Here is a 72089-nt window from a genome sequence, read left to right as displayed (position 1 = left end):
TCTCATGCTATCGGAAGGGTCTCAGGATTGGAATGGGAAGGAGTTGGATATCACATATGCTTAAGGAAAGGTCTCAGGTTTGGAAGGGGAAGGATTTGGATCTCACATCTCATGTTTTAGGACGGGTCTCAGGTTTGGTATTAGAAGCCTTGAGATATCACATCTCATGGTATAATAAGGGTCTCAGGATTGGAATGGGAAGGAGTTGGATATCACATCTCAAACTATCTCAGGATTGGAATGGGAAGGAGTTTGATATCACATCTCGAGCTATAGGAAGGGTCTCAGGTTTGGGAAGGGAAGGATTCGGATTTCACATCTCGTTATAGGATGGTTCTCATGTTTGTTTTTAGAAGCATTGAGATATCAAATCTCATGCTATTGGAAGGGTCTCAGGTTTGGAATGGGAAGGAGTTGGATATCACATATCATGTTATAGAAAGGATCTCAGGTTTGGTATTAGAAGCATTGAGATATCACATCTCATGCTATATGAAGGGTCTCAGGATTGGAATGTGAAGGATTTGGATATCACATCATACTAAAGGTAGGGTCTCAGGTTTGGTATAAGCATTGAGATATCACATCTCTGCTATCGGAAGGGTCTCAGGATTGGATTGGGAAGGAGTTGGATATCCCTTCTCATGCTATAGGGAGGGTCTCAGGTTGGAATGGGAAGGAGTTGGATATCACATCTCTTGCTATAGGAAGGGTCTCAGGTTTTTTATTAGAAACATTGAGATATCACATCTCATGCTATAGGAAGGGTTTCAGGATTGGAATGGGAAGGATTTGGATATCACATCTCATGCTAAAGGAAGTGTCTCAGGTTTGGAAGGGGAAGGATTTGGATATCATATCTCATGTTATAGGGCGGGTCCCAGGTTTGTTATTAGAAGCATTGAGATTTCACATCTCATGGTATAGGAAGGGTCTCAGGATTGGAATGGGAAGGAGTTGGATATCACATCTCATCCAATAGGAAGGGTCTCAGGATTGGAATGGGAAGGATTTGGATATCACATCTCTTGCTATAGGAATGGTCTCAGGTTTTTTATTAGAAACATTGAGCTATCACATCTCATGCTATAGGAAGGGTTTCAGGATTGGAATGGGAAGGATTGGATATCACATCTCATGCTAAAGGAAGGGTCTCAGGTTTGGAAGGGGAAGGATTCGGATATCATATCTCATGTTATAGGGCGGGTCCCATGTTTGGTATTGGAAGCATTGAGATATCACATCTCATGCTATAGGAGGAGTCTCAGGATTGGAATGGGAAGGAGTTGGATATCACGTCTCATGTTATAGGAAGGGCCTCAGAATTGGAATGGCAAGGAGTTGGATATCACATCTCATGCTAAAGGAAGGGTCTCAGGTTTGATAGAAGCATTGAGATATCACATCTCATGCTATAGGAAGGAACTCAGGATTGCAATGGGAAGGAGTTGGATATCACATCTCATGCCATAGGATGGGTCATCAGGTTTGGTATAAGCATTGAGATATCACATCTCATGCTATCGGAAGGGTCTCAGGATAGGAATGGGAAGGACTTAGATATCACATCTCATACTATAGGGAGGGTCTCAGTTTTGATATTAGAAGCTTTGAGCTATCACATCTCATGCTATAGGAAGGGTTTCAGGATTGGAATGGGAAGGATTTGGATATCACATCTCATGCTAAAGGAAGGGTCTCAGGTTTGGAAGGGGAAGGATTTGGATATCACATCTCATGTTATAGGACGGGTCCCAGGTTTGGTATTAGAAGCATTGAGATATCACATCTCATGCTATAGGAGGAGTCACAGGATTGGAATGGGAAAGAGTTGGATATCACGTCTCATGTTATAGGAAGGGTCTCAGGATTGGAATGGCAAGGAGTTGGATATCACATCTCATGCTATAGGGAGGGTCTCAGGTTTGATATTAGAAGCATTGAGATATCACATCTCATGCTATCGGAAGGGTCTCAGGATTGGAATGGGAAGGAGTTGGATATCACATTTGCTAAAGGAAAGGTCTCAGGTTTGGAAGGGGAAGGATTTGGATCTCACATCTCATGTTTTAGGACGGGTCTCGGGTTTGGTATTAGAAGCCTTGAGATATCACATTTCATTGTATAATAAGGGTCTCAGGATTGGAATGGGAAGGAGTTCGATATCACATCGCAAGCTATCTCAGGATTGGAATGGGAAGGAGTTTGATATCACATCTCGAGCTATAGGAAGGGTCTCAGGTTTGGGAAGGGAAGGATTCGGATTTCACATCTCGTTATAGGATGGTTCTCATGTTTGTTTTTAGAGGGATTGAGATATCAAATCTCATGCTATTGGAAGGGTCTCAGGTTTGGAATGGGAAGGAGTTGGATATCACATCTCATGTTATAGGAAGGATCTCAGGTTTGGTTTTAGAAGCATTGAGATATCACATCTCATGCTATGTGAAGGGTCTCAGGATTGGAATGTGAAGGATTTGGATATCACATCATACTAAAGGTAGGGTCTCAGGTTTGGTATAAGCATTGAGATATCACATCTCTGCTATCGGAAGGGTCTCAGGATTGGATTGGGAAGGAGTTGGATATCCCTTCTCATGCTATAGGAAGGGTCTCAGGTTGGAATGGGAAGGAGTTGGATATCACATCTCTTGCTATAGGAAGGGTCTCAGGTTTTTTATTAGAAACATTGAGATATCACATCTCATGCTATAGGAAGGGTTTCAGGATTGGAATGGGAAGGATTTGGATATCACATCTCATGCTAAAGGAAGGGTCTCAGGTTTGGAAGGGGAAGGATTTGGATATCATATCTCATGTTATAGGGCGGGTCCCAGGTTTGTTATTAGAAGCATTGAGATATCACATCTCATGGTATAGGAAGGGTCTCAGGATTGGAATGGGAAGGAGTTGGATATCACATCTCATCCAATAGGAAGGGTCTCAGGATTGGAATGGGAAGGATTTATATATCACATCTCTTGCTATAGGAAGGGTCTCAGGTTTTTTATTAGAAACATTGAGCTATCACATCTCATGCTATAGGAAGGGTTTCAGGATTGGAATGGGAAGGATTGGATATCACATCTCATGCTAAAGGAAGGGTCTCAGGTTTGGAAGGGGAAGGATTCGGATATCATATCTCATGTTATAGGGCGGGTCCCATGTTTGGTATTGGAAGCATTGAGATATCACATCTCATGCTATAGGAGGAGTCTCAGGATTGGATTGGGAAGGAGTTGGATATCACGTCTCATGTTATAGGAAGGGTCTCAGAATTGGAATGGCAAGGAGTTGGATATCACATCTCATGCTAAAGGAAGGGTCTCAGGTTTGATAGAAGCATTGAGATATCACATCTCATGCTATAGGAAGGAACTCAGGATTGCAATGGGAAGGAGTTGGATATCACATCTCATGCCATAGGATGGGTCATCAGGTTTGGTATAAGCATTGAGATATCACATCTCTGCTATCGGAAGGGTCTCAGGATAGGAATGGGAAGGACTTAGATATCACATCTCATGCTAAAGGAAGGGTCTCAGGTTTGGAAGGGGAAGGATTTGGATATCACATCTCATGTTATAGGACGGGTCCCAGGTTTGGTATTAGAAGCATTGAGATATCACATCTCATGCTATAGGAGGAGTCACAGGATTGGAATGGGAAAGAGTTGGATATCACGTCTCATGTTATAGGAAGGGTCTCAGGATTGGAATGGCAAGGAGTTGGATATCACATCTCATGCTATAGGGAGGGTCTCAGGTTTGATATTAGAAGCATTGAGATATCACATCTCATGCTATCGGAAGGGTCTCAGGATTGGAATGGGAAGGAGTTGGATATCACATTTGCTAAAGGAAAGGTCTCAGGTTTGGAAGGGGAAGGATTTGGATCTCAAATCTCATGTTTTAGGACGGGTCTCGGGTTTGGTATTAGAAGCCTTGAGATATCACATTTCATGGTATAATAAGGGTCTCAGGATTGGAATGGGAAGGAGTTCGATATCACATCTCAAGCTATCTCAGGATTGGAATGGGAAGGAGTTTGATATCACATCTCGAGCTATAGGAAGGGTCTCAGGTTTGGGAAGGGAAGGATTCGGATTTCACATCTCGTTATAGGATGGTTCTCATGTTTGTTTTTAGAGGCATTGAGATATCAAATCTCATGCTATTGGAAGGGTCTCAGGATTGGAATGGGACGGAGTTGGATATCACATCTCATGTTATATGAAGGATCTCATGTTTGTTTTTAGAAGCATTGAGATATCAAATCTCATGCTATTGGAAGGGTCTCAGGATTGGAATGGGAAGGAGTTGGATATCACATCTCATGTTATAGGAAGGATCTCAGGTTTGGTATTAGAAGCATTGAGATATCAAATCTCATGCTATTGGAAGGGTCTCAGGATTGGAATGGGAAGGAGTTGGATATCACATCTCATGTTATAGGAAGGATCTCAGGTTTGGTATTAGAAGCATTGAGATATCAAATCTCATGCTATTGGAAGGGTCTCAGGTTTGGAATGGGAAGGAATTGGATATCACATCATGTTATAGGAAGGATCTCAGGATTGGAATGGGAAGGATTTGGATATCCCTTCTCATGCTATAGGAAGTGTCTCAGGTTGGAATGGGAAGGAGTTGGATATCACATCTCGTTATAGGAAGGGTCTCAGGATTGGAATGGGAAGGAGTTTGATATCACATCTCGAGATATAGAAAGGGTCTCAGGTTTGGGAAGGGAAGGATTCGGATTTCACATCTCGTTATAGGATGGTTCTCATGTTTGTTTTTAGAAGCATTGAGATATCAAATCTCATGCTATTGGAAGGGTCTCAGGTTTGGAATGGGAAGGAGTTGGATATCACATCTCATGTTATAGGAAGGATCTCAGGTTTGGTATTAGAAGCATTGAGATATCACATCTCATGCTATAGGAAGGGTCTCAGGATTGGAATGTGAAGGATTTGGATATCACATCATACTAAAGGTAGGGTCTCAGGTTTGGTATAAGCATTGAGATATCACATCTCTGCTATCGGAAGGGTCTCAGGATTGGATTGGGAAGGAGTTGGATATCCCTTCTCATGCTATAGGAAGGGTCTCAGGTTTCAATGGGAAGGAGTTGGATATCACATCTCATGCTATAGGAAGGGTCTCAAGATTGAAATGGGAAGGTTTTGGATATCACATCTCTTGCTATAGGAAGGGTCTCAGGTTTTTTATTAGAAACATTGAGATATCACATCTCATGCTATAGGAAGGGTTTCAGGATTGGAATGGGAAGGATTTGGATATCACATCTCATGCTAAAGGAAGGGTCTCAGGTTTGGAAGGGGAAGGATTTGCATATCATATCTCATGTTATAGGGCGGGTCCCAGGTTTGGTATTAGAAGCATTGAGATATCACATCTCATGGTATAGGAAGGGTCTCAGGATTGGAATGGGAAGGAGTTGGATATCACATCTCATCCAATAGGAAGGGTCTCAGGTTTGGAATGGGAAGGAATTGGATATCACATCATGTTATAGGAAGGATCTCAGGATTGGAATGGGAAGGATTTGGATATCCCTTCTCATGCTATAGGAAGTGTCTCAGGTTGGAATGGGAAGGAGTTGGATATCACATCTCGTTATAGGAAGGGTCTCAGGATTGGAATGAGAAGGATTTGGATATCACATCTCTTGCTATAGGAAGGGTCTCGGGTTTTTTATTAGAAACATTGAGCTATCACATCTCATGCTATAGGAAGGGTTTCAGGATTGGAATGGGAAGGATTGGATATCACATCTCATGCTAAAGGAAGGGTCTCAGGTTTGGAAGGGGAAGGATTTGGATATCATATCTCATGTTGTAGGGCGGGTCCCATGTTTGGTATTAGAAGCATTGAGATATCACATCTCATGCTATAGGAGGAGTCTCAGGATTGGAATGGGAAGGAGTTGGATATCACGTCTCATGTTATAGGAAGGGTCTCAGAATTGGAATGGCAAGGAGTTGGATATCACATCTCATGCTAAAGGAAGGGTCTCAGGTTTGATAGAAGCATTGAGATATCACATCTCATGCTATAGGAAGGAACTCAGGATTGCAATGGGAAGGAGTTGGATATCACATCTCATGCCATAGGATGGGTCATCAGGTTTGGTATAAGCATTGAGATATCACATCTCTGCTATCGGAAAGGTCTCAGGATAGGAATGGGAAGGACTTAGATATCACATCTCATACTATAGGGAGGGTCTCAGTTTTGATATTAGAAGCATTGAGCTATCACATCTCATGCTATCGGAAGGGTCTCAGGATTGGAATGGGATGGAGTTGGATATCACATCTCAAGCTATCTCGGGATTGGAATGGGAAGGAGTTTGATATCACATCTCAAGCTATAGGAAGGGTCTCAGGTTTGGAAGGGGAAGGATTTGGATCTCACATCTCATGTTTTAGGACGGGTCTCAGGTTTGGTATTAGAAGCATTGAGATATCACATCTCATGGTATAGGAAGGGTCTCAGGATTGGAATGGGAAGGAGTTGGCTATCACATCTCAAGCTATCTCAGGATTGGAATGGGAAGGAGTTTGATATCACATCTCAAGCTATAGGAAGGGTCTCAGGTTTGGAAAGGGAAGGATTTGGATTTCACATCTCATGTTATAGGATGGTTCTCATGTTTGGTTTTAGTAGCATTGAGATATCACATCTCATGCTATCGGAAGGGTCGCAGGTTTGGAAAGGGAAGGATTTGGAGTTCACATGTTATAGGATGGTTCTCAGGTTTGGATTTAGAAGAATTAAGATATAACATCTCATGCTATAGGAAGGGTCTCAGGTTTGGAATGGGAGGGAGTTGATATCACATCTCATGCTAAAGGAAAGGTCTCAGGTTTGGAAGGGGAAGGATTTGGATCTCACATCACATGTTTTAGGACGGGTCTCAGGTTTGGTATTAGAAGCATTGAAATATCACATCTCATGGTATAGGAAGGGTCTCAGGATTGGAATGGGAAGGAGTTGTATAACACATTGAATGGGAAGGAGTTTGATATCACATCTCAAGCTATAGGAAGGGTCTCAGGTTTGGAAAGGGAATGATTTGGATTTCACATCTCATGTTATAGGATGGTTCTCATGTTTGGTTTTAGAAGAATTGAGATATCACATCTCATGCTATCGGAAGGGTCTCAGGTTTGGAATGGGAAGTAGTTTGATATCACATCTCATGTTATAGGAAGGATCTCAGGTTTGGTATTAGAAGCATTGAGATATCACATCTCATGCTATAGGAAGGGTCTCAGGATTGGAATCGGAAGGAGTTGTATATGACATCTCATGCCATAGGAAGGGTCTCAGGTTTGGTATAAGCATTGAGATATCACATCTCTGCTATCGGAAGGGTCTCAGGATTGGAATGGGAAGGAGTTGGATATCCCATCTTGTTATAGGAAGGGTCTCAGGTTTGGTATTAGAAGCATTGAGATATCACATCTCATGCTATAGGACGGGTCCCAGGTTTGGTATTAGAAGCATTGAGATATCACATCTCATGCTATAGGAGGAGTCTCAGGATTGGAATGGGAAGGAGTTGGATATCACGTCTCATGTTATAGGAAGGGTCTCAGGATTGGAATGGCAAGGAGTTGGATATCACATCTCATGCTATAGGGAGGGTCTCAGGTTTGATATTAGAAGCATTGAGATATCACATCTCATGCTATCGGAAGGGTCTCAGGATTGGAATGGGAAGGAGTTGGATATCACATATGCTAAAGGAAAGGTCTCAGGTTTGGAAGGGGAAGGATTTGGATCTCACATCTCATGTTTTAGGACGGGTCTCAGGTTTGGTATTAGAAGCCTTGAGATATCACATCTCATGGTATAATAAGGGTCTCAGGATTGGAATGGGAAGGAGTTGGATATCACATCTCAAACTATCTCAGGATTGGAATGGGAAGGAGTTTGATATCACATCTCGAGCTATAGGAAGGGTCTCAGGTTTGGGAAGGGAAGGATTCGGATTTCACATCTCGTTATAGGATGGTTCTCATGTTTGTTTTTAGAAGCATTGAGATATCAAATCTCATGCTATTGGAAGGGTCTCAGGTTTGGAATGGGAAGGAGTTGGATATCACATCTCATGTTATAGGAAGGATCTCAGGTTTGGTATTAGAAGCATTGAGATATCACATCTCATGCTATATGAAGGGTCTCAGGATTGGAATGTGAAGGATTTGGATATCACATCATAATAAAGGTAGGGTCTCAGGTTTGGTATAAGCATTGAGATATCACATCTCTGCTATCGGAAGGGTCTCAGGATTGGATTGGGAAGGAGTTGGATATCCCTTCTCATGCTATAGGAAGGGTCTCAGGTTGGAATGGGAACAAGTTGGATATCACATCTCATGCTATAGGAAGGGTCTCAAGATTGAAATGGGAAGGTTTTGGATATCACATCTCTTGCTATAGGAAGGGTCTCAGGTTTTTTATTAGAAACATTGAGATATCACATCTCATGCTATAGGAAGGGTTTCAGGATTGGAATGGGAAGGATTTGGATATCACATCTCATGCTAAAGGAAGGGTCTCAGGTTTGGAAGGGGAAGGATTTGGATATCATATCTCATGTTATAGGGCGGGTCCCAGGTTTGTTATTGGAAGCATTGAGATATCACATCTCATGGTATAGGAAGGGTCTCAGGATTGGAATGGGAAGGAGTTGGATATCACATCTCATCCAATAGGAAGGGTCTCAGGATTGGAATGGGAAGGATTTGGATATCACATCTCTTGCTATAGGAAGGGTCTCAGGTTTTTTATTAGAAACATTGAGCTATCACATCTCATGCTATAGGAAGGGTTTCAGGATTGGAATGGGAAGGATTGGATATCACATCTCATGCTAAAGGAAGGGTCTCAGGTTTGGAAGGGGAAGGATTCGGATATCATATCTCATGTTATAGGGCGGGTCCCATGTTTGGTATTGGAAGCATTGAGATATCACATCTCAAGCTATAGGAGGAGTCTCAGGATTGGAATGGGAAGGAGTTGGATATCACGTCTCATGTTATAGGAAGGGTCTCAGAATTGGAATGGCAAGGAGTTGGATATCACATCTCATGCTAAAGGAAGGGTCTCAGGTTTGATAGAAGCATTGAGATATCACGTCTCATGCTATAGGAAGGAACTCAGGATTGCAATGGGAAGGAGTTGGATATCACATCTCATGCCATAGGATGGGTCATCAGGTTTGGTATAAGCATTGAGATATCACATCTCTGCTATCGGAAGGGTCTCAGGATAGGAATGGGAAGGACTTAGATATCACATCTCATACTATAGGGAGGGTCTCAGTTTTGATATTAGAAGCTTTGAGCTATCACATCTCATGCTATCGGAAGGGTCTCAGGATTGGAATGGGATGGAGTTGGATATCACATCTCAAGCTATCTCGGGATTGGAATGGGAAGGAGTTTGATATCACATCTCAAGCTATAGGAAGGGTCTCAGGTTTGGAAGGGGAAGGATTTGGATCTCACATCTCATGTTTTAGGACGGGTCTCAGGTTTGGTATTAGAAGCATTGAGATATTACATCTCATGGTATAGGAAGGGTCTCAGGATTGGAATGGGAAGGAGTTGGCTATCACATCTCAAGCTATCTCAGGATTGGAATGGGAAGGAGTTTGATATCACATCTCAAGCTATAGGAAGGGTCTCAGGTTTGGAAAGGGAAGGATTTGGATTTCACATCTCATGTTATAGGATGGTTCTCATGTTTGGTTTTAGTAGCATTGAGATATCACATCTCATGCTATCGGAAGGGTCTCAGGTTTGGAAAGGGAAGGATTTGGAGTTCACATGTTATAGGATGGTTCTCAGGTTTGGATTTAGAAGAATTAAGATATAACATCTCATGCTATAGGAAGGGTCTTGGGTTTGGAATGGGAAGGAGTTGATATCACATCTCATGCTAAAGGAAAGGTCTCAGGTTTGGAAGGGGAAGGATTTGGATCTCACATCTCATGTTTTAGGACGGGTCTCAGGTTTGGTATTAGAAGCATTGAAATATCACATCTCATGGTATAGGAAGGGTCTCAGGATTGGAATGGGAAGGAGTTGGATAACACATTGAATGGGAAGGAGTTTGATATCACATCTCAAGCTATAGGAAGGGTCTCAGGTTTGGAAAGGGAATGATTTGGATTTCACATCTCATGTTATAGGATGGTTCTCATGTTTGGTTTTAGAAGCATTGAGATATCACATCTCATGCTATCGGAAGGGTCTCAGGTTTGGAATGGGAAGGAGTTTGATATCACATCTCATGTTATAGGAAGGATCTCAGGTTTGGTATTAGAAGCATTGAGATATCACATCTCATGCTATAGGAAGGGTCTCAGGATTGGAATCGGAATTAGTTGTATATGACATCTCATGCTATAGGAAGGGTCTCAGGTTTGGTATAAGCATTGAGATATCACATCTCTGCTATCGGAAGGGTCTCAGGATTGGAATGGGAAGGAGTTGGATATCCCATCTTGTTACAGGAAGGGTCTCAGGTTTGGAAAGGGGAAGGATTTGGGTATCACATCTCATGTTATAGGACCGGTCTCAGGTTTGGTATTAGAAGCATTGAGATATCAAGTCTCATGTTATAGGACGGGTCTCAGAATTGGAATGGGAAGGAGTTGGATATCACATCTCAAGCTATAGAAAGGGTCTCAGGATTGGAATGGGAAGGAGTTTGATATCACATCTCATTCCATGGTATGGGTCTCAGGTTTTGTAGAAGCATTGGGATATCAAATCACATGCTATAGGCAGGGTCTAAGGTTGGAATGGGAAGGAGTTGGATATCACATCTCATGTTATAGGAAGGGTCTCAGGATTGGAATGGGAAGGACTTGGATATCACATCTCATTCTATAGGAAGGCTCTCAGGGTTGGAAGGGGAAGGAGTTGGATATCACATTTCATGTTAGAGGTAGGATCTCAGGTTTGGTATTAGAGGCATTGAGATATCACATCTCATGCCATCAGAAGGGTCTCAGGATTGGAATGGGAAGGAGTTGGATATCACATCTCATGCTAAAGGGAGGGTCTAAGGTTTGGAAGGGGAAGGATTTGGACATCACATCTCATGTTATAGGAAGGATCTCAGGTTTGGTATTAGAAGCATTGAGATATCACATCTCATGCTATCGGAAGGGTCTCAGGATTGGAATGGGAAGGACTTGGATATCACATCTGATGTTATAGGAAGGGTCTCAGGTTTGGTATTAGAAGCATTGAGATATCAAGTCTCATGCTATAGGACGGGAGTTTGATATCACATCTCATGCCATGGTATGGATCTCAGGTTTTGTAGAAGCATTGGGATATCACATCTCATGCTATCGGAAGGGTATCAGGATTGGATTTGGAAGGAGTTGGATATCCCATCACATGCTAAAGGGAGGGTCTCAGGTTTGGAAGGGGAAGGATTTGGATATCACATCTTATGTTATAGGAAGGATCTCAGGTTTGGTATTAGAAGCATTGAGATATCACATCTCATGCTATCGGAAGGGTCTCAGGATTGGAATGGGAAGGAGTTGGATATCACATCTCATGTTATAGGAAGGATCTCAGGTTTGGTATTAGAAGCATATAGATATCACATCTCATGCTATAGGAAGGGTCTCATGATTGGAATGGGAAGGAGTTGGATATCACATCTCATGCTAAAGGAAGGGTCTCAGTTTTGGTAGAAGCATTGCGATATCACATCTCATGCTATAGGAAGGGTCTCAGGATTGGAATCGGAAGGAGTTGGATATCACATCTCATGCTATAGGAAGGGTCTCAGGTTTGGTATAAGCATTGAAATATCACATCTCTGCTATCGTAGGGTCTCAGGATTGGAATGGGAAGGACTTAGATATCACATCTCATGCTATAGGGAGGGTCTCAGTTTTGATATCAGAAGCATTGAGATTTCACATCTCATGCTATCGGAAGGGTCTCAGGATTGGAATGGGTGGAGCTGGATATCACATCTCATGCTAAAGGAAGGGTCTCAGGTTTGGAAGGGGAAGGATTTGGATATCACATCTCATGTTATAGGAGGGGTCTCAGGTTTGGTATTAGAAGCATTGTGATATCACATCTCATGCTATAGGAAGTGTCTCAGGATTGGAATGGGAAGGAGTTGGATATCACATCTCATGCTATAGGAAGGGTTTCAGGTTTGGTAGAAGCATTGAGATATCACATCTCATGCTATAGGAAGAGTCTCAGGTTTGGGAAGGGAAGGATTTGGATTTCACATCTCATGTTATAGGATGGTTCTCATGTTTGGTTTTTGAAGCATTGAGATATCACATCTCATGCTATCGGAAGGGTCTCAGGTTTGGAATGGGAAGGAGTTGGATATCACACCTCATGTTATAGGAAGGATCTCAGGTTTGGTATTAGAAGCATTGAGATATCACATCTCATGCTATAGGAAGGGTCTCCGGATTGGAATGTGAAGGATTTGGATATCACATCTCATGTTATAGGAAGGGTCTCAGGATTGGAATGGCAAGGAGTTGGATATCACATCTCATGCTAAAGGAAGGGTCTCAGTTTTGATAGAAGCATTGAGATATCACATCTCATGCTATAGGAAGGAACTCAGGATTGGAATGGGAAGGAGTTGGATATCACGTCTCATGTTATAGGAAGGGTCTCAGGATTGGAATGGAAAGGAGTTGGATATCACATCTCATGCTAAAGGAAGGGTCTCAGGTTTGATAGAAGCATTGAGATATCACATCTCATGCTATAGGAAGGAACTCAGGATTGGAATGGGAAGGAGTTGGATATCACATCTCATGCCATAGGAAGGGTTATCAGGTTTGGTATAAGCATTGAGATATCACATCTCTGCTATCGGAAGGGTCTCAGGATAGGAATGGGAAGGACTTAGATATCACATCTCATACTATAGGGAGGGTCCCAGTTTTGATATTAGAAGCATTGAGCTATCACATCTCATGCTATCAGAAGGGTCTCAGGATTGGAATGGGAAGGAGTTTGATATCACATCTCAAGCTATAGGAAGGGTCTCAGGTTTGGAAGGGGAAGGATTTGGATCTCACATCTCATGTTTTAGGACGGGACTCAGGTTTGGTATTAGAAGCATTGAGATATCACATCTCATGGTATAGGAAGGGTCTCAGGATTGGAATGGGAAGGAGTTGGCTATCACATCTCAAGCAATCTCAGGATTGGAATGGGAAGGAGTTTGATATCACATCTCAAGCTATAGGAAGGGTCTCAGGTTTGGAAAGGGAAGGATTTGGATTTCACATCTCATGTTATAGGATGGTTCTCATGTTTGGTTTTAGTAGCATTGAGATATCACATCACATGCTATCGGAAGGGTCTCAGGTTTGGAAAGGGAAGGATTTGGATTTCACATGTTATAGGATGGTTCTCAGGTTTGGTTTTAGAAGCATTAAGATATAACATCTCATGCTATAGGAAGGGTCTCAGGTTTGGAAGGGGAAGGATTTGGATCTCACATCTCATGTTATAGGACGGGTCTCAGGTTTGGTATTAGAAGCATTGAAATATCACATCTCATGCTATCGGAAGGGTCTCAGGATTGGAATGGGACGGAGTTGGATATCACATTGAATGGGAAGGAGTTTGATATCACATCTCATGCTATAGGAAGGGTTTCAGGTTTGGTAGAAGCATTGAGATATCACATCTCATGCTATAGGAAGAGTCTCAGGTTTGGGAAGGGAAGGATTTGGATTTCACATCTCATGTTATAGGATGGTTCTCATGTTTGGTTTTTGAAGCATTGAGATATCACATCTCATGCTATCGGAAGGGTCTCAGGTTTGGAATTGGAAGGAGTTGGATATCACATCTCATGTTATAGGAAGGATCTCAGGTTTGGTATTAGAAGCATTGAGATATCACATCTCATGCTATAGGAAGCGTCTCAGGATTGGAATGGGAAGGACTTGGATGTCACATCTCATGCTATAGGGATGGTCTCAAGTTTGATATCAGAAGCTTTGAGATAACAAATCTCATGATATCGGAAGGGTCTCAGGATTGGAATGTGAAGGAGTTGGATATCACATCTCATGATAAAGGAAGGGTCTAAGGTTTGGAAGGGGAAGGATTTGGATATCACATCTCATGTTATAGGACGGGTCTCAGGTTTGGTATTAGAAGCATTGCGATATCAAGTCTCATGGTATAGGAGGGTTTCAGAATTGGAATGGGAAGGAGTTGGATATCACATCTCAAGCTATAGGAAGGGTCTCAGGTTTGGTAGAAGCATTGGGATATCACATCTCATGCTATCGGAAGGGTCTCAGGTTGGAATGGGAAGGATTTGGATATCACATCTCATGTTATAGGAAGGATCTCAGGTTTGGTATTAGAAGCATTGAGATATCACATCTAATGCTATCGGAAGGGTCTCAGGATTGGAATGGGAAGGAGTTGGATATCACATCTCATGTTATAGGAAGGATCTCAGGTTTGGTATTAGAAGCATATAGATATCACATCTCATGCTATAGGAAGGGTCTCATGATTGGAATGGGAAGGAGTTGGATATCACATCTCATGCTAAAGGAAGGGTCTCAGTTTTGGTAGAAGCATTGCGATATCACATCTCATGCTATAGGAAGGGTCTCAGGATTGGAATCGGAAGGAGTTGGATATCACATCTCATGCTATAGGAAGGGTCTCAGGTTTGGTATAAGCATTGAAATATCACATCTCTGCTATCGTAGGGTCTCAGGATTGGAATGGGAAGGACTTAGATATCACATCTCATGCTATAGGGAGGGTCTCAGTTTTGATATCAGAAGCATTGAGATTTCACATCTCATGCTATCGGAAGGGTCTCAGGATTGGAATGGGTGGAGCTGGATATCACATCTCATGCTAAAGGAAGGGTCTCAGGTTTGGAAGGGGAAGGATTTGGATATCACATCTCATGTTATAGGAGGGGTCTCAGGTTTGGTATTAGAAGCATTGTGATATCACATCTCATGCTATAGGAAGTGTCTCAGGATTGGAATGGGAAGGAGTTGGATATCACATCTCATGCTATAGGAAGGGTTTCAGGTTTGGTAGAAGCATTGAGATATCACATCTCATGCTATAGGAAGAGTCTCAGGTTTGGGAAGGGAAGGATTTGGATTTCACATCTCATGTTATAGGATGGTTCTCATGTTTGGTTTTTGAAGCATTGAGATATCACATCTCATGCTATCGGAAGGGTCTCAGGTTTGGAATGGGAAGGAGTTGGATATCACATCTCATGTTATAGGAAGGATCTCAGGTTTGGTATTAGAAGCATTGAGATATCACATCTCATGCTATAGGAAGGGTCTCCGGATTGGAATGTGAAGGATTTGGATATCACATCTCATGTTATAGGAAGGGTCTCAGGATTGGAATGGCAAGGAGTTGGATATCACATCTCATGCTAAAGGAAGGGTCTCAGTTTTGATAGAAGCATTGAGATATCACATCTCATGCTATAGGAAGGAACTCAGGATTGGAATGGGAAGGAGTAGGATATCACGTCTCATGTTATAGGAAGGGTCTCAGGATTGGAATGGCAAGGAGTTGGATATCACATCTCATGCTAAAGGAAGGGTCTCAGGTTTGATAGAAGCATTGAGATATCACATCTCATGCTATAGGAAGGAACCCAGGATTGGAATGGGAAGGAGTTGGATATCACATCTCATGCCATAGGAAGGGTTATCAGGTTTGGTATAAGCATTGAGATATCACATCTCTGCTATCGGAAGGGTCTCAGGATAGGAATGGGAAGGACTTAGATATCACATCTCATACTATAGGGAGGGTCCCAGTTTTGATATTAGAAGCATTGAGCTATCACATCTCATGCTATCGGAAGGGTCTCAGGATTGGAATGGGATGGAGTTGGATATCACATCTCAAGCTATCTCAGGATTGGAATGGGAAGGAGTTTGATATCACATCTCAAGCTATAGGAAGGGTCTCAGGTTTGGAAGGGGAAGGATTTGGATCTCACATCTCATGTTTTAGGACGGGTCTCAGGTTTGGTATTAGAAGCATTGAGATATCACATCTCATGGTATAGGAAGGGTCTCAGGATTGGAATGGGAAGGAGTTGGCTATCACATCTCAAGCTATCTCAGGATTGGAATGGGAAGGAGTTTGATATCACATCTCAAGCTATAGGAAGGGTCTCAGGTTTGGAAAGGGAAGGATTTGGATTTCACATCTCATGTTATAGGATGGTTCTCATGTTTGGTTTTAGTAGCATTGAGATATGACATCTCATGCTATCGGAAGGGTCTCAGGTTTGGAAAGGGAAGGATTTGGATTTCACATGTTATAGGATGGTTCTCAGGTTTGGTTTTAGAAGCATTAAGATATAACATCTCATGCTATAGGAAGGGTCTCAGGTTTGGAAGGGGAAGGATTTGGATCTCACATCTCATGTTATAGGACGGGTCTCAGGTTTGGTATTAGAAGCATTGAAATATCACATCTCATGCTATCGGAAGGGTCTCAGGTTTGGAATTGGAAGGAGTTGGATATCACATCTCATGTTATAGGAAGGATCTCAGGTTTGGTATTAGAAGCATTGAGATATCACATCTCATGCTATAGGAAGGGTCTCAGGATTGGAATGGGAAGGAGTTGGATATCACATCTCATGCTATAGGAAGGGTCTCAGGAATGGAATGGGAAGGAGTTTTATATGACATCTCATGCCATAGGAAGGATCTCAGGTTTGGTATTAGAAGCATTGAGACATCACATCTCATGTTATAGGAAGGGTCTCAGGATTGGAATGGGAAGGAGTTGGATATCACATCTCATGCTATAGGAAGGGTCTCAGGTTTAGTATAAGCATTGAGATGTCACATCTCATGCTATAGGAAGGGTCTCAGGTTTGGTATAAGCATTGAGATATCACATCTCTGCTATCGGAAGGGTCTCAGGATTGGAATGGGAAGGAGTTGGATATCCCATCTTATGTTATAGGAAGGGTCTCAGGTTTGGTAGTAGAAGCATTGAGATATCACATCTCATGCTATAGGAAGGGTCTCAGGATTGGAATGGGAAGGACGTGAATATCACATCTCATGCTATAGGGAGGCTCTCACGTTTGGAAAGGGAAGGAGTTGGATATCACATTTCATGTCAGAGGTAGGATCTCAGGTTTGGTATTAGAGGCATTGAATATCACATCTCATGCTATCAGAAGGGTCTCAGGATTGGAATGGGAAGGAGTTGGATATCACATCTCATGCTAAAGGGAGGGTCTCAGGTTTGGAAGGGGAAGGATTTTGATATCACATCTCATGTTATAGGAAGGATCTCAGATTTGGTATTAGAAGCATTGAGATATCACATTTTATGCTATCGGAAGAATCTCAGGTTTGGTATTAGAGGGATTGAGATATCACATCTCATGCTATCGGAAGGGTATCAGGATTGGATTTGGAAGTAGTTGGATATCCCATCTCATGCAATAGGAAGGGTCTCAGGTTGGAATGGGAAGGAGTTGGATATCACATCTCATGTTATAGGAAGGGTCTCAGGATTGAATGGGAAATACTTCGATATCACATTTCATGCTATAGGAAGGCTCTCAGGTTTGGAAGGGGAAGGAGTTGGATATCACATTTCATGTTAGAGGTAGGATCTCAGGTTTGGTAGGAGGCATTGAGATATCACATCTCATGCTATCAGAAGGGTCTCAGGATTGGAATGGGAAGGAGTTGGATATCACATCTCATGCTAAAGAGAGGGTCTCAGGTTTGGAAGGGGAAGGATTTGGATATCACATCTCATGCTATCGGAAGGGTATCAGGATTGGATTTGGAAGTAGTTGGATATCCCATCTCATGCCATAGGAAGGATCTCAGGTTTGGTATTAGAAGCATTGAGACATCACATCTCATGTTATAGGAAGTGTCTCAGGATTGTAATGGGAAGGAGTTGGATATCACATCTCATGCTATAGGAAGGGTCTCAGGTTTGGTATGAGCATTGAGATATCACATCTCATGCTATAGGAAGGTTCTCAGGATTGGAATGGGAAGGAGTTGTATGTGACATCTCATGCCATTGGAAGGGTCTCAGGTTTGGTATAAGCATTGAGATATCACATCTCTGCTATCGGAAGGGTCTCAGGATTGGAATGGGAAGGAGTTGTATATGACATCTCATGCCATTGGAAGGGTCTCAGGTTTGGTATAAGCATTGAGATATTACATCTCTGCTATCGGAAGGGTCTCAGGATTGGAATGGGAAGGAGTTGGATATCACATCACTTGCTATAGGAAGGGCCCCAAGTTTTGTATTAGAAGCATTGAGACATCACATCTCATGCTATTGGAAGGGTCTCAGGTTTGGTATAAGCATTGAGATATCACATCTCTGCTATCGGAAGGGTCTCAGGATTGGAATGGGAAGGAGTTGGATATCCCATCTCATGTTATAGGAAGGGTCTCAGGTTTGGTATTAGAAGCATTGAGATATCACATCTCATGCTATAGGAAGGGTCTCAGGATTGGAATGGGAAGGACTTGGATATCACATCTCATGCTATAGGGAGGGTGTCAAGTTTGATATTAGAAGCATTGAGATAACAAATCTCATGATATCGGAAGGGTCTCAGGATTGGAATGGGAAGGAGTTGGATATCACATCTCATGATAAAGTAAGGGTCTAAGGTTTGGAAGGGGAAGGAGTTTGATATCACATCTCATGCCATAGTATGGGTCTCAGGTTTGGTAGAAGCATTGAGATATCAAGTCTCATGGTATAGGAAGGGTCTCAGAATTGGAAAGGGAAGGAGTTGGATATCACATCTCAAGCTATAGGAAGGGTCTCAGGATTGGAATGGGAAGGAGTTTGATATCAGATCTCATGTCATAGTATGTGTCTCAGGTTTGATAGAAGCATTGGGATATCACATCTCATGCTATCGGAAGGGTATCAGGATTGGATTTGGAAGGAGTTGGATATCCCATCTCATGCTATAGGAAGGGTCTCAGGTTGGAATCGGAATGAGTTGGATATCACATCTCATGTTATAGGAAGGATCTCCGGATTGGAATGAGAAGGACTTGGATATCACATCTCATGCTATAGGAAGGCGCTCAGGTTTGGAAAGGGAAGGAGTTGGATATCACATTTCATGTTAGAGGTAGGATCTCAGGTTTGGTATTAGAGGCATTGAGATATCACATCTCATGCTATCAGAAGGGTCTCAGGATTGGAATGGGAACGAGTTGGATATCACATCTCATGCTAAAGGGAAGGTCTCAGGTTTGGAAGGGGAAGGATTTGGATATCACATCTCATGTTAAAGGAAGGATCTCAGGTTTGGTATTAGAAGGATTGAGATATCACATCTCATGCTTACGGAAGGATCTCAGGTTTGGTATTAGAGGCATTGAGATATCACATCTCATGCTATTGGAAGGGTCTCAGGATTGGAATGGGAAGGAGTTGGATATCACATCCATGCTTTAGGAAGGTTCTCAGGTTTGGAACGGGAAGGAGTTGGATATCGCATCTCATGTTAAAGGAAGGGTCTCATGAGATCTGATATCCAACTCCTTCCCATTCCAATCCTGAGACCCTTCCTATAGCATGAGATGTGATATCTCAATGCTTCTAATACCAAACCTGAGATCCTTCCGATAGCATGAGATGTGATATCTCAATGCTTCTAATACCAAACCTGAGATCCTTCCTATAACATAAGATGTGATATCCAAATCCTTCCCCTTCCAAACCTGAGACCCTCCCTTTAGCATGAGATGTGATATCCAACTCCTTCCCATTCCAATCCTGATACCCTTCTGATAGCATGAGATGTGATATCTCAATGCCTCTAATACCAAACCTGAGATCCTACCTCTAACATGAAATGTGATATCCAACTCCTTCCCTTTCCAAACCTGAGAGACTTCCTACAACATGAGATGTGATATCCAAGTCCTTCCCATTCCAATCCTGAGACCCTTCCTATAGCATGAGATGGGATATCCAACTCCTTCCAAATCCAATCCTGATACCCTTCCGATAGCATGAGATGTGATATCCCAATGCTTCTACAAAACCTGAGACCCATACCATGGCATGAGATGTGATATCAAACTCCCGTCCTATACCATGAGACTTGATATCTCAATGCTTCTAATACCAAACCTGAGACCGGTCCAATAACATGAGATGTGATATCCAAATCCTTCCCCTTCCAAACCTTAGACCCTTCCTGTATCATGAGATGTGATATCCAAGTCCTTCCCATTCCAATCCTGAGACCCTTCCTATAGCATGAGATGTGATATCTCAATGCTTCTAATACCAAACCTGAGACCCTTCCTATAACATGAATTGTGATATCCAAGTCCTTCCCATTCCAATCCTGAGACCCTTCCGATAACAGAGATGTGATATCTCAATGCTTATACCAAACCTGAGACCCTTCCGATAGCATGAGATGTGATATCTCAATGCTTCCAATACCAGACCTGAGATCCTTCCTATAACATGAGATGTGATGTCCAAATCCTTCCCCTTCCAAACCTTAGACCCTCCCTTTAGCATGAGATGTGATATCTAACTCCTTCCCATTCCAATCCTGAGACCCTTCTGATGACATGAGATGTGATATCTCAATGCCTCTCATACCAAACCTGAGATCCTACCTCTAACATGAAATGTGATATCCAACTCCTTCCCCTTCCAACCCTGAGAGCCTTCCTATAGAATGAGATGTGATATCCAAGTCCTTCCCATTCCAATCCTGAGACCCTTCCTATAACATGAGATGTGATATCCAACTCCTTCCCATTCCAACCTTAGACCCTGCCTATAGCATGTGATGTGATATTACAATGATTCTACAAAACCTGAGACCCATACCATGGCATGAGATGTGATATCAAACTCCTTCCCATTCCAATCCTGAGACCCTTTCTATAGCTTGAGATGTGATATCCAACTCCTTCCCATTCCAATTCTGAGACCCGTCCTATACCATGAGACTTGATATCTCAATGCTTCTAATACCAAACCTGAGACCGGTCCTATAACATGAGATGTGATACCCAAATCCTTCCCCTTTCCAAACCTTAGACCCTTCCTATAGCATGAGATGTGATATCTCAATGCTTCTAATACCAAACCTGAGACCATTCCTATAACGAGATGGGATATCCAACTCCTTCCCATTCCAATCCTGAGACCCTTCCGATAGCAGAGATGTGATATCTCAATGCTTATACCAAACCTGAGACCCTTCCTATGGCATGAGATGTCATATACAACTCCTTCCGATTCCAATCCTGAGACCCTTCCTATAGCAGGTGATGTGATATCTCAATGCTTCTAATACCAAACCTGAGATCCTTCCTATAACATGAGATGTGATATCAAACTCCTTCCCATTCCAAACCTGAGACCCTTCCGATAGCATGAGATGTGATATCTCAATGCTTCTAAAACCAAACATGAGAACCATCCTATAACATGAGATGTGAAATCCAAATCATTCCCTTTCCAAACCTGAGACCCTTCCTATAGCTTGAGATGTGATATCAAACTCCTTCCCATTCAATGTGATATCCAACTCCTTCCCATTCCAATCCTGAGACCCTTCCTATACCATGAGATGTGATATTTCAATGCTTCTAATACCAAACCTGAGACCCGTCCTAAAACATGAGATGTGAGATCCAAATCCTTCCCCTTCCAAACCTGAGACCTTTCCTTTAGAATGAGATGTGATATCAACTCCTTCCCATTCCAAACCTGAGACCATTCCTATAGCATGAGATTTTATATCTTAATGCTTCTAAAACCAAACCTGAGAACCATCCTATAACATGAGATGTAAAATCCAAATCCTTCCCTTTCCAAACCTGAGACCCTTCCTATAGCATGAGATGTGATATATCAATGCTACTAAAACCAAACATGAGAACCATCCTATAACATGAGATGTGAAATCCAAATCCTTCCCTTTCCAAACCTGAGACCCTTCCTATAGCTTGAGATATGATATCAAACTCCTTCCCATTCCAATCCTGAGATAGCTTGAGATGTGATAGCCAACTCCTTCCCATTCCAATCCTGAGACCCTTCCTATACCATGAGATGTGATATCTCAATGCTTCTAATACCAAACCTGAGACCCGTCCTAAAACATGAGATGTGAGATCCAAATCCTTCCCCTTCCAAACCTGAGACCCTTCCTATAGCTTGAGATGTGATATCAAACTCCTTCCCATTCCAATCCCGAGATAGCTTGAGATGTGATATCCAACTCCATCCCATTCCAATACTGAGACCCTTCCGATAGCATGAGAGGTGATAGCACAATGCTTCTAATATCAAAACTGAGACCCTCCCTATAGTATGAGATGTGATATCTAAGTCCTTCCCATTCCTATCCTGAGACCCTTCCGATAGCAGAGATGTGATATCTCAATGCTTATACCAAAACTGATGACCCATCCTATGGCATGAGATGTGATATCCAACTCCTTCCCATTGCAATCCTGAGTTCCTTCCTATAGCATGAGATGTGATATCTCAATGCTTCTATCAAACCTGAGACCCTTCCTTTAGCATGAGATGTGATATCCAACTCCTTGCCATTCCAATCCTGAGACCCTTCGTATAACATGAGACGTGATATCCAACTCCTTCCCATTCCAATCCTGAGACTCCTCCTATAGCATGAGATGTGATATCTCAATGCTTCTAATACCAAACATGGGACCCGTCCTATAACATGAGATATGATATCCAAATCCTTCCCCTTCCAAACCTGAGACCCTTCCTTTAGCATGAGATGTGATATCCAAATCCTTCCCATTCCAATCCTGAAACCCTTCCTATAGCATGAGATGTGATAGCTCAATGTTTCTAATAAAAAACCTGAGACCCTTCCTATAGCAAGAGATGTGATATCCAAATCCTTCCCATTCCAATCCTGAGACCCTTCCTATAACGAGATGTGATATCCAACGCCTTCCCATTCCAACCTGAGACACTTCCTATAGCATGAGAAGGGATATCCAAATCCTTCCCATTCCAATCCTGAGATCCTTCCTATAACATGATGTGATATCCAATTCCTTTCCATTCCAAACCTGAGACCCTTCCTATTGGATGAGATGTGATATCAACTCCTTCCCATTCCAAACCTGAGACCCTTCCTATAGCATGAGATGTTATATCTTAATGCTTCTAAAACCAAACCTGAGAACCATCCTATAACATCTGAACTCCAAATCCTTCCCTTTCCAAACCTGAGACCCTTCCGATAGCATGAGATGTGATATCTCAATGCTACTAAAACCAAACATGAGAACCATCCTATAACATGAGATGTGAAATCCAAATCCTTCCCTTTCCAAACCTGAGACCCTTCCTATAGCTTGAGATGTGATATCAAACTCCTTCCCATTCCAATCCTGAGATAGCTTGAGATGTGATAGCCAACTCCTTCCCATTCCAATCCTGAGACCATTCCTATACCATGAGATGTGATATCTCAATGCTTCTAATACCAAACCTGAGACCCGTCCTAAAACATGAGATGTGAGATCCAAATCCTTCCCCTTCCAAACCTGAGACCCTTCCTATAGCTTGAGATGTGATATCAAACTCCTTCCCATTCCAATCCCGAGATAGCTTGAGATGTGATATCCAACTCCATCCCATTCCAATCCTGAGACCCTTCCGATAGCATGAGATGTGATAGCTCAATGCTCCTATATCAAAACTGAGACCCTCCCTATAGTATGAGATGTGATATCTAAGTCCTTCCCATTCCTATCCTGAGACCCTTCCGATAGCAGAGATGTGATATCTCAATGCTTATACCAAACCTGATGACCCATCCTATGGCATGAGATGTGATATCCAACTCCTTCCCATTGCAATCCTGAGTTCCTTCCTATAGCATGAGATGTGATATCTCAATGCTTCTATCAAACCTGAGACCCTTCCTTTAGCATTAGATGTGATATCCAACTCCTTGCCATTCCAATCCTGAGACCCTTCGTATAACATGAGACGTGATATCCAACTCCTTCCCATTCCAATCCTGAGACTCCTCCTATAGCATGAGATGTGATATCTCAATGCTTCTAATACCAAACATGGGACCCGTCCTATAACATGAGATATGATATCCAAATCCTTCCCCTTCCAAACCTGAGACCCTTCCTTTAGCATGAGATGTGATATCCAAATCCTTCCCATTCCAATCCTGAAACCCTTCCTATAGCATGAGATGTGATAGCTCAATGTTTCTAATAAAAAACCTGAGACCCTTCCTATAGCAAGAGATTTGATATCCAAATCCTTCCCATTCCAATCCTAAGACACTTCCTGTAACGAGATGTGATATCCAACGCCTTCCCATTCCAACCTGAGACACTTCCTATAGCATGAGAAGGGATATCCAAATCCTTCCCATTCCAATCCTGAGATCCTTCCTATAATATGATATGATATCCAATTCCTTTCCATTCCAAACCTGAGACCCTTCCTATTGGATGAGATGTGATATCAACTCCTTCCCATTCCAAACCTGAGACCCTTCCTATAGCATGAGATGTGATATCTCAATGCTTCTAATACCAAACCTGAGACCCGTCCTAAAACATGAGATGTGAGATCCAAATCCTTCCCCTTCCAAACCTGAGACCCTTCCTATAGCTTGAGATGTGATATCAAACTCCTTCCCATTCCAATCCCGAGATAGCTTGAGATGTGTTATCCAACTCCATCCCATTCCAATCCTGAGACCCTTCCGATAGCATGAGATGTGATAGCTCAATGCTTCTAATATCAAAACTGAGACCCTCCCTATAGTATGAGATGTGATATCTAAGTCCTTCCCATTCCTATCCTGAGACCCTTCCTATAACATGAGACGTGATATCCAACTCCTTCCCATTCCAATCCTGAGACTCCTCCTATAGCATGATATGTGATATCTCAATGCTTCTAATACCAAACCTGAGATCCTTCCCATAACATGAGATGTGATATCCAACTCCTTCCCATTCCAAACCTGAGACCCTTCCAATAGCATGAGATTTGATATCTCAATGCTTCTAAAAACAAACCTGAGACCCTTCCTATTGGATGAGATGTGATATCAACTCCTTCCCATTCCAAACCTGAGACCCTTCCTATAGCATGAGATGTTATATCTTAATGCTTCTAAAACCAAACCTGAGAACCATCCTATAACATGTGAACTCCAAATCCTTCCCTTTCCAAACCTGAGACCCTTCCGATAGCATGAGATGTGATATCTCAATGCTACTAAAACCAAACATGAGAACCATCCTATAACATGAGATGTGAAATCCAAATCCTTCCCTTTCCAAACCTGAGACCCTTCCTATAGCTTGAGATGTGATATCAAACTCCTTCCCATTCCAATCCTGAGATAGCTTGAGATGTGATAGCCAACTCCTTCCCATTCCAATCCTGAGACCCTTCCTATAACATGAGATGTGATATCTCAATGCTTCTAATACCAAACCTGAGACCCGTCCTAAAACATGAGATGTGAGATCCAAATCCTTCCCCTTCCAAACCTGAGACCCTTCCTATAGCTTGAGATGTGATATCAAACTCCTTCCCATTCCAATCCCGATATAGCTTGAGATGTGATATCCAACTCCTTCCCATTCAAATCCTGAGGCCCTTCCTATACCATGAGATGTGATATCTCAATGCTTCTAATACCAAACCTGGGACCCGCCCTATAACATGAGATATGATATCCAAATCCTTCCCCTTCCAAACCTGAGACCCTTCCTTTAGCATGAGATGTGATATCCAAATCCTTCCCATTCCAATCCTGAAACCCTTCATATAGCATGAGATGTGATATCTCAATGTTTCTAATAAAAAACCTGAGACCCTTCCTATAGCAAGAGATGTGATATCCAAATCCTTCCCATTTCAATCTTGAGACTGTAAGGATATTTGGCGTGTTACAGCACAGAGTACAGCACTACTGCACAGATAGCAATTTTTTTTGATGCAGCACCACCACATGGGTGTGGTGCATTGCTATATGTGTTGCCAGATTAACATGGACATATAAGTAAAGACAGGCTATTCAGTCAAAACGATTTTAACATATAAGATGCAAATCTATTTTTACAGTTAAAAGCACACGTGCACACTCAAAAATGCACACTATTTTTCACCTGAAATGCCTGTGGTGCAAGAGACACATTTGAAAATTAATAACTAACATTATTAATAAATAACCTGACTAATAAAACTGCATTTAACATAACCCACTAATAAAAATGTGTCTCCACTGCAGAATTAGGCCTACTCTGAAAGTGAACTTTTAAACGCACATTCATTTTTTTCTTTTTCTCTGCTGCTCTGTCCACATAACTACAGGAAGCAAAAGGGCTCGAAGGAACAGGAAATCAGTTGGTTACAAATAATTACTGTAGAAATGAGCCATTGTGTAGTGAGGGAGGAGGTGGCATGATTGATTCTGATTGGAGCAGCGTCATAGCAAGTATCATGCTAGAGGCAGTGATGAGAGTCTTGCTGGGGGAGCTTGAAGAGAGGGGGAGGACAGTCGGGATTTGGCAGAGCTGGGAGAAGGACCTGTTTTCCTGGCTGAAGCATTCCTGCTGCAAAAGCTGAGAATTCCAGGCAATAACCCCGGTTTGAGAACGAAAGACGCTTGTTTTCACCGGGGTTAATCTTCAAGGGAGCCAAATTCAGAAACAGAACAGCTGAAGAAAACTCATGCTGAACAGATAAGGTAATTACAGAAGTGTGGGGGCTGAGTGTGTACGAGAATATTCAGTCAGTGTAGGAAAGGAGATTCCTGTGCTTTAATCACATGTTTAATGTTGCAAATTGAGTTCTTGTCTCCGCCACTCTCTTTTCAGTGTATAGACAATGCTGTTACTGTGCTATTTTATTTATTTCTGTAAAGAGTGAGATCGTGTTTAAATGCAACTTTTATAATACACAAAAATATTTGAAAGCAGACGGGTGGTGTGTTTTACATTTACCAAAACAGTGCTGATGATGTGGGGAGATGTTTAGACAGTGCAATTGTCATTTTCAAGGTAGCTAAACATCAAATTTGGCTGCAGCCGTGTGCACAATGTAATTCAGTATGAGCAGTTATAACTAACTGTGTGTGTTGTAGTTTGTTGGAGGTCTATGAGTCGGCAAAAAGGGAGGCCCGGGACATAGTTCACTACCGTATATAAGATAGTGAAAATACCACATGATAGCTCGCTGCCGTAGATAAGACAGAGAGAAATTGCCCATGGTGGCACACTAAAAATGAAAATGTGGCGTTCCTGAAATGCAAGCCTGAGGTCTCTCTAGTGATTACACAAAAAATCTAAGCAAAAATAAGGGGTTCTGGATATTGGGGCCACAAATAAAACAAGGGAAATATGCTCACCAAAATACCACCAACCACGCATACCAACCACGCATACCAAATACGCATGTCTGTGTGCTGAAATAATGCATGTCCACTGTATTATTGTTGTACATGGCCCAATCTGAATACAAGGAGTGATTGTTGCTAAGTTATTTTTCGGCGGTAAGAAAATACCGTCAGGCCCCAAATCTCCACAAAATACCCTACAAGACCCTTCCTATAGCATGAGATGTGATATCCAACTCCTTTCCATTCCAACCTGAGACCCTTCCTATAGCATGAGAAGGGATATCCAACTCCTTCCCAATCCAATCCTGAGACCCTTCCGATAGCAGAGATGTGATATCTCAATGCTTATACCAAACCTGAGACCCTACCTTTAGTATGATGTGATATCCAAATCCTTCACATTCCAATCCTGAGACCCTTCCTATAGCATGAGATGTGATATCTCAATGCTTCTAATACCAAACCTGAGATCCTTCCTAAAACATGAGATGTGAGATCCAAATCCTTCCCCTTCCAAACCTGAGACCTTTCCTTTAGCATATGTGATATCCAACTCCTTCCCATTCCAATCCTGAGACCCTTCCAATAGCATGAGATGTGATATCTCAATGCTTCTAATATCAAACCTGAGACCCTCCCTATAGCATGAGATGTGATATCCAACTCCTTGCCATTCCAATCCTGAGACCCTTCCTATAACATGAGACGTGATATCCAACTCCTTCCCATTCCAATCCTGAGACTCCTCCTATAGCATGATATGTGATATCTCAATGCTTCTAATACCAAACCTGAGATCCTTCCTATAACATGAGATGTGATATCCAACTCCTTCCCATTCCAAACCTGAGACCCTTCCAATAGCATGAGATTTGATATCTCAATGCTTCTAAAAACAAACATGAGAACCATCCTATAACGAGATGTGAAATCCCAATCCTTCCCTTCCCAAACCTGAGACCCTTCCTATAGCTCGCGATGTGATATCAAACTCCTTCCCATTCCAATCCTGAGATAGCTTGAGATGTGATATCCAACTCCTTCCCATTCCAATCCTGAGACCCTTATTATACCATGAGATGTGATATCTCAAGGCTTCTAATACCAAACCTGAGACCCGTCCTATAACATGAGATGTGATATCCAAATCCTTCCCCTTCCAAACCTGAGACCCTTCCTTTAGCATGAGATGTGATATCCAAATCCTTCCCATTCCAATCCTGAAACCCTTCCTATAGCATGAGATGTGATAGCTCAATGTTTCTAATAAAAAACCTGAGACCCTTCCTATAGCAATAGATGTGATATCCAAATCCTTCCCATTCCAATCGTGAGACCCTTCCTATAACGAGATGTGATATCCAACTCCTTCCCATTCCAACCTGAGACACTTCCTATAGCAATAGAAGGGATATCCAAATCCTTCCCATTCCAATCCTGAGATCCTTCCTATAACATGATGTGATATCCAATTCCTTCCCATTCCAAACCTGAGACCCATCCTATTGGATGAGATGTGATATCCAACTCCTTCCCATTCCAATCCTGAGACCCTTCCTATAGCATGAGATGTGATATCTCAATGCTTCTAATACCAAACCCAAGATCCTTCCTATAACATGAGATGTGATGTCTCAATGCTTCTAATACCAAACCTGAGATCCTTCCTATGGCATGAGATGTCATATAAAGCTCCTTCCCATTCTATTCCTGAGACCCTTCCTATAGCATGAGATGTGATATCCAACTCCTTCCCATTCCAATACTGAGACCCTTCCTATAGCATGAGATGTGATATCTCAATGCTTCTAATACCAAACCCAAGATCCTTCCTATAACATGAGATGTGATATCCAAATCCTTCCCATTCCAACCTGAGACCCTTCCGATAGCATGAGATGTGATATCCCAATGCTTCTACCAAACCTGAGACCCATACTATGGCATGAGATGTGATATCAAACTCCTTCCCATTCCAATCCTGAGACCCTTCCTATAGCTTGAGATGTGATATCCAACTCCTTCCCATTCCAATTCTGAGACCCTTCCTATACCATGAGACTTGATATCGCAATGCTTCTAATACTAAACCTGAGACCCGTCCTACAACATGAGATGTGATATCCAAATCCTTCCCCTTCCAAGCCTTAGACCCTTCCTTTATCATGAGATGTGATATCAAACTCCTTCACATTCCAATCCTGAGACCCTTCCGATATCATGAGATTTTTTATCTCAAAGCTTCTGATATCAAACTTGAGACCCTCCCTATAGCATGAGATGTGACATCCCAGTCCTTCCCATTCCAATCCTGAGACGCTTCCTATAGAATGAGATGTGATATCTCAATGCTTCTAATACCAAACCTGAGACCCTTCCTATAACATGAGATGGAATATCCAACTCCTTCCCATTCCAATACTGACACTCTTCCGATAGCAGAGATGTGATATCTCAATGCTTATACCAAACCTGAGATCCTTCCTATGGCATGAGATGTCATATAAAACTCATTCCCATTCCATTCCTGAGACCCTTCCTATAGCATGAGATGTGATATCCAACTCCTTCCCATTCCAATCCTGAGACCCTTCCTATAGCATGAGATGTGATATCTCAATGCTTCTAATACCAAACCTGAGATCCTTCCTATAACATGAGATGTGATATCCAAATCCTTCCCATTCCAACCTGAGACCCTTCCGATAGCATGAGATGTGATATCCCAATGCTTCTACCAAACCTGAGACCCTTCCTATAGCTTGAGATGTGATATCCAACTCCTTCCCATTCCAATTCTCAGACCCTCCTATACCATGAGACTTGATATCGCAATGCTTCTAATACCAAACCTGAGACCTGTCCTATAACATGAGATGTGATATCCAAATCCTTCCCCTTCCAAACCTTAGACCCTTCCTTTATCATGAGATGTGATATCCAACTCCTTCACATTCCAAACCTGAGACCCTTCCTATAGCTTGAGATGTGATATCAAACTCCTTCCCATTCCAATCCCGATATAGCTTGAGATGTGATATCCAACTCCATCCCATTCCAATCCTGAGACCCTTCCGATAGCATGAGATGTGATAGCTCAATGCTTCTAATATCAAAACTGAGACCCTCCCTATAGTATGAGATGTGATATCTAAGTCCTTCCCATTCCTATCCTGAGACCCTTCCGATAGCAGAGATGTGATATCTCAATGCTTATACCAAACCTGATGACCCATCCTATGGCATGAGATGTGATATCCAACTCCTTCCCATTGCAATCCTGAGTTCCTTCCTATAGCATGAGATGTGATATCTCAATGCTTCTATAAAACCTGAGACCCTTCCTTTAGCATGAGATGTGATATCCAACTCCTTGCCATTCCAATCCTGAGACCCTTCGTATAATATGAGACGTGATATCCAACTCCTTCCCATTCCAATCCTGAGACTCCTCCTATAGCATGAGATGTGATATCTCAATGCTTCTAATACCAAACATGGGACCCGTCCTATAACATGAGATATGATATCCAAATCCTTCCCCTTCCAAACCTGAGACCCTTCCTTTAGCATGAGATGTGATATCCAAATCCTTCCCATTCCAATCCTGAAACCCTTCCTATAGCATGAGATGTGATAGCTCAATGTTTCTAATAAAAAACCTGAGACCCTTCCTATAGCAAGAGATGTGATATCCAAATCCTTCCCAATCCAATCCTGAGACCCTTCCTATAACGAGATGTGATATCCAACGCCTTCCCATTCCAACCTGAGACACTTCCTATAGCATGAGAAGGGATATCCAAATCCTTCCCATTCCAATCCTGAGATCCTTCCTATAACATGATGTGATATCCAATTCCTTTCCATTCCAAACCTGAGACCCTTCCTATTGGATGAGATGTGATATCCAACTCCTTCCCATTCAAATCCTGAGACCCTTCCTATACCATGAGATGTGATATCTCAATGCTTCTAATACCAAACCTGGGACCCGCCCTATAACATGAGATATGATATCCAAATCCTTCTCCTTCCAAACCTGAGACCCTTCCTTTAGCATGAGATGTGATATCCAAATCCTTCCCATTCCAATCCTGAAACCCTTCCTATAGCATGAGATGTGATATCTCAATGTTTCTAATTAAAAACCTGAGACCCTTCCTATAGCAAGAGATGTGATATCCAAATCCTTCCCATTTCAATCTTGAGACTGTAAGGATATTTGGCGTGTTACAGCACAGAGTACAGCACTACTGCACAGATAGCAATTTTTTTTGATGCAGCACCACCACATGGGTGTGGTGCATTGCTATATGTGTTGCCAGATTAACATGGACATATAAGTAAAGACAGGCTATTCAGTCAAAACGATTTTAACATATAAGATGCAAATCTATTTTTACAGTTAAAAGCACACGTGCACACTCAAAAATGCACACTATTTTTCACCTGAAATGCCTGTGGTGCAAGAGACACATTTGAAAATTAATAACTAACATTATCAATAAATAACCTGACTAATAAAACTGCATTTAACATAACCCACTAATAAAAATGTGTCTCCACTGCAGAATTAGGCCTACTCTGAAAGTGAACTTTTAAACGCACATTCATTTTTTTCTTTTTCTCTGCTGCTCTGTCCACATAACTACAGGAAGCAAAAGGGCTCGAAGGAACAGGAAATCAGTTGGTTACAAATAATTACTGTAGAAATGAGCCATTGTGTAGTGAGGGAGGAGATGGCATGATTGATTCTGATTGGAGCAGCGTCATAGCAAGTATCATGCTAGAGGCAGTGATGAGAGTCTTGCTGGGGGAGGTTGAAGAGAGGGGGAGGACAGTCGGGATTTGGCAGAGCTGGGAGAAGGACCTGTTTTCCTGGCTGAAGCATTCCTGCTGCAAAAGCTGAGAATTCCAGGCAATAACCCCGGTTTGAGAACGAAAGACGCTTGTTTTCACCGGGGTTAATCTTCAAGGGAGCCAAATTCAGAAGCAGAACAGCTGAAGAAAACTCATGCTGAACAGATAAGGTAATTACAGAAGTGTGGGGGCTGAGTGTGTACGAGAATATTCAGTCAGTGTAGGAAAGGAGATTCCTGTGCTTTAATCACATGTTTAATGTTGCAAATTGAGTTCTTGTCTCCGCCACTCTCTTTTCAGTGTATAGACAATGCTGTTACTGTGCTATTTTATTTATTTCTGTAAAGAGTGAGATTGTGTTTAAATGCAACTTTTATAATACACAAAAATATTTGAAAGCAGACGGGTGGTGTGTTTTACATTTACCAAAACAGTGCTGATGATGTGGGGAGATGTTTAGACAGTGCAATTGTCATTTTCAAGGTAGCTAAACATCAAATTTGGCTGCAGCCGTGTGCACAATGTAATTCAGTATGAGCAGTTATAACTAACTGTGTGTGTTGTAGTTTGTTGGAGGTCTATGAGTCGGCAAAAAGGGAGGCCCGGGACATAGTTCACTACCGTATATAAGATAGTGAAAATACCACATGATAGCTCGCTGCCGTAGATAAGACAGAGAGAAATTGCCCATGGTGGCACACTAAAAATGAAAATGTGGCGTTCCTGAAATGCAAGCCTGAGGTCTCTCTAGTGATTACACAAAAAATCTAAGCAAAAATAAGGGGTTCTGGATATTGGGGCCACAAATAAAACAAGTGAATTATGCTCACCAAAATACCACCAACCACGCATACCAACCACGCATACCAAATACGCATGTCTGTGTGCTGAAATAATGCATGTCCACTGTATTAATGTTGTACATGGCCCAATCTGAATACAAGGAGTGATTGTTGCTAAGTTATTTTTCGGAGGTAAGAAAATACCGTCAGGCCCCAAATCTCCACAAAATACCCTACAAGACCCTTCCTATAGCATGAGATGTGATATCCAACTCCTTTCCATTCCAACCTGAGACCCTTCCTATAGCATGAGAAGGGATATCCAACTCCTTCCCAATCCAATCCTGAGACCCTTCCGATAGCAGAGATGTGATATCTCAATGCTTATACCAAACCTGAGACCCTACCTTTAGTATGATGTGATATCCAAATCCTTCACATTCCAATCCTGAGACCCTTCCTATAGCATGAGATGTGATATCTCAATGCTTCTAATACCAAACCTGAGATCCTTCCTAAAACATGAGATGTGAGATCCAAATCCTTCCCCTTCCAAACCTGAGACCTTTCCTTTAGCATATGTGATATCCAACTCCTTCCCATTCCAATCCTGAGACCCTTCCGATAGCATGAGATGTGATATCTCAATGCTTCTAATATCAAACCTGAGACCCTCCCTATAGCATGAGATGTGATATCCAACTCCTTGCCATTCCAATCCTGAGACCCTTCCTATAACATGAGACGTGATATCCAACTCCTTCCCATTCCAATCCTGAGACTCCTCCTATAGCATGATATGTGATATCTCAATGCTTCTAATACCAAACCTGAGATCCTTCCCATAACATGAGATGTGATATCCAACTCCTTCCCATTCCAAACCTGAGACCCTTCCAATAGCATGAGATTTGATATCTCAATGCTTCTAAAAACAAACATGAGAACCATCCTATAACGAGATGTGAAATCCCAATCCTTCCCTTCCCAAACCTGAGACCCTTCCTATAGCTCGAGATGTGATATCAAACTCCTTCCCATTCCAATCCTGAGATAGCTTGAGATGTGATATCCAACTCCTTCCCATTCCAATCCTGAGACCCTTATTATACCATGAGATGTGATATCTCAAGGCTTCTAATACCAAACCTGAGACCCGTCCTATAACATGAGATGTGATATCCAAATCCTTCCCCTTCCAAACCTGAGACCCTTCCTTTAGCATGAGATGTGATATCCAAATCCTTCCCATTCCAATCCTGAAACCCTTCCTATAGCATGAGATGTGATAGCTCAATGTTTCTAATAAAAAACCTGAGACCCTTCCTATAGCAATAGATGTGATATCCAAATCCTTCCCATTCCAATCCTGAGACCCTTCCTATAACGAGATGTGATATCCAACTCCTTCCCATTCCAACCTGAGACACTTCCAATAGCATGAGAAGGGATATCCAAATCCTTCCCATTCCAATCCTGAGATCCTTCCTATAACATGATGTGATATCCAATTCCTTCCCATTCCAAACCTGAGACCCATTCTATTGGATGAGATGTGATATCCAACTCCTTCCCATTCCAATCCTGAGACCCTTCCTATAACATGAGATGTGATGTCTCAATGCTTCTAATACCAAACCTGAGATCCTTCCTATGGCATGAGATGTCATATAAAGCTCCTTCCCATTCCATTCCTGAGACCCTTCCTATAGCATGAGATGTGATATCCAACTCCTTCCCATTCCAATCCTGAGACCCTTCCTATAGCATGAGATGTGATATCTCAATGCTTCTAATACCAAACCCGAGATCCTTCCTATAACATGAGATGTGATATCCAAATCCTTCCCATTCCAACCTGAGACCCTTCCGATAGCATGAGATGTGATATCCCAATGCTTCTACCAAACCTGAGACCCATACTATGGCATGAGATGTGATATCAAACTCCTTCCCATTCCAATCCTGAGACCCTTCCTATAGCTTGAGATGTGATATCCAACTCCTTCCCATTCCAATTCTGAGACCCTTCCTATACCATGAGACTTGATATCGCAATGCTTCTAATACCAAACCTGAGACCCGTCCTATAACATGAGATGTGATATCCAAATCCTTCCCCTTCCAAACCTTAGACCCTTCCTTTATCATGAGATGTGATATCAAACTCCTTCACATTCCAATCCTGAGACCCTTCCGATATCATGAGATTTTTTATCTCAAAGCTTCTGATATCAAACTTGAGACCCTCCCTATAGCATGAGATGTGACATCCCAGTCCTTCCCATTCCAATCCTGAGACGCTTCCTATAGCATGAGATGTGATATCTCAATGCTTCTAATACCAAACCTGAGACCCTTCCTATAACATGAGATGGGATATCCAACTCCTTCCCATTCCAATCCTGACACTCTTCCGATAGCAGAGATGTGATATCTCAATACTTATACCAAACCTGAGATCCTTCCTATGGCATGAGATGTCATATAAAACTCATTCCCATTCCATTCCTGAGACCCTTCCTATAGCATGAGATGTGATATCCAACTCCTTCCCATTCCAATCCTGAGACCCTTCCTATAGCATGAGATGTGATATCTCAATGCTTCTAATACCAAACCTGAGATCCTTCCTATAACATGAGATGTGATATCCAAATCCTTCCCATTCCAACCTGAGACCCTTCCGATAGCATGAGATGTGATATCCCAATGCTTCTACCAAACCTGAGACCCTTCCTATAGCTTGAGATGTGATATCCAACTCCTTCCCATTCCAATTCTGAGACCCTCCTATACCATGAGACTTGATATCGCAATGCTTCTAATACCAAACCTGAGACCCGTCCTATAACATGAGATGTGATATCCAAATCCTTCCCCTTCCAAACCTTAGACCCTTCCTTTATCATGAGATGTGATATCCAACTCCTTCACATTCCAATCCTGAGACCCTTCCGATATCATGAGATTTGTTATCTCAAAGCTTCTGATATCAAACTTGAGACCCTCCCTATAGCATGAGATGTGACATCCAAGTCCTTCCCATTCCAATCCTGAGACGCTTCCTATAGCATGAGATGTGATATCTCAATGCTTCTAATACCAAACCTGAGATCCTTCCTATAACATGAGATGTGATATCCAACTCCTTCCAATTCCAAACCTGAGACCCTTCCGATAGCATGAGATGTGATATCTCAATGCTTCAAAAACCAAACATGAGAACCATCCTATAACATGAGATGTGAAATCCAAATCCTTCCCTTCCCAAACCTGAGACTCTTCCTATAGCATGAGATGTGATATCTCAATGCTTCTACCAAACCTGAAACCCTTCCTATAGCATGAGATGTGATATCAAACTCCTTCCCATTCAATGTGATATCCAACTCCGTCCCATTCCAATCCTGAGACCCTTCCTATACCATGAGATGTGATATTTCAATGCTTCTAATACCAAACCTGAGACCCGTCCTAAAACATGAGATGTGAGATCCAAATCCTTCCCCTTCCAAACCTGAGACCCTTCCTATAGCATGAGATGTTATATCTTAATGCTTCTAAAACCAAACCTGAGAACCATCCTTTAACATGTGAAATCCAAATCCTTCCCTTTCCAAACCTGAGACCCTTCCGATAGCATGAGATGTGATATCTCAATGCTACTAAAACCAAACATGAGAACCATCCTATAACATGAGATGTGAAATCCAAATCCTTCCCTTTCCAAACCTGAGACCCTTCCTATAGCTTGAGATGTGATATCAAACTCCTTCCCATTCCAATCCTGAGATAGCTTGAGATGTGATATCCAACTCCATCCCATTCCAATCCTGAGACCCTTCTGATAGCATGAGATGTGATAGCTCAATGCTTCTAATATCAAAACTGGGACCCTCCCTATAGTATGAGATGTGATATCTAAGTCCTTCCCATTCCTATCCTGAGACCCTTCCGATAGCAGAGATGTGATATCTCAATGCTTATACCAAACCTGATAACCCTTCCTATGGCATGAGATGTGATATCCAACTCCTTCCCATTCCAATCCTGAGTTCCTTCCTATAGCATGAGATGTGATATCTCAATGCTTCTATCAAACCTGAGACCCTTCCTTTAGCATGAGATGTGATATCCAACTCCTTGCCATTCCAATCCTGAGACCCTTCCTATAACATGAGACGTGATATCCAACTCCTTCCCATTCCAATCCTGAGTTCCTTCCTATAGCATGAGATGTGATATCTCAATGCTTCTATCAAAACTGAGACCCTTCCTTTAGCATGAGATGTGATATCCAACTCCTTGCCATTCCAATCCTGAGACCCTTCCTATAACATGAGATGTGATATCCAAATCCTTCACATTCCAATCCGGAGACCCTTCCTATAGCATGAGATGTGATATCTCAATGCTTCTAATACCAAACCTGAGATCCTTCCTATAACATGAGATGTGATATCCAACTCCTTCCCATTCCAAACCTGAGACCCTTCCGATAGCATGAGATGTGATATCTCAATGCTTCAAAAACCAAACATGAGAACCATCCTATAACATGAGATGTGAAATCCAAATCCTTCTCTTCCCAAACCTGAGACTCTTCCTATAGCATGAGATGTGATATCTCAATGCTTCTACCAAACCTGAAACCCTTCCGATAGCATGAGATGTGAAATCTCAATGCTTTTGATATCAAAACTGAGACCCTCCCTATAGCATGTGATGTGATATCTAAGTCCTTCCCATTCCAATCCTGAGACCCTTCCGATAGCAGAGATGTGATATTTCAATGCTTATACCAAACCTGAGACCCTTCCTATAGCATGAGATGTGATATCCAACTCCTTCCGATTCCAATCCTGAGACCCTTCCTATAGCATGAGATGTGATATCGCAATGCTTCTACCAAAACTGAGACCCTTCCTTTAGCATGAGATGTGATATCCAACTCCTTCCCATTCCAATCATGAGACCCTTCCTATAGCATGAGATGTGATATCTATATGCTTCTAATACCAAACCTGAGATCCTTCCTATAACATGAGATGTGATATCCAACTCCTTCCCATTCCAATCCTGAGACCCTTCCTATAGCATGAGATGTGATATCTCAATGCTTCTAATACCAAACCTGAGATCCTTCCGATAGCATGAGATGTGATATCTCAATGCTTCTAATACCAAACCTGAGATCCTTCCTATAACATAAGATGTGATATCCAAATCCTTCCCCTTCCAAACCTGAGACCCTCCCTTTAGCATGCGATGTGATATCCAACTCCTTCCCATTCCAATCCTGATACCCTTCTGATAGCATGAGATGTGATATCTCAATGCCTCTAATACCAAACCTGAGATCCTACCTCTAACATGAAATGTGATATCCAACTCCTTCCCTTTCCAAACCTGAGAGCCTTCCTACAACATGAGATGTGATATCCAAGTCCTTCCCATTCCAATCCTGAGACCCTTCCTATAGCATGAGATGGGATATCCAACTCCTTCCAAATCCAATCCTGATACCCTTCCGATAGCATGAGATGTGATATCCCAATGCTTCTACAAAACCTGAGACCCATACCATGGCATGAGATGTGATATCAAACTTCCGTCCTATACCATGAGACTTGATATCTCAATGCTTCTAATACCAAACCTGAGACCGGTCCAATAACATGAGATGTGATAGCCAAATCCTTCCCCTTCCAAACCTTAGACCCTTCCTGTATCATGAGATGTGATATCCAAGTCCTTCCCATTCCATTCCTGAGACCCTTCCTATAGCATGAGATGTGATATCTCAATGCTTCTAATACCAAACCTGAGACCCTTCCTATAACATGAGATGTGATGTCCAAATCCTTCCCCTTCCAAACCTTAGACCCTCCCTTTAGCATGAGATGTGATATCCAACTCCTTCCCATTCCAATCCTGAGACCCTTCTGATGGCATGAGATGTGATATCTCAATGCCTCTAATACCAAACCTGAGATCCTACCTCTAACATGAAATGTGATATCCAACTCCTTCCCCTTCCAACCCTGAGAGCCTTCCTATAGAATGAGATGTGATATCCAAGTCCTTCCCATTCCAATCCTGATACCCTTCCTATAACATGAGATGTGATATCCAACTCCTTCCCATTCCAACCTTAGACCCTGCGTATAGCATGTGATTTGATATCCCAATGCTTCTACAAAACCTGAGACCCATACCATGGCATGAGATGTGATATCAAACTCCTTCCCATTCCAATCCTGATACCCTTTCTATAGCTTGAGATGTGATATCCAACTCCTTCCCATTCCAATTCTGAGACCCGTCCTATACCATGAGACTTGATATCTCAATGCTTCTAATACCAAACCTGAGACCGGTCCTATAACATGAGATGTGATACCCAAATCCTTCCCCTTTCCAAACCTTAGACCCTTCCTATAGCATGAGATGTGATATCTCAATGCTTCTAATACCAAACCTGAGAACCTTCCTATAACAAGATGGGATATCCAACTCCTTCCCATTCCAATCCTGAGACCCTTCCGATAGCAGAGATGTGATATCTCAATGCTTATACCAAACCTGAGACCCTTCCTATGGCATGAGATGTCATATACAACTCCTTCCGATTCCAATCCTGAGACCCTTCCGATAGCATGAGATGTGATATCTCAATGCTTCTAAAACCAAACCTGAGATCCTTCCTATAAGATGAGATGTGATATCAAACTCCTTCCCATTCCAAACCTGAGACCCTTCCGATAGCATGAGATGTGATATCTCAATGCTTCTAAAACCAAACATGAGAACCATCCTATAACATGAGATGTGAAATCTAAATCATTCCCTTTCCAAACCTGAGACCCTTCCTATAGCTTGAGATGTGATATCAAACTCCTTCCCATTCAATGTGTTATCCAACTCCTTCCCATTCCAATCCTGAGACCCTTCCTATACCATGAGATGTGATATTTCAATGCTTCTAATACCAAACCTGAGACCCGTCCTAAAACATGAGATGTGAGATCCAAATCCTTCCCCTTCCAAACCTGAGACCTTTCCTTTAGCATGAGATGTGATATCAACTCCTTCCCATTCCAAACCTGAGACCCTTCCTATAGCATGAGATGTTATATCTTAATTCTTCTAAATCCAAACCTGAGAACCATCCTATAACATGTGAACTCCAAATCCTTCCCTTTCCAAACCTGAGACCCTTCCGATAGCATGAGATGTGATATCTCAATGCTACTAAAACCAAACATGAGAACCATCCTATAACATAAGATGTGAAATCCAAATCCTTCCCTTTCCAAACCTGAGACCCTTCCTATAGCTTGAGATGTTATATCAAACTCCTTCCCATTCCAATCCTGAGACCTTTCCTATAGCATGAGATGTGATATCTCAATGCTTCTAATACCAAACCTGAGATCCTTCCTATAACATGAGATGTGATATCCAAATCCTTCCCATTCCAACCTGAGACCCTTCCGATAGCATGAGATGTGATATCCCAATGCTTCTACCAAACCTGAGACCCTTCCTATAGCTTGAGATGTGATATCCAACTCCTTCCCATTCCAATTCTGAGACCCTCCTATACCATGAGACTTGATATCGCAATGCTTCTAATACCAAACCTGAGACCCGTCCTATAACATGAGATGTGATATCCAAATCCTTCCCCTTCCAAACCTTAGACCCTTCCTTTATCATGAGATGTGATATCCAACTCCTTCACATTCCAATCCTGAGACCCTTCCGATATCATGAGATTTGTTATCTCAAAGCTTCTGATATCAAACTTGAGACCCTCCCTATAGCATGAGATGTGACATCCAAGTCCTTCCCATTCCAATCCTGAGACGCTTCCTATAGCATGAGATGTGATATCTCAATGCTTCTAATACCAAACCTGAGATCCTTCCTATAACATGAGATGTGATATCCAACTCCTTCCAATTCCAAACCTGAGACCCTTCCGATAGCATGAGATGTGATATCTCAATGCTTCAAAAACCAAACATGAGAACCATCCTATAACATGAGATGTGAAATCCAAATCCTTCCCTTCCCAAACCTGAGACTCTTCCTATAGCATGAGATGTGATATCTCAATGCTTCTACCAAACCTGAAACCCTTCCTATAGCATGAGATGTGATATCAAACTCCTTCCCATTCAATGTGATATCCAACTCCGTCCCATTCCAATCCTGAGACCCTTCCTATACCATGAGATGTGATATTTCAATGCTTCTAATACCAAACCTGAGACCCGTCCTAAAACATGAGATGTGAGATCCAAATCCTTCCCCTTCCAAACCTGAGACCCTTCCTATAGCATGAGATGTTATAGCTTAATGATTCTAAAACCAAACCTGAGAACCATCCTATAACATGTGAAATCCAAATCCTTCCCTTTCCAAACCTGAGACCCTTCCGATAGCATGAGATGTAATATCTCAATGCTACTAAAAACAAACATGAGAACCATCCTATAACATGAGATGTGAAATCCAAATCCTTCCCTTTCCAAACCTGAGACCCTTCCTATAGCTTGAGATGTGATATCAAACTCCTTCCCATTCCAATCCTGAGATAGCTTGAGATGTGATAGCCAACTCCTTCCCATTCCAATCCTGAGACCCTTCCTATACCATGAGATGTGATATCTCAATGCTTCTAATACCAAACCTGAGACCCGTCCTAAAACATGAGATGTGAGATCCAAATCCTTCCCCTTCCAAACCTGAGACCCTTCCTATAGCTTGAGATGTGATATCAAACTCCTTCCCATTCTAATCCTGAGACAGCTTGAGATGTGATATCCAACTCCATCCCATTCCAATCCTGAGACCCTTCCGATAGCATGAGATGTGATAGCTCAATGCTTCTAATATCAAAACTGGGACCCTCCCTATAGTATGAGATGTGATATCTAAGTCCTTCCCATTCCTATCCTGAGACCCTTCCGATAGCAGAGATGTGATATCTCAATGCTTATACCAAACCTGATAACCCTTCCTATGGCATGAGATGTGATATCCAACTAATTCCCATTCCAATCCTGAGTTCCTTCCTATAGCATGAGATGTGATATCTCAATGCTTCTATCAAACCTGAGACCCTTCCTTTAGCATGAGATGTGATATCCAACTCCTTGCCATTCCAATCCTGAGACCCTTCCTATAACATGAGACGTGATATCCAACTCCTTCCCATTCCAATCCTGAGTTCCTTCCTATAGCATTAGATGTGATATCTCAATGCTTCTATCAAAACTGAGACCCTTCCTTTAGCATGAGATGTGATATCCAACTCCTTGCCATTCCAATCCTGAGACCCTTCCTATAACATGAGATGTGATATCCAAATCCTTCACATTCCAATCCGGAGACCCTTCCTATAGCATGAGATGTGATATCTCAATGCTTCTAATACCAAACCTGAGATCCTTCCTATAACATGAGATGTGATATCCAACTCCTTCCCATTCCAAACCTGAGACCCTTCCGATAGCATGAGATGTGATATCTCAATGCTTCAAAAACCAAACATGAGAACCATCCTATAACATGAGATGTGAAATCCAAATCCTTCCCTTCCCAAACCTGAGACTCTTCCTATAGCATGAGATGTGATATCTCAATGCTTCTACCAAACCTGAAACCCTTCCTGTAGCATGAGATGTGATATCCAACTCCTTCCCATTCCAATCCTGAGACACTTCCTATAGCATGAGATGTGATATCACAATGCTTCTAATACCAAACCTGAGACCCCTCCTATAACATGAGATGTGATATCCAAATCCTTCCCCTTCCAAACCTGAGACCCTTCCTTTAGCATGAGATGTGATATCCAGCTCCTCCCATTCCAATCCTGAGACCCTTCCGATAGCATGAGATGTGAAATCTCAATGCTTCTGATATCAAAACTGAGACCCTCCCTATAGCATGAGATGTGATATCTAAGTCCTTCCCATTCCAATCCTGAGACCCTTCTGATAGCAGAGATGTGATATTTCAATGTTTATACCAAACCTGAGACCCTTCCTATAGCATGAGATGTGATATCCAACTCCTTCCGATTCCAATCCTGAGATCCTTCCTATAGCATGAGATGTGATATCGCAATGCTTCTACCAAAACTGAGACCCTTCCTTTAGCATGAGATGTGATATCCAACTCCTTCCCATTCCAATCATGAGACCCTTCCTATAGCATGAGATGTGATATCTATATGCTTCTAATACCAAACCTGAGATCCTTCCTATAACATGAGATGTGATATCCAACTCCTTCCCATTCCAATCCTGAGACCCTTCCTATAGCATGAGATGTGATATCTCAATGCTTCTAATACCAAACCTGAGATCCTTCCGATAGCATGAGATGTGATATCTCAATGCTTCTAATACCAAACCTGAGATCCTTCCTATAACATAAGATGTGATATCCAAATCCTTCCCCTTCCAAACCTGAGACCCTCCCTTTAGCATGCGATGTGATATCCAACTCCTTCCCATTCCAATCCTGATACCCTTCTGATAGCATGAGATGTGATATCTCAATGCCTCTAATACCAAACCTGAGATCCTACCTCTAACATGAAATGTGATATCCAACTCCTTCCCTTTCCAAACCTGAGAGCCTTCCTACAACATGAGATGTGATATCCAAGTCCTTCCCATTCCAATCCTGAGACCCTTCCTATAGCATGAGATGGGATATCCAACTCCTTCCAAATCCAATCCTGATACCCTTCCGATAGCATGAGATGTGATATCCCAATGCTTCTACAAAACCTGAGACCCATACCATGGCATGAGATGTGATATCAAACTCCCGTCCTATACCATGAGACTTGATATCTCAATGCTTCTAATACCAAACCTGAGACCGGTCCAATAACATGAGATGTGATATCCAAATCCTTCCCCTTCCAAACCTTAGACCCTTCCTGTATCATGAGATGTGATATCCAAGTCCTTCCCATTCCATTCCTGAGACCCTTCCTATAGCATGAAATGTGATATCTCAATGCTTCTAATACCAAACCTGAGACCCTTCCTATAACATGAGATGTGATATCCAAGTCCTTCCCATTCCAATCCTGAGACCTTTCCGATAGCATGAGATGTGATATCTCAATGCTTCTAATACCAAACCTGAGATCCTTCCTATAACATGAGATGTGATGTCCAAATCCTTCCCCTTCCAAACCTTAGACCCTCCCTTTAGCATGAGATGTGATATCCAACTCCTTCCCATTCCAATCCTGAGACCCTTCTGATGGCATGAGATGTGATATCTCAATGCTTCTAATACCAAACCTGAGATCCTACCTCTAACATGAAATGTGATATCCAACTACTTCCCATTCCAATCCTGAGACCCTTCCTATAACATGAGATGTGATATCCAACTCCTTTCCATTCCAACCTTAGACCCTGCCTATAGCATGTGATTTGATATCCCAATGCTTCTAATACCAAACCTGAGACCGGTCCTATAACATGAGATGTGATACCCAAATCCGTCCCCTTTCCAAACCTTAGACCCTTCCTATAGCATGAGATGTGATATCTCAATGCTTCTAATACCAAACCTGAGACCCTTCCTATAACAAGATGGGATATCCAACTCCTTCCCATTCCAATCCTGAGACCCTTCCGATAGCAGAGATGTGATATCTCAATGCTTATATCAAACCTGAGACCCTTCCTATGGCATGAGATGTCATATACAACTCCTTCCGATTCCAATCCTGAGACCCTTCCTATAGCATGAGATGTGATATCTCAATGCTTCTAATACCAAACCTGAGATCCTTCCTATAACATGAGATGTGATATCAAACTCCTTCCCATTCCAAACCTGAGACCCTTCCGATAGCATGAGATGTGATATCTCAATGCTTCTAAAACCATACATGAGAACCATCCTATAACATGAGATGTGAAATCCAAATCATTCCCTTTCCAAACCTGAGACCCTTCCTATAGCTTGAGATGTGATATCAAACTCCTTCCCATTCAATGTGTTATCCAACTCCTTCCCATTCCAATCCTGAGACCCTTCCTATACCATGAGATGTGATATTTCAATGCTTCTAATACCAAACCTGAGACCCGTCCTAAAACATGAGATGTGAGATCCAAATCCTTCCCCTTCCAAACCTGAGACCTTTCCTTTAGCATGAGATGTGATATCAACTCCTTCCCATTCCAAACCTGAGACCCTTCCTATAGCATGAGATGTTATATCTTAATTCTTCTAAATCCAAACCTGAGAACCATCCTATAACATGTGAACTCCAAATCCTTCCCTTTCCAAACCTGAGACCCTTCCGATAGCATGAGATGTGATATCTCAATGCTACTAAAACCAAACATGAGAACCATCCTATAACATGAGATGTGAAATCCAAATCCTTCCCTTTCCAAACCTGAGACCCTTCCTATAGCTTGAGATGTGATATCAAACTCCTTCCCATTCCAATCCTGAGATAGCTTGAGATGTGATAGCCAACTCCTTCCCATTCCAATCCTGAGACCCTTCCTATACCATGAGATGTGATATCTCAATGCTTCTAATACCAAACCTGAGACCCGTCCTAAAACATGAGATGTGAGATCCAAATCCTTCCCCTTCCAAACCTGAGACCCTTCCTATAGCTTGAGATGTGATATCAAACTCCTTCCCATTCCAATCCCGAGATAGCTTGAGATGTGATATCCAACTCCATCCCATTCCAATCCTGAGACCCTTCCGATAGCATGAGATGTGATAGCTCAATGCTTCTAATATCAAAACTGAGACCCTCCCTATAGTATGAGATGTGATATCTAAGTCCTTCCCATTCCTATCCTGAGACCCTTCCGATAGCAGAGATGTGATATCTCAATGCTTATACCAAACCTGATGACCCATCCTATGGCATGAGATGTGACATCCAACTCCTTCCCATTGCAATCCTGAGTTCCTTCCTATAGCATGAGATGTGATATCTCAATGCTTCTATCAAACCTGAGACCCTTCCTTTAGCATGAGATGTGATATCCAACTCCTTGCCATTCCAATTCTGAGACCCTTCCTATAACATGAGACGTGATATCCAACTCCTTCCCATTCCAATCCTGAGACTCCTCCTACAGCATGAGATGTGATATCTCAATGCTTCTAATACCAAACATGGGACCCGCCCTATAACATGAGATATGATATCCAAATCCTTCCCCTTCCAAACCTGAGACCCTTCCTTTAGCATGAGATGTGATATCCAATCCTTCCCATTCCAATCCTGAAACCCTTCCTATAGCATGAGATGTGATAGCTCAATGTTTCTAATAAAAAACCTGAGACCCTTCCTATAGCAAGAGATGTGATATCCAAATCCTTCCCATTCCAATCCTGAGACCCTTCCTATAACGAGATGTGATATCCAACTCCTTCCCATTCCAACCTGAGACACTTCCTATAGCATAGAAGGGATATCCAAATCCTTCCCATTCCAATCCTGAGATCCTTCCAATAACATGATGTGATATCCAATTCCTTCCCATTCCAAACCTGAGACCCTTCCTATTGGATGAGATGTGATATCCAACTCCTTCCCATTCCAATCCTGAGACCCTTCCTATACCATGAGATGTGATATCTCAATGCTTCTAATAACAAACCTGGGACCCGCCCTATAACATGAGATATGATATCCAAATCCTTCCCCTTCCAAACCCGAGACCCTTCCTTTAGCATGAGATGTGATATCCAAATCCTTCCCATTCCAATCCTGAAACCCTTCCTATAGAATGAGATGTGATATCTCAATGTTTCTAATAAAAAACCTGAGACCCTTCCTATAGCAAGAGATGTGATATCCAAAACCTTCCCATTTCAATCTTGAGACCCTTCCTATAACATGAGATGTGATATCCAACTCCTTCCCATTCCAACCTGAGACCCTTCCTATAGCATGAGAAGGGATATCCAACTCCTTCCCAATCCAATCCTGAGACCCTTCCGATAGCAGAGATGTGATATCTCAATGCTTATACCAAACCTGAGACCCTACCTTTAGTATGATGTGATATCCAAATCCTTCACATTCCAATCCTGAGACCCTTCCTATAGCATGAGATGTGATATCTCAATGCTTCTAATACCAAACCTGAGATCCTTCCTATAACATGAGATGTGATATCCAACTCCTTCCCATTCCAAACCTGAGACCCTTCCAATAGCATGAGATTTGATATCTCAATGCTTCTAAAAACAAACATGAGAACCATCCTATAACGAGATGTGAAATCCGAATCCTTCCCTTCCCAAACCTGAGACCCTTCCTATAGCTCGAGATGTGATATCAAACTCCTTCCCATTCCAATCCTGAGATAGCTTGAGATGTGATATCAACTCCTTCCCATTCCAATCCTGAGACCCTTATTATACCATGAGATGTGATATCTCAAGGCTTCTAATACCAAACCTGAGACCCGTCCTAAAACATGAGATGTGAGATCCAAATCCTTCCCCTTCCAAACCTGAGACCTTTCCTTTAGCATATGTGATATCCAACTCCTTCCCATTCCAATCCTCAGACCCTTCCGATAGCATGAGATGTGATATCTCAATGCTTCTAATATCAAACCTGAGACCCTCCCTATAGCATGAGACGTGATATCCAACTCCTTCCCATTCCAATCCTGAGACTCCTCCTATAGCATGAGATGTGATATCTCAATGCTTCTAATACCAAACCTGGGACCCGTCCTATAGCATGAGATGTGATATCTCAATGCTTCTAATACCAAACCTGAGACCCTTCCTATAACAAGATGGGATATCCAACTTCTTCCCATTCCAATCCTGAGACCCTTCCGATAGCAGAGATGTGATATCTCAATGCTTATACCAAACCTGAGACCCTTCCTATGGCATGAGATGTCATATACAACTCCTTCCGATTCCAATCCTGAGACCCTTCCTATAGCATGAGATGTGATATCTCAATGCTTCTAATACCAAACCTGAGATCCTTCCTATAACATGAGATGTGATATCAAACTACTTCCCATTCCAAACCTGAGACCCTTCCGATAGCATGAGATGTGATATCTCAATGCTTCTAAAACCAAACATGAGAACCATCCTATAACATGAGATGTGAAATCCAAATCATTCCCTTTCCAAACCTGAGACCCTTCCTATGCCATGAGATGTGATATTTCAATGCTTCTAATACCAAACCTGAGACCCGTCCTAAAACATGAGATGTGAGATCCAAATCCTTCCCCTTCCAAACCTGAGACCTTTCCTTTAGCATGAGATGTGATATCAACTCCTTCCCATTCCAAACCTGAGACCCTTCCTATAGCATGAGATGTTATATCTTAATTCTTCTAAATCCAAACCTGAGAACCATCCTATAACATGTGAACTCCAAATCCTTCCCTTTCCAAACCTGAGACCCTTCCGATAGCATGAGATGTGATATCTCAATGCTACTAAAACCAAACATGAGAACCATCCTATAACATGAGATGTGATATCAAACTACTTCCCATTCCAAACCTGAGACCCTTCCGATAGCATGAGATGTGATATCTCAATGCTTCTAATACCAAACCTGAGACCCTTCCTATAACATGAGATGTGATATCTAAGTCCTTCCCATTCCAATCCTGAGACCCTTCCGATAGCATGAGATGTGATATCTCAATGCTTCTAATACCAAACCTGAGATCCTTCCTATAACATGAGATGTGATGTCCAAATCCTTCCCCTTCCAAACCTTAGACCCTCCCTTTAGCATGAGATGTGATATCCAACTCCTTCCCATTCCAATCCTGAGACCCTTCTGATGGCATGAGATGTGATATCTCAATGCTTCTAATACCAAACCTGAGATCCTACCACTAACATGAAATGTGATATCCAACTCCTTCCCCTTCCAACCCTGAGACCCATACCATGGCATGAGATGTGATATCAAACTCCTTCCCATTCCAATCCTGAGACCCTTTCTATAGCTTGAGATGTGATATCCAACTCCTTCCCATTCCAATTCTGAGACCCGTCCTATACCATGAGACTTGATATCTCAATGCTTCTAATACCAAACCTGAGACCGGTCCTATAACATGAGATGTGATACCCAAATCCGTCCCCTTTCCAAACCTTAGACCCTTCCTATAGCATGAGATGTGATATCTCAATGCTTCTAATACCAAACCTGAGACCCTTCCTATAGCAAGATGGGATATCCAACTCCTTCCCATTCCAATCCTGAGACCCTTCCGATAGCAGAGATGTGATATCTCAATGCTTATACCAAACCTGAGACCCTTCCTATGGCATGAGATGTCATATACAACTCCTTCCGATTCCAATCCTGAGACCCTTCCTATAGCATGAGATGTGATATCTCAATACTTCTAATACCAAACATGAGATCCTTCCTATAACATGAGATGTGATATCAAACTCCTTCCCATTCCAAACCTGAGACCCTTCCGATAGCATGAGATGTGATATCTCAATGCTTCTAAAACCAAACATGAGAACCATCCTATAACATGAGATGTGAAATCCAAATCATTCCCTTTCCAAACCTGAGACCCTTCCTATAGCTTGAGATGTGATATCAAACTCCTTCCCATTCAATGTGTTATCCAACTCCTTCCCATTCCAATCCTGAGACCCTTCCTATACCATGAGATGTGATATTTCAATACTTCTAATACCAAACCTGAGACCCGTCCTAAAACATGAGATGTGAGATCCAAATCCTTCCCCTTCCAAACCTGAGACCTTTCCTTTAGCATGAGATGTGATATCAACTCCTTCCCATTCCAAACCTGAGACCCTTCCTATAGCATGAGATGTTATATCTTAATTCTTCTAAATCCAAACCTGAGAACCATCCTATAACATGTGAACTCCAAATCCTTCCCTTTCCAAACCTGAGACCCTTCCGATAGCATGAGATGTGATATCTCAATGCTATTAAAACCAAACATGAGAACCATCCTATAACATGAGATGTGAAATCCAAATCCTTCCCTTTCCAAACCTGAGACCCTTCCTATAGCTTGAGATGTGATATCAAACTCCTTCCCATTCCAATCCTGAGACCCTTCCTATACCATGAGATGTGATATCTCAATGCTTCTAATACCAAACCTGAGACCCGTCCTAAAACATGAGATGTGAGATCCAAATCCTTCCCCTTCCAAACCTGAGACCCTTCCTATAGCTGGAGATGTGATATCAAACTCCTTCCCATTCCAATCCCGAGATAGCTTGAGATGTGATATCCAACTCCATCCCATTCCAATCCTGAGACCCTTCCGATAGCATGAGATGTGATAGCTCAATGCTTCTAATATCAAAACTGAGACCCTCCCTATAGTATGAGATGTGATATCTAAGTCCTTCCCATTCCTATCCTGAGACCCTTCCGATAGCAGAGATGTGATATCTCAATGCTTATACCAAACCTGATGACCCATCCTATGGCATGAGATGTGATATCCAACTCCTTCCCATTGCAATCCTGAGACCCTTCCTATACCATGAGATGTGATATTTCAATACTTCTAATACCAAACCTGAGACCCGTCCTAAAACATGAGATGTGAGATCCAAATCCTTCCCCTTCCAAACCTGAGACCTTTCCTTTAGCATGAGATGTGATATCAACTCCTTCCCATTCCAAACCTGAGACCCTTCCTATAGCATGAGATGTTATATCTTAATTCTTCTAAATCCAAACCTGAGAACCATCCTATAACATGTGAACTCCAAATCCTTCCCTTTCCAAACCTGAGACCCTTCCGATAGCATGAGATGTGATATCTCAATGCTATTAAAACCAAACATGAGAACCATCCTATAACATGAGATGTGAAATCCAAATCCTTCCCTTTCCAAACCTGAGACCCTTCCTATAGCTTGAGATGTGATATCAAACTCCTTCCCATTCCAATCCTGAGACCCTTCCTATACCATGAGATGTGATATCTCAATGCTTCTAATACCAAACCTGAGACCCGTCCTAAAACATGAGATGTGAGATCCAAATCCTTCCCCTTCCAAACCTGAGACCCTTCCTATAGCTGGAGATGTGATATCAAACTCCTTCCCATTCCAATCCCGAGATAGCTTGAGATGTGATATCCAACTCCATCCCATTCCAATCCTGAGACCCTTCCGATAGCATGAGATGTGATAGCTCAATGCTTCTAATATCAAAACTGAGACCCTCCCTATAGTATGAGATGTGATATCTAAGTCCTTCCCATTCCTATCCTGAGACCCTTCCGATAGCAGAGATGTGATATCTCAATGCTTATACCAAACCTGATGACCCATCCTATGGCATGAGATGTGATATCCAACTCCTTCCCATTGCAATCCTGAGTTCCTTCCTATAGCATGAGATGTGATATCTCAATGCTTCTATCAAACCTGAGACCCTTCCTTTAGCATGAGATGTGATATCCAACTCCTTGCCATTGCAATTCTGAGACCCTTCCTATAACATGAGACGTGATATCCAACTCCTTCCCATTCCAATCCTGAGACTCCTCCTATAGCATGAGATGTGATATCTCAATGCTTCTAATACCAAACATGGGACCCGCCCTATAACATGAGATATGATATCCAAATCCTTCCCCTTCCAAACCTGAGACCCTTCCTTGAGCATGAGATGTGATATCCAATCCTTCCCATTCCAATCCTGAAACCCTTCCTATAGCATGAGATGTGATAGCTCAATGTTTCTAACAAAAAACCTGAGACCCTTCCTATAGCAAGAGATGTGATATCCAAATCCTTCCCATTCCAATCCTGAGACCCTTCCTATAACGAGATGTGATATCCAACTCCTTCCCATTCCAACCTGAGACACTTCCTATAGCATGAGAAGGGATATCCAAATCCTTCCCATTCCAATCCTGAGATCCTTCCTATAACATGATGTGATATTCAATTCCTTCCCATTCCAAACCTGAGACCCTTCCTATTGGATGAGATGTGATATCCAACTCCTTCCCATTCCAATCCTGAGACCCTTCCTATACCATGAGATGTGATATCTCAATGCTTCTAATAACAAACCTGGGACCCGCCCTATAACATGAGATATGATATCCAAATCCTTCCCCTTCCAAACCTGAGACCCTTCCTTTAGCATGAGATGTGATATCCAAATCCTTCCCATTCCAATCCTGAAACCCTTCCTATAGCAAGAGATGTGATATCCAAAACCTTCCCATTTCAATCTTGAGACCCTTCCTATAGCATGAGATGTGATATCCAACTCCTTCCCATTCCAACCTGAGACCCTTCCTATAGCATGAGAAGGGATATCCAACTCCTTCCCAATCCAATCCTGAGACCCTTCCGATAGCAGAGATGTGATATCTCAATGCTTATACCAAACCTGAGACCCTACCTTTAGTATGATGTGATATCCAAATCCTTCACATTCCAATCCTGAGACCCTTCCTATAGCATGAGATGTGATATCTCAATGCTTCTAATACCAAACCTGAGATCCTTCCTATAACATGAGATGTGATATCCAACTCCTTCCCATTCCAAACCTGAGACCCTTCCAATAGCATGAGATTTGATATCTCAATGCTTCTAAAAACAAACATGAGAACCATCCTATAACGAGATGTGAAATCCGAATCCTTCCCTTCCCAAACCTGAGACCCTTCCTATAGCTCGAGATGTGATATCAAACTCCTTCCCATTCCAATCCTGAGATAGCTTGAGATGTGATATCAACTCCTTCCCATTCCAATCATGAGACGCTTATTATACCATGAGATGTGATATCTCACGGCTTCTAATACCAAACCTGAGACCCGTCCTAAAACATGAGATGTGAGATCCAAATCCTTCCCCTTCCAAACCTGAGACCTTTCCTTTAGCATATGTGATATCCAACTCCTTCCCATTCCAATCCTGAGACCCTTCCGATAGCATGAGATGTGATATCTCAATGCTTCTAATATCAAACCTGAGAACCTCCCTATAGCATGAGATGTGATATCCAACTCCTTGCCATTCCAATCCTGAGACCCTTCCTATAACATGAGACGTGATATCCAACTCCTTCCCATTCCAATCCTGAGACTCCTCCTATAGCATGAGATGTGATATCTCAATGCTTCTAATACCAAACCTGGGACCCGTCCTATAGCATGAGATGTGATATCTCAATGCTTCTAATACCAAACCTGAGACCCTTCCTATAACAAGATGGGATATCCAACTCCTTCCCATTCCAATCCTGAGACCCTTCCGATAGCAGAGATGTGATATCTCAATGCTTATACCAAACCTGAGACCCTTCCTATGGCATGAGATGTCATATACAACTCCTTCCGATTCCAATCCTGAGACCCTTCCTATAGCATGAGATGTGACATCTCAATGCTTCTAATACCAAACCTGAGATCCTTCCTATAACATGAGATGTGATATCAAACTACTTCCCATTCCAAACCTGAGACCCTTCCGATAGCATGAGATGTGATATCTCAATGCTTCTAAAACCAAACATGAGAACCATCCTATAACATGAGATGTGAAATCCAAATCATTCCCTTTCCAAACCTGAGACCCTTCCTATACCATGAGATGTGATATTTCAATGCTTCTAATACCAAACCTGAGACCCGTCCTAAAACATGAGATGTGAGATCCAAATCCTTCCCCTTCCAAACCTGAGACCTTTCCTTTAGCATGAGATGTGATATCAACTCCTTCCCATTCCAAACCTGAGACCCTTCCTATAGCATGAGATGTTATATCTTAATTCTTCTAAATCCAAACCTGAGAACCATCCTATAACATGTGAACTCCAAATCCTTCCCTTTCCAAACCTGAGACCCTTCCGATAGCATGAGATGTGATATCTCAATGCTACTAAAACCAAACATGAGAACCATCCTATAACATGAGATGTGATATCAAACTACTTCCCATTCCAAACCTGAGACCCTTCCGATAGCATGAGATGTGATATCTCAATGCTTCTAATACCAAACCTGAGACCCTTCCTATAACATGAGATGTGATATCTAAGTCCTTCCCATTCAAATCCTGAGACCCTTCCGATAGCATGAGATGTGATATCTCAATGCTTCTAATACCAAACCTGAGATCCTTCCTATAACATGAGATGTGATGTCCAAATCCTTCCCCTTCCAAACCTTAGACCCTCCCTTTAGCATGAGATGTGATATCCAACTCCTTCCCATTCCAATCTTGAGACCCTTCTGATGGCATGAGATGTGATATCTCAATGCTTCTAATACCAAACCTGAGATCCTACCTCTAACATGAAATGTGATATCCAACTCCTTCCCCTTCCAACCCTGAGACCCATACCATGGCATGAGATGTGATATCAAACTCCTTCCCATTCCAATCCTGAGACCCTTTCTATAGCTTGAGATGTGATATCCAACTCCTTCCCATTCCAATTCTGAGACCCGTCCTATACCATGAGACTTGATATCTCAATGCTTCTAATACCAAACCTGAGACCGGTCCTATAACATGAGATGTGATACCCAAATCCGTCCTCTTTCCAAACCTTAGACCCTTCCTATAGCATGAGATGTGATATCTCAATGCTTCTAATACCAAACCTGAGACCCTTCCTATAACAAGATGGGATATCCAACTCCTTCCCATTCCAATCCTGAGACCCTTCCGATAGCAGAGATGTGATATCTCAATGCTTATACCAAACCTGAGACCCTTCCTATGGCATGAGATGTCATATACAACTCCTTCCGATTCCAATCCTGAGACCCTTCCTATAGCATGAGATGTGATATCTCAATGCTTCTAATACCAAACCTGAGATCCTTCCTATAACATGAGATGTGATATCAAACTCCTTCCCATTCCAATCCTGAGATAGCTTGAGATGTGATATCAACTCCTTCCCATTCCAATCATGAGACGCTTATTATACCATGAGATGTGATATCTCACGGCTTCTAATACCAAACCTGAGACCCGTCCTAAAACATGAGATGTGAGATCCAAATCCTTCCCCTTCCAAACCTGAGACCTTTCCTTTAGCATATGTGATATCCAACTCCTTCCCATTCCAATCCTGAGACCCTTCCGATAGCATGAGATGTGATATCTCAATGCTTCTAATATCAAACCTGAGAACCTCCCTATAGCATGAGATGTGATATCCAACTCCTTGCCATTCCAATCCTGAGACCCTTCCTATAACATGAGACGTGATATCCAACTCCTTCCCATTCCAATCCTGAGACTCCTCCTATAGCATGAGATGTGATATCTCAATGCTTCTAATACCAAACCTGGGACCCGTCCTATAGCATGAGATGTGATATCTCAATGCTTCTAATACCAAACCTGAGACCCTTCCTATAACAAGATGGGATATCCAACTCCTTCCCATTCCAATCCTGAGACCCTTCCGATAGCAGAGATGTGATATCTCAATGCTTATACCAAACCTGAGACCCTTCCTATGGCATGAGATGTCATATACAACTCCTTCCGATTCCAATCCTGAGACCCTTCCTATAGCATGAGATGTGACATCTCAATGCTTCTAATACCAAACCTGAGATCCTTCCTATAACATGAGATGTGATATCAAACTACTTCCCATTCCAAACCTGAGACCCTTCCGATAGCATGAGATGTGATATCTCAATGCTTCTAAAACCAAACATGAGAACCATCCTATAACATGAGATGTGAAATCCAAATCATTCCCTTTCCAAACCTGAGACCCTTCCTATACCATGAGATGTGATATTTCAATGCTTCTAATACCAAACCTGAGACCCGTCCTAAAACATGAGATGTGAGATCCAAATCCTTCCCCTTCCAAACCTGAGACCTTTCCTTTAGCATGAGATGTGATATCAACTCCTTCCCATTCCAAACCTGAGACCCTTCCTATAGCATGAGATGTTATATCTTAATTCTTCTAAATCCAAACCTGAGAACCATCCTATAACATGTGAACTCCAAATCCTTCCCTTTCCAAACCTGAGACCCTTCCGATAGCATGAGATGTGATATCTCAATGCTACTAAAACCAAACATGAGAACCATCCTATAACATGAGATGTGATATCAAACTACTTCCCATTCCAAACCTGAGACCCTTCCGATAGCATGAGATGTGATATCTCAATGCTTCTAATACCAAACCTGAGACCCTTCCTATAACATGAGATGTGATATCTAAGTCCTTCCCATTCAAATCCTGAGACCCTTCCGATAGCATGAGATGTGATATCTCAATGCTTCTAATACCAAACCTGAGATCCTTCCTATAACATGAGATGTGATGTCCAAATCCTTCCCCTTCCAAACCTTAGACCCTCCCATTAGCATGAGATGTGATATCCAACTCCTTCCCATTCCAATCTTGAGACCCTTCTGATGGCATGAGATGTGATATCTCAATGCTTCTAATACCAAACCTGAGATCCTACCTCTAACATGAAATGTGATATCCAACTCCTTCCCCTTCCAACCCTGAGACCCATACCATGGCATGAGATGTGATATCAAACTCCTTCCCATTCCAATCCTGAGACCCTTTCTATAGCTTGAGATGTGATATCCAACTCCTTCCCATTCCAATTCTGAGACCCGTCCTATACCATGAGACTTGATATCTCAATGCTTCTAATACCAAACCTGAGACCGGTCCTATAACATGAGATGTGATACCCAAATCCGTCCTCTTTCCAAACCTTAGACCCTTCCTATAGCATGAGATGTGATATCTCAATGCTTCTAATACCAAACCTGAGACCCTTCCTATAACAAGATGGGATATCCAACTCCTTCCCATTCCAATCCTGAGACCCTTCCGATAGCAGAGATGTGATATCTCAATGCTTATACCAAACCTGAGACCCTTCCTATGGCATGAGATGTCATATACAACTCCTTCCGATTCCAATCCTGAGACCCTTCCTATAGCATGAGATGTGATATCTCAATGCTTCTAATACCAAACCTGAGATCCTTCCTATAACATGAGATGTGATATCAAACTCCTTCCCATTCCAAACCTGAGACCCTTCCGATAGCATGAGATGTGATATCTCAATGCTTCTAAAACCAAACATGAGAACCATCCTATAACATGAGATGTGAAATCCAAATCATTCCCTTTTCAAACCTGAGACCCTTCCTATAGCTTGAGATGTGATATCAAACTCCTTCCCATTCAATGTGTTATCCAACTCCTTCCCATTCCAATCCTGAGACCCTTCCTATACCATGAGATGTGATATTTCAATACTTCTAATACCAAACCTGAGACCCGTCCTAAAACATGAGATGTGAGATCCAAATCCTTCCCCTTCCAAACCTGAGACCTTTCCTTTAGCATGAGATGTGATATCAACTCCTTCCCATTCCAAACCTGAGACCCTTCCTATAGCATGAGATGTTATATCTTAATTCTTCTAAATCCAAACCTGAGAACCATCCTATAACATGTGAACTCCAAATCCTTCCCTTTCCAAACTTGAGACCCTTCCGATAGCATGAGATGTGATATCTCAATGCTACTAAAACCAAACATGAGAACCATCCTATAACATGAGATGTGAAATCCAAATCCTTCCCTTTCCAAACCTGAGACCCTTCCTATAGCTTGAGATGTGATATGAAACTCCTTCCCATTCCAATCCTGAGATAGCTTGAGATGTGATAGCCAACTCCTTCCCATTCCAATCCTGAGACCCTTCCTATACCATGAGATGTGATATCTCAATGCTTCTAATACCAAACCTGAGACCCGTCCTAAAACATGAGATGTGAGATCCAAATCCTTCCCCTTCCAAACCTGAGACCCTTCCTATAGCTTGAGATGTGATATCAAACTCCTTCCCATTCCAATCCCGAGATAGCTTGAGATGTGATATCCAACTCCATCCCATTCCAATCCTGAGACCCTTCCGATAGCATGAGATGTGATAGCTCAATGCTTCTAATATCAAAACTGAGACCCTCCCTATAGTATGAGATGTGATATCTAAGTCCTTCCCATTCCTATCCTGAGACCCTTCCGATAGCAGAGATGTGATATCTCAATGCTTATACCAAACCTGATGACCCATCCTATGGCATGAGATGTGATATCCAACTCCTTCCCATTGCAATCCTGAGTTCCTTCCTATAGCATGAGATGTGATATCTCAATGCTTCTATCAAACCTGAGACCCTTCCTTTAGCATGAGATGTGATATCCAACTCCTTGCCATTGCAATTCTGAGACCCTTCCTATAACATGAGACGTGATATCCAACTCCTTCCCATTCCAATCCTGAGACTCCTCCTATAGCATGAGATGTGATATCTCAATGCTTCTAATACCAAACATGGGACCCGCCCTATAACATGAGATATGATATCCAAATCCTTCCCCTTCCAAACCTGAGACCCTTCCTTTAGCATGAGATGTGATATCCAATCCTTCCCATTCCAATCCTGAAACCCTTCCTATAGCATGAGATGTGATAGCTCAATGTTTCTAATAAAAAACCTGAGACCCTTCCTATAGCAAGAGATGTGATATCCAAATCCTTCCCATTCCAATCCTGAGACCCTTCCTATAACGAGATGTGATATCCAACTCCTTCCCATTCCAACCTGAGACACTTCCTATAGCATGAGAAGGGATATCCAAATCCTTCCCATTCCAATCCTGAGATCCTTCCTATAACATGATGTGATATCCAATTCCTTCCCATTCCAAACCTGAGACCCTTCCTATTGGATGAGATGTGATATCCAACTCCTTCCCATTCCAATCCTGAGACCCTTCCTATACCATGAGATGTGATATCTCAATGCTTCTAATAACAAACCTGGGACCCGCCCTATAACATGAGATATGATATCCAAATACTTCCCCTTCCAAACCTGAGACCCTTCCTTTAGCATGAGATGTGATATCCAAATCCTTCCCATTCCAATCCTGAAACCCTTCCTATAGCATGAGATGTGATATCTCAATGTTTCTAATAAAAAACCTGAGACCCTTCCTATAGCAAGAGATGTGATATCCAAAACCTTCCCATTTCAATCTTGAGACCCTTCCTATAGCATGAGATGTGATATCCAACTCCTTCCCATTCCAACCTGAGACCCTTCCTATAGCATGAGAAGGGATATCCAACTCCTTCCCAATCCAATCCTGAGACCCTTCCGATAGCAGAGATGTGATATCTCAATGCTTATACCAAACCTGAGACCCTACCTTTAGTATGATGTGATATCCAAATCCTTCACATTCCAATCCTGAGACCCTTCCTATAGCATGAGATGTGATATCTCAATGCTTCTAATACCAAACCAGAGATCCTTCCTATAACATGAGATGTGATATCCAACTCCTTCCCATTCCAAACCTGAGACCCTTCCAATAGCATGAGATTTGATATCTCAATGCTTCTAAAAACAAACATGGGAACCATCCTATAACATGAGATGTGATATCAAACTCCTTCCCATTCCAATCCTGAGATAGCTTGAGATGTGATATCAACTCCTTCCCATTCCAATCCTGAGACCCTTATTATACCATGAGCTGTGATATCTCAAAGCTTCTAATACCAAACCTGAGACCCGTCCTAAAACATGAGATGTGAGATCCAAATCCTTCCCCTTCCAAACCTGAGACCTTTCCTTTAGCATATGTGATATCCAACTCCTTCCCATTCCAATCCTGAGACCCTTCCGATAGCATGAGATGTGATATCTCAATGCTTCTAATATCAAACCTGAGACCCTCCCTATAGCATGAGATGTGATATCCAACTCCTTGCCATTCCAATCCTGAGACCCTTCCTATAACATGAGACGTGATATCCAACTCCTTCCCATTCCAATCCTGAGACTCCTCCTATAGCATGAGATGTGATATCTCAATGCTTCTAATACCAAACCTGGGACCCGTCCTATAGCATGAGATGTGATATCTCAATGCTTCTAATACCAAACCTGAGACCCTTCCTATAACAAGATGGGATATCCAACTCCTTCCCATTCCAATCCTGAGACCCTTCCGATAGCAGAGATGTGATGTCTCAATGCTTATACCAAACCTGAGACCCTTCCTATGGCATGAGATGTCATATACAACTCCTTCCGATTCCAATCCTGAGACCCTTCCTATAGCATGAGATGTGATATCTCAATGCTTCTAATACCAAACCTGAGATCCTTCCTATAACATGAGATGTGATATCAAACTACTTCCCATTCCAAACCTGAGACCCTTCCGATAGCATGAGATGTGATATCTCAATGCTTCTAAAACCAAACATGAGAACCATCCTATAGCATGAGATGTGATATCTCAATGTTTCTAATAAAAAACCTGAGACCCTTCCTATAGCAAGAGATGTGATATCCAAAACCTTCCCATTTCAATCTTGAGACCCTTCCTATAGCATGAGATGTGATATCCAACTCCTTCCCATTCCAACCTGAGACCCTTCCTATAGCATGAGAAGGGATATCCAACTCCTTCCAAATCCAATCCTGAGACCCTTCCGATAGCAGAGATGTGATATCTCAATGCTTATACCAAACCTGAGACCCTACCTTTAGTATGATGTGATATCCAAATCCTTCACATTCCAATCCTGAGACCCTTCCAATAGCATGAGATTTGATATCTCAATGCTTCTAAAAACAAACATGAGAACCATCCTATAACGAGATGTGAAATCCGAATCCTTCCCTTCCCAAACCTGAGACCCTTCCTATAGCTCGAGATGTGATATCAAACTCCTTCCCATTCCAATCCTGAGATAGCTTGAGATGTGATATCGAACTCCTTCCCATTCCAATCCTGAGACCCTTATTATACCATGAGATGTGATATCTCAAGGCTTCTAATACCAAACCTGAGACCCGTCCTAAAACATGAGATGTGAGATCCAAATACTTCCCCTTCCAAACCTGAGACCTTTCCTTTAGCATATGTGATATCCAACTCCTTCCCATTCCAATCCTGAGACCCTTCCGATAGCATGAGATGTGATATCTCAATGCTTCTAATATCAAACCTGAGACCCTCCCTATAGCATGAGATGTGATATCCAACTCCTTGCCATTCCAATCCTGAGACCCTTCCTATAACATGAGACGTGATATCCAACTCCTTCCCATTCCAATCCTGAGACTCCTCCTATAGCATGAGATGTGATATCTCAATGCTTCTAATACCAAACCTGGGACCCGTCCTATAACATGAGATGTGATATCCAAATCCTTCCCCTTCCAATCCTGAGACTCCTCCTATAGCATGAGATGTGATATCTCAATGCTTCTAATACCAAACCTGGGACCCGTCCTATAGCATGAGATGTGATATCCAAATCCTTCCCCTTCCAATCCTGAGACTCCTCCTATAGCATGAGATGTGATATCTCAATGCTTCTAATACCAAACCTGAGACCCTTCCTATAACAAGATGGGATATCCAACTCCTTCCCATTCCAATCCTGAGACCCTTCCGATAGCAGAGATGTGATATCTCAATGTTTATACCAAACCTGAGACCCTTCCTATGGCATGAGATGTCATATACAACTCCTTCCGATTCCAATCCTGAGACCCTTCCTATAGCATGAGATGTGATATCTCAATGCTTCTAATACCAAACCTGAGATCCTTCCTATAACATGAGATGTGATATCAAACTACTTCCCATTCCAAACCTGAGACCCTTCCGATAGCATGAGATGTGATATCTCAATGCTTCTAAAACCAAACATGAGAACCATCCTATAACATGAGATGTGAAATCCAAATCATTCCCTTTCCAAACCTGAGACCCTTCCGATAGCATGAGATGTGATATCTCAATGCTTCTAATATCAAACCTGAGACCCTCCCTATAGCATGAGATGTGATATCCAACTCCTTGCCATTCCAATCCTGAGACCCTTCCTATAACATGAGACGTGATATCCAACTCCTTCCCATTCCAATCCTGAGACTCCTCCTATAGCATGAGATGTGATATCTCAATGCTTCTAATACCAAACCTGGGACCCGTCCTATAACATGAGATGTGATATCCAAATCCTTCCCCTTCCAATCCTGAGACTCCTCCTATAGCATGAGATGTGATATCTCAATGCTTCTAATACCAAACCTGAGACCCTTCCTATAACAAGATGGGATATCCAACTCCTTCCCATTCCAATCCTGAGACCCTTCCGATAGCAGAGATGTGATATCTCAATGTTTATACCAAACCTGAGACCCTTCCTATGGCATGAGATGTCATATACAACTCCTTCCGATTCCAATCCTGAGACCCTTCCTATAGCATGAGATGTGATATCTCAATGCTTCTAATACCAAACCTGAGATCCTTCCTATAACATGAGATGTGATATCAAACTACTTCCCATTCCAAACCTGAGACCCTTCCGATAGCATGAGATGTGATATCTCAATGCTTCTAAAACCAAACATGAGAACCATCCTAAAACATGAGATGTGAGATCCAAATCCTTCCCCTTCCAAACCTGAGACCTTTCCTTTAGCATGAGATGTGATATCAACTCCTTCCCATTCCAAACCTGAGACCCTTCCTATAGCATGAGATGTTATATCTTAATTCTTCTAAATCCAAACCTGAGAACCATCCTATAACATGTGAACTCCAAATCCTTCCCTTTCCAAACCTGAGACCCTTCCGATAGCCTGAGATGTGATATCTCAATGCTACTAAAACCAAACATGAGAACCATCCTATAACATGAGATGCGAAATCCAAATCCTTCCCTTTCCAAACCTGAGACCCTTCCTATAGCTTGAGATGTGATATAAAACTCCTTCCCATTCCAATCCTGAGATAGCTTGAGATGTGATAGCCAACTCCTTCCCATTCCAATCCTGAGACCCTTCCTATACCATGAGATGTGATATCTCAATGCTTCTAATAAAAAACCTGAGACCCGTCCTAAAACATGAGATGTGAGATCCAAATCCTTCCCCTTCCAAACCTGAGACCCTTCCTATAGCTTCAGATGTGATATCAAACTCCTTCCCATTCCAATCCCGAGATAGCTTGAGATGTGATATCCAACTCCATCCCATTCCAATCCTGAGACCCTTCCGATAGCATGAGATGTGATAGCTCAATGCTTCTAATATCAAAATTGAGACCCTCCCTATAGTATGAGATGTGATATCTAAGTCCTTCCCATTCCTATCCTGAGACCCTTCCGATAGCAGAGATGTGATATCTCAATGCTTATACCAAACCTGATGACCCATCCTATGGCATGAGATGTGATATCCAACTCCTTCCCATTGCAATCCTGAGTTCCTTCCTATAGCATGAGATGTGATATCTCAATGCTTCTATCAAACCTGAGACCCTTCCTTTAGCATGAGATGTGATATCCAACTCCTTGCCATTCCAATTCTGAGACCCTTCCTATAACATGAGACGTGATATCCAACTCCTTCCCATTCCAATCCTGAGACTCCTCCTATAGCATGAGATGTGATATCTCAATGCTTCTAATACCAAACATGGGACCCGCCCTATAACATGAGATATGATATCCAAATCCTTCCCCTTCCAAACCTGAGACCCTTCCTTTAGCATGAGATGTGATATCCAATCCTTCCCATTCCAATCCTGAAACCCTTCCTATAGCATGAGATGTGATAGCTCAATGTTTCTAATAAAAAACCTGAGACCCTTCCTATAGCAAGAGATGCGATATCCAAATCCTTTCCATTCCAATCCTGAGACCCTTCCTATAACGAGATGTGATATCCAACTCCTTCCCATTCCAACCTGAGACACTTCCTATAGCATGAGAAGGGATATCCAAATCCTTCCCATTCCAATCCTGAGATCCTTCCTATAACATGATGTGATATCCAATTCCTTCCCATTCCAAACCTGAGACCCTTCCTATTGGATGAGATGTGATATCCAACTCCTTCCCCTTCCAATCCTGAGACCCTTCCTATACCATGAGATGTGATATCTCAATGCTTCTAATACCAAACCTGGGACCCGCCCTATAACATGAGATATGATATCCAAATCCTTCCCCTTCCAAAACTGAGACCCTTCCTTTAGCATGAGATGTGATATCCAAATCCTTCCCATTCCAATCCTGAAACCCTTCCTATAGCATGAGATGTGATATCTCAATGTTTCTAATAAAAAACCTGAGACCCTTCCTATAGCAAGAGATGTGATATCCAAAACCTTCCCATTTCAATCTTGAGACCCTTCCTATAGCATGAGATGTGATATCCAACTCCTTCCCATTCCAACCTGAGACCCTTCCTATAGCATGAGAAGGGATATCCAACTCCTTCCAAATCCAATCCTGAGACCCTTCCGATAGCAGAGATGTGATATCTCAATGCTTATACCAAACCTGAGACCCTACCTTTAGTATGATGTGATATCCAAATCCTTCACATTCCAATCCTGAGACCCTTCCTATAGCATGAGATGTGATATCTCAATGCTTCTAATACCAAACCTGAGATCCTTCCTATAACATGAGATGTGATATCCAACTCCTTCCCATTCCAAACCTGAGACCCTTCCTATAACGAGATGTGATATCCAACTCCTTCCCATTCCAACCTGAGACACTTCCTATAGCATGAGAAGGGATATCCAAATCCTTCCCATTCCAATCCTGAGATCCTTCCTATAACATGATGTGATATCCAATTCCTTCCCATTCCAAACCTGAGACCCTTCCTATTGGATGAGATGTGATATCCAACTCCTTCCCATTCCAATCCTGAGACCCTTCCTATACCATGAGATGTGATATCTCAATGCTTCTAATACCAAACCTGGGACCCGCCCTATAACATGAGATATGATATCCAAATCCTTCCCCTTCCAAACCTGAGACCCTTCCTTTAGCATGAGATGTGATATCCAAATCCTTCCCATTCCAATCCTGAAACCCTTCCTATAGCATGAGATGTGATATCTCAATGTTTCTAATAAAAAACCTGAGACCCTTCCTATAGCAAGAGATGTGATATCCAAAACCTTTCCATTTCAATCTTGAGACCCTTCCTATAGCATGAGATGTGATATCCAACTCCTTCCCATTCCAACCTGAGACCCTTCCTATAGCATGAGAAGGGATATCCAACTCCTTCCCAATCCAATCCTGAGACCCTTCCGATAGCAGAGATGTGATATCTCAATGCTTATACCAAACCTGAGACCCTAACTTTAGTATGATGTGATATCCAAATCCTTCACATTCCAATCCTGAGACCCTTCCAATAGCATGAGATTTGATATCTCAATGCTTCTAAAAACAAACATGAGAACCATCCTATAACGAGATGTGAAATCCGAATCCTTCCCTTCCCAAACCTGAGACCCTTCCTATAGCTTGAGATGTGATATCAAACTCCTTCCCATTCCAATCCTGAGATAGCTTGAGATGTGATATCGAACTCCTTCCCATTCCAATCCTGAGACCCTTATTATACCATGAGATGTGATATCTCAAGGCTTCTAATACCAAACATGAGACCCGTCCTAAAACATGAGATGTGAGATCCAAATCCTTCCCCTTCCAAACCTGAGACCTTTCCTTTAGCATATGTGATATCCAACTCCTTCCCATTCCAATCCTGAGACCCTTCCGATAGCATGAGATGTGATATCTCATTGCTTCTAATATCAAACCTGAGACCCTCCCTATAGCATGAGATGTGATATCCAACTCCTTGCCATTCCAATCCTGAGACCCTTCCTATAACATGAGACGTGATATCCAACTCCTTCCCATTCCAATCCTGAGACTCCTCCTATAGCATGAGATGTGATATCTCAATGCTTCTAATACCAAACCTGGGACCCGTCCTATAACATGAGATGTGATATCCAAATCCTTCCCCTTCCAAACCTGAGACCCTTCCTTTAGCATGAGATGTGATATCCAAATCCTTCCCATTCCAAACCTGAGACCCTTCCTATTGGATGAGATGTGATATCCAACTCCTTCCCATTCCAATCCTGAGACCCTTCCTATACCATGAGATGTGATATCTCAATGTTTCTAATAAAAAAACCTGAGACCCTTCCTATAGCAAGAGATGTGATATACAAATCCTTCCCATTTCAATCTTGAGACCCTTCCTATAGCATGAGATGTGATATCCAACTGCTTCCCATTCCAACCTGAGACCCTTCCTATAGCATGAGAAGGGATATCCAACTCCTTCCCAATCCAATACTGAGACCCTTCCGATACCAGAGATGTGATATCTCAATGCTTATACCAAACCTGAGACCCTACCTTTAGTATGATGTGATATCCAAATCCTTCACATTCCAATCCTGAGACCCTTCCTATAGCATGAGATGTGATATCTCAATGCTTCTAATACCAAACCTGAGATCCTTCCTATAACATGAGATGTGACATCCAACTCCTTCCCATTCCAAACCTGAGACCCTTCCAATAGCATGAGATTTGATATCTCAATGCTTCTAAAAACAAACATGAGAACCATCCTATAACATGAGATGTGAAATCCCAATCCTTCCCTTCCCAAACCTGAGACCCTTCCGATAGCATGAGATGTGATATCTCAATGCTTCTAAAACCAAACATGAGAACCATCCTATAACATGAGATGTGAAATCCAAATCATTCCCTTTCCAAACCTGAGACCCTTCCTATAGCTTGAGATGTGATATCAAACTCCTTCCCATTCAATGTGATATCCAACTCCTTCCCATTCCAATCCTGAGACCCTTCCTATACCATGAGATGTGATATTTCAATGCTTCTAATACCAAACCTGAGACCCGTCCTAAAACATGAGACGTGAGATCCAAATACTTCCCCTTCCAAACCTGAGACCTTTCCTTTAGCATGAGATATGATATCAACTCCTTCCCATTCCAAACCTGAGACCCTTCCGATAGCATGAGATGTTATATCTTAATGCTTCTAAAACCAAACCTGAGAACCATCCTATAACATGTGACTCCAAATCCTTCCCTTTCCAAACCTGAGACCCTTCCGATAGCATGAGATGTGATATCTCAATGCTACTAAAACCAAACATGAGAACCATCCTATAACATGAGATGTGAAATCCAAATCCTTCCCTTTCCAAACCTGAGACCCTTCCTATAGCTTGAGATGTGATATCAAACTCCTTCCCATTCCAATCCTGAGATAGCTTGAGATGTAATAGCCAACTCCTTCCCATTCCAATCCTGAGACCCTTCCTATACCATGAGATGTGATATCTCAATGCTTCTAGTACCAAACCTGAGACCCGTCCTAAAACATGAGATGTGAGATCCAAATCCTTCCCCTTCCAAACCTGAGACCCTTCTATAGCTTGAGATGTGATATCAAACTCCTTCCCATTCCAATCCCGAGATAGCTTGAGATGTGATATCCAACTCCATCCCATTCCAATCCTGAGACCCTTCCGATAGCATGAGATGTGATAGCTCAATGCTTCTAATATCAAAACTGAGACCCTCCCTATAGTATGAGATGTGATATCTAAGTCCTTCCCATTCCTATCCTGAGACCCTTCCGATAGCAGAGATGTGATATCTCAATGCTTATACCAAACCTGATGACCCATCCTATGGCATGAGATATGATATCCAACTCCTTCCCATTGCAATCCTGAGTTCCTTCCTATAGCATGAGATGTGATATCTCAATGCTTCTATCAAACCTGAGACCCTTCCTTTAGCATGAGATGTGATATCCAACTCCTCGCCATTCCAATCCTGAGACCCTTCTTATAACATGAGACGTGATATCCAACTCCTTCCCATTCCAATCCTGAGACTCCTCCTATAGCATGAGATGTGATATCTCAATGCTTCTAATACCAAACATGGGACCCGTCCTATAACATGAGATATGATATCCAAATCCTTCCCCTTCCAAACCTGAGAACCTTCCTTTAGCATGAGATGTGATATCCAAATCCTTCCCATTCCAATCCTGAAACCCTTCCTATAGCATGAGATGTGATAGCTCAATGTTTCTAATAAAAAACCTGAGACCCTTCCTATAGCAAGAGATGTGATATCCAAATCCTTCCCATTCCAATCCTGAGACCCTTCCTATAACGAGATGTGATATCCAACACCTTCCCATTCCAACCTGAGACACTTCCTATAGCATGAGAAGGGATATCCAAATCCTTCCCATTCCAATCCTGAGATCCTTCCTATAACATGATGTGATATCCAATTCCTTTCCATTCCAAACCTGAGACCCTTCCTATTGGATGAGATGTGATATCCAACTCCTTCCCATTCAAATCCTGAGACCCTTCCTATACCATGAGATGTGATATCTCAATGCTTCTAATACCAAACCTGGGACCCGCCCTATAACATGAGATATGATATCCAAATCCTTCCCCTTCCAAACCTGAGACCCTTCCTTTAGCATGAGATGTGATATCCAAATCCTTCCCATTCCAATCCTGAAACCCTTCCTATAGCATGAGATGTGATATCTCAATGTTTCTAATAAAAAACCTGAGACCCTTCCTATAGCAAGAGATGTGATATCCAAATCCTTCCCATTTCAATCTTGAGACTGTAAGGATATTTGGCGTGTTACAGCACAGAGTACAGCACTACTGCACAGATAGCAATTATTTTTGATGCAGCACCACCACATGGGTGTGGTGCATTGCTATATGTATTGCCAGATTAACATGGACATATAAGTAAAGACAGGCTATTCAGTCAAAAACGATTTTAACATATAAGATGCAAATCTATTTTTACAGTTAAAAGCACACGTGCACACTCAAAAATGCACACTATTTTTCACCTGAAATGCCTGTGGTGCAAGAGACACATTTGAAAATTAATAACTAACATTATTAATAAATAACCTGACTAATAAAACTGCATTTAACATAACCCACTAATAAAAATGTGTCTCCACTGCAGAATTAGGCCTACTCTGAAAGTGAACTTTTAAACGCACATTCATTTTTTTCTTTTTCTCTGCTGCTCTGTCCACATAACTACAGGAAGCAAAAGAGCTCGAAGGAACAGGAAATCAGTTGGTTACAAATAATTACTGTAGAAATGAGCCATTGTGTAGTGAGGGAGGAGATGGCATGATTGATTCTGATTGGAGCAGCGTCATAGCAAGTATCATGCTAGAGGCAGTGATGAGAGTCTTGCTGGGGGAGCTTGAAGAGAGGGGGAGGACAGTCGGGATTTGGCAGAGCTGGGAGAAGGACCTGTTTTCCTGGCTGAAGCATTCCTGCTGCAAAAGCGGAGAATTCCAGGCAATAACCCCGGTTTGAGAACGAAAGACGCCTGTTTTCACCGGGGTTAGTCTTCAAGGGAGCCAAATTCAGAAAGAGAACAGCTGAAGAAAACTCATGCTGAACAGATAAGGTAATTACAGAAGTGTGGGGGCTGAGTGTGTACGAGAATATTCAGTCAGTGTCGGAAAGGAGATTCCTGTGCTTTAATCACATGTTTAATGTTGCAAATTGCGTTCTTGTCTCCGCCACTCTCTTTTCAGTGTATAGACAATGCTGTTACTGTGCTATTTTATTTATTTCTGTAAAGAGTGAGATCGTGTTTAAATGCAACTTTTATAATACACAAAAATATTTGAAAGCAGACGGGTGGTGTGTTTTATATTTACCAAAACAGTGCTGATGATGTGGGGAGATGTTTAGACAGTGCAATTGTCATTTTCATGGTAGCTAAACATCAAATTTGGCTGCAGCCGTGTGCACAATGTAATTCAGTATGAGCAGTTATAACTAACTGTGTGTGTTGTAGTTTGTCGGAGGTCTATGAGTCGGCAAAAAGGGAGGCCCGGGACATAGTTCACTACCATATATAAGATAGTGAAAATACCACATGATAGCTCACTGCCGTAGATAAGACAGAGAGAAATTGCCCATGGTGGCACACTAAAAATGAAAATGTGGTGTTCCTGAAATGCAAGCCTGAGATCTCTCTAGTGATTACACGAAAAATCTAAGCAAAAATAAGGGGTTCTGGATATTGGGGTCACAAATAAAACAAGGGAATTATGCTCACCAAAATACCACCAACCACGCATACCAACCACGCCTATCAAATACGCATGTCTGTGTGCTGAAATAATGCATGTCCACTGTATTATTGTTGTACATGGCCCAATCTGAATACAAGGAGTGATTGTTGCTAAGTTATTTTTCGGCGGTAAGAAAATACCGTCAGGCCCCAAATCTCCACAAAATACCCTACAAGACCCTTCCTATAGCATGAGAAGTGATAACCAACTCCTTTCCATTCCAACCTGAGACCCTTCCTATAGCATGAGAAGGGATATCCAACTCCTTCCCAATCCAATCCTGAGACCCTTCCGATAGCAGAGATGTGATATCTCAATGCTTATACCAAACCTGAGACCCTACCTTTAGTATGATGTGATATCCAAATCCTTCACATTCCAATCCTGAGACCCTTCCTATAGCATGAGATGTGATATCTCAATGCTTCTAATACCAAACCTGAGATCCTTCCTAAAACATGAGATGTGAGATCCAAATCCTTCCCCTTCCAAACCTGAGACCTTTCCTTTAGCATATGTGATATCCAACTCCTTCCCATTCCAATCCTGAGACCCTTCCGATAGCATGAGATGTGATATCTCAATGCTTCTAATATCAAACCTGAGACCCTCCCTATAGCATGAGATGTGATATCCAACTCCTTCCCATTCCAATCCTGAGACTCCTCCTATAGCATGATATGTGATATCTCAATGCTTCTAATACCAAACCTGAGATCCTTCCTATAACATGAGATGTGATATCCAACTCCTTCCCATTCCAAACCTGAGACCCTTCCAATAGCATGAGATGTGATATCTCAATGCTTCTAAAAACAAACATGAGAACCATCCTATAACGAGATGTGAAATCCCAATCCTTCCCTTCCCAAACCTGAGACCCTTCCTATAGCTCGAGATGTGATATCAAACTCCTTCCCATTCCAATCCTGAGATAGCTTGAGATGTGATATCCAACTCCTTCCCATTCCAATCCTGAGACCCTTATTATACCATGAGATGTGATATCTCAAGGCTTCTAATACCAAACCTGAGACCCGTCCTATAACATGAGATGTGATATCCAAATCCTTCCCCTTCCAAACCTGAGACCCTTCCTTTAGCATGAGATGTGATATCCAAATCCTTCCCATTCCAATCCTGAAACCCTTCCTATAGCATGAGATGTGATAGCTCAATGTTTCTAATAAAAAACCTGACCCCCTTCCTATAGCAAGAGATGTGATATCCAAATCCTTCCCATTCCAATCCTGAGACTCTTCCTATAACGAGATGTGATATCCAACTCCTTCCCATTCCAACCTGAGACACTTCCTATAGCATGAGAAGGGATATCCAAATCCTTCCCATTCCAATCCTGAGATCCTTCCTATAACATGATGTGATATCCAATTCCTTCTCATTCCAAACCTGAGACCCTTCCCATTGGATGAGATGTGATATCCAACTCCTTCCCATTCCAATCCTGAGACCCTTCCTATAACATGAGATGTGATGTCTCACTGCTTCTAATACCAAACCTGAGATCCTTCCTATGGCATGAGATGTCATATAAAGCTCCTTCCCATTCCATTCCTGAGACCCTTCCTATAGCATGAGATGTGATATCCAACTCCTTCCCATTCCAATCCTGAGACCCTTCCTGTAGCATGAGATGTGATATCTCAATGCTTCTAATACCAAACCCGAGATCCTTCCTATAACATGAGATGTGATATCCAAATCCTTCCCAT

Source organism: Ambystoma mexicanum, chromosome 11, assembly GCF_040938575.1.
Source record: "Ambystoma mexicanum isolate Mex_15411 chromosome 11, UKY_AmexF1_1, whole genome shotgun sequence".
NCBI classification, from domain to species: Eukaryota; Metazoa; Chordata; class Amphibia; order Caudata; family Ambystomatidae; genus Ambystoma; species Ambystoma mexicanum.
The sequence above is the reverse complement of the archived record's forward strand: the minus strand, read 5'-3'. Positions refer to the sequence as shown.